Here is a 72,089-nt window from a genome sequence, read left to right as displayed (position 1 = left end):
ACCAAAATAAGAATTGTGTTGTGTTTCTCTATGTTTTGTTGATTATTATTTCATGGGATTTTAGGGATCAATACCTTAATTGTGTTTACAGATCTCTAAGAGACCATCGCCCTTATTCTAGTATTGGGCAGTTGTTAATGACATGTCACTGTTTAAGAGGTGTTTCCATCACATGGAGAACAGTCGTCGTTCCTTAGTTTGATTTTTTTCACATAGACACTCTATTAGTATCTATGAGAGTATAAGTTGAAGGTAGGGGCGATTTTCTTTGACGAATATAACGCAATCGATGCATCGGAAAATTTAAAAGGGGTGGCTTAAATCAGTTTAAACCAGTCATACAATTACTAAAGCATACCAAAATCTTCAAAAGATTGGTATTTTTTACAATTTGAGTATAAGATACTGACCAAAGCATAACAAAATCCATTCAATCAACATCAAACGGGCGCATAGCATAACCTCTCAAACAGATACCTATACAAAAAAGTTAATTACTAATATGTATCACTGTTATCGTCAATAATAATTAATTTTGACTAAAGGATGTGATTTTTGATGGTTATTGTATTTTTAACGTGAGAGGCCTCAAAATCAGTCGGTGCATCGGGCCTCCGCGTCTCAAAACCCGCCACTGCTTGAAGGTTTTTTTCTGTTACGGCTTGTGTATAAAATATCTAAATATTATTTTCCATTTTCTAGCACTATTCCCAATGACTAGGTTGCAATCTCGAAAGATTATTAAACACAGCGGTATTGTGGAATTGTAAAACATTCACGATGACGATAAATGACTAATCAGATCGCAATTATCGCAACCGGTGTTCCGTACCAAAACACCCTCGTTCATTCCGAGCCCTGCAGCTAGGACATTGTTTGTATTATCTGCCCGTTTTCATGTTAATTTGTAGCACGGAGCGGCCTTCAAATATTTTACTTAAAACACTTGCCAAGCGCAAAATGCAAAACCACTAATGGCTCTTCATGAATAAGTTATCAGCTCTCTCTCTATCTCTTTCTCACTCCCTCCAGGACCGGTAGCTGGCCAACTCTTCATTTCATAAAACAATCAAGAAATTCTGTTTTTCACAGAAATTTCCTCATTTTCCTACCAGCCAGCTGTGTGCCTACTACTACAACCGTTATCCGGATTCGATTGGCCATGAATATTTTTAGATTGTTCCCTCAATAATTATTTACCTATGAATTTAATTCCATACAATGATTCCAGCGATAACCATTTTTTAATAAAATTATTAATATAAAAATCCTATTTTCCGACCATGTCCGATCCTAATAAGATCATTTATATGGGCCTCCATAGGGTGGAGGTTTGTTTTAATAGAATTTGTTTTTACGAGAAGCGAGGAGTTATACGAGTTATTTATATAAATAAAAAGGATTTCAAATTGAACACATTTATATTTTTTTATAAAAATCGATTTTTTTTAAAATAGATATAAAAAATATTAAAACTATGAATTTATTAGTCAAAAATCTCTTAGGTGATGCTTAGAAAACTTAATAAACTTAATTTTAATAATAAATATGAAATATTTTACATAAAATATATGGAATAATACGGTGCGGTCCGATTCAACAAATTCACATTTATTACATTTTTTACAATTGTAAGTTTATCTTTGACTTAAAATAAAAAATATTTTTCTTTTTAATGTTTTCAGATACATATTTATTAATTAATACAGTTAAAATTTTAAATTCCCAAAAAAAAATCTCAAATTGCAAGCTTCGTATTTTTCTGCTAGGTGCCTCTTTAAAAACGGCTCAGTAAAGGCTTCACCTTATTGAATAACATTACCTACAATAAATTTAGTAAGTACCTACCTACGCCTAATTATATTCAAGTATAATATGCAGTAGAAAAATTGGGTAAACACATGCAAATAGGAACCAAATAAATAAAGTTTCTATTTTCAAATACCAACAGGTCCACAATTTTTTTTAACATTTGTGGTAAATAATAAGCTTATTTGCGATTCAAGTGTAAATGGTCATTTTTATCAGCTGATAAACTCTTTATCGTAATAAATAATATAAACTAAATGTAATAATTGAACATATGGTTTGTATTAACAGATTATGTTTTTACGAGAAATGGATGTCAGCAACTTGCTCAACCAATTAGGTCATACACAAAATGGAAAACAATATGTGTCCTAGCCCTATGTTGTAACTTGTGACATGAAGTCACCCGACGACATGACGTAATTGTGACGTATGCTCAATAAACGCGTCGAGGCGAGCCGCCCAATGCACACGGCTCACCATAGATATTATTATGCTTAAACATTTATTTGTGTATGGGGACAATGAATAACGCCAGAATTAGAGTAGCGTTAATTTCTCGAAGACTATTTACTCACTCCGGTAGTACGTCACAATGATTTCATATGACCTCATGTCGCCGGGTGACTTCAACTCACAAGTTACGACATAAGGCCCCATCTGGATTCGAACCTGAGGCGCACGACGCTATAGGCCAATGCTTAAGCCACGCGGCCATCGTGGGACTGTCCAGACAAACAATAATTTACCGCGCATACGGATTCAAATTGGATTCTTGGAAGCGCCGTATGGTGTCCATATGCTTCTGTTAAGAGGTAGACATGTCCGAAGAAGAAACATACAGATTTAAAAGCTTATTCAAAAACTATTACTTACTTCACTCAGTTACGCCCCAGTGTTGGGGCATAAGGCAAGCACAAGGTTGCTCAATTTTCCTCGGTCCATCGCCACGTCTTGCACCTTCTGCCATATGTGACCTGCAGCGCGTAGATAGGTTTTGTATCACCGTTGCAGGGTGAGGGAGGGTTGGCCTTGGCGACGGAACTCTTGAGGTTGTGCCATAAAGGTACGGAGTATCACACTCTGCGGCGGCATTCGGAACACATGTCCCAATAATGAGAAGCGACTATTCGTGATTACTTCAATCACCGAGAACTGCCGTGTGCCAACATATATTACTACTATTATTTACCACAAATTTTAATTTGAGTTTACCGCCAGTAAAATGAATTACATCAGTGATTCTTTTTTTTCATCTAAGTACTTAATCTTGAATAATGCAGCAACCATAAAATAAACCAATGAATTAAATTTTAAAGACTATCAATTGTCCGGTGGGGTAAATTTTTCATGCATCTGGTGGATGAACTTATATTATTACAAGCAATCTAATAAAAATGGGAAAAATTCTTGTTAGCTATTTCACCCAATATTTTTTCTTATCCATTTTTTATATTCAGCCACGGGATCGAGCCCACGAACCTCGGCTTCAAAGACGACCGCTCTACCAACCAGGCCACCATGGATGCAAAGTCACCACAATGTTTTATAATTATTGGAGATAAAAGCATTTTTTCTAATTCTCTGAACTAATTTCCTAATGTAATAGTAACTTTCATTTCATTCCATTTTATATTTTGTTTTATCGTCATTTTAAGCAATAAAAAGCAAAATTACACTTCTGTGGGATGCTCAATCAGTTTCCGGTTAGAAGCAATTTCGTAATTAGTCCGCCAGGGGTCGTGAATACTTTAAGAGCTCACATTTTCGTATAACTTGCTCGCTTACTCATGTGGTATGCTCGAGTTTCATTGGTGCAAAACAATTTACTTATCTACTGCAACCATAATGATAATGCAACAGTAAAACCTGTAAACCGATACATTATTATAATCAAGATAATTTTATTTAATGACCAAAACATCATCAAAACTTACGTAGAATGGTATTAGATTCTTCTGGCATTCCTGCCGACTTATTTAGATGTCGGTGTCGTTCAAGAGCTGAACAAAAACGATGCATAAGTGCGAGTGAGAAAGTATTCGGCACCCTTATAATCTCTGCGACACGTGCTAGAGTAAGATAAAAGGTTTACAGATGTGTGATATGATCTGCTGTGGTGTCGCCGCCAAATCTTAGTTTGTTGCTTAACTATGCGTCGATAACCTGCGAGCGCGTGTTGCTAAAATTGATATTTTTTGTGTTAAACATAAAGTCAGTGGTAAATATGTTTAGTTATATAAGTAGAAAAGATGGTTCTGTGTGTTGTATTAAAATGTGGTAGCGGTATTGATAAGCAAGAAGGTGGTATTACGTTTCATCGGTAAGTTGATACATGCTCGTGATAATTTATTTGTAAGTATATTATTATATATTTTAATATCAGTGACCTAGTATTTCTTTAAAATAACTTAAATTATGGATATATTTACCTATTGGTTGCATTTTGACCGCTTAAAAATACTATATAACGTAAAAAAATAGAAAATTATATTTTACGGTGTGCCGTGAGACGATGCTAGGTGTGCCGCGGTGCAATAGCCAAATTTGCGTACATGACTGGTAATATATTTGAACACCTGCATGAACTTAATAAAACAATGCAAGGTCAGAATGAAAATATATTGACGTGCTCTGATAAATTAGCAGAATTCAAAAATAAACTCGAACTTTGGCAGGAGTTAAGACAAGGATCTCTACAAATGTTCCAAAGGAACTACCGGACCACCATTGAAAACAAGCAATCAATTTTGGATTCGTCTCAAAAACATTTAACTTTGCTGCAAAAGAAATTTCATCAGTACTTTAATACAATTAATGCGACTGGATACGAAACCCTTTTGAAACCAATGCCGAAAATTCTATAGAAGCGCTTTTCCTATAAATTCGAGAGGAATTTGTTGAATTGATAAATGACGGGACGCTAAAACTGAAATTCGCCGATGTTCCATTGGTTATTTTCTGGATTTCGGTTAATAAAAAATATCCTCGGATTTCCGACAAAACTATCACAGTTCAGCTCCCATTTTCGAGTAAAAAGAAGTCGCCTATTTTACTACGCTAATATTAATAATTTAAAACATCTTATTGTAGGATACAATTTATTATTATTGTGTCAATACTCGACAAATAATTATTCCTAACCCGACAACTAACCATAATTATATTTATATAATATAAACATACGAAACATTGCTAAACATAAAATCAATACCATTAATTTTACCTCGAACACTATTTTTAAAATGCTATTTTAGAGTATCACGCTGTCTTCAACTTTAGCTATAGGTAGGAGGGCCCGCCAAAGATCTTGGCCTGGGGTCCCCCTTCAGGATGTGGGGTCCGTGTTTTAGTGTATAAATTGTTTTACGTGTGGTGTGCTGCGGAATTCTGGGAAGACCTTTGGTGTGCCGTGGGTGGGAAAAGGTTGCGGAGCACTGGTCTAAGGTGTCGTTACTTTCAAATAACAGTAACACCATTACAAAGTAATTTCGTCATGGCCGCAATGCTAGAAGAATCGTTCCTTCCTCTACCAAGTTTGCCGGTATAATATTGAAAATATAAAATTCATTAATAACCATCGACCTCAGATTTAGGGCTCTTTGTCCGGCTGAGTCCCTTACATACTCTTGTGATGAAATAGCTACGCCACTAGAGTGGACTTGGCGATTAGACATGAGACGTTGCTAATTTAATATAGTGTTTTGATTGATTTACTTCTGTTAAAAGACCATTATAAACCAATATGACGTACGCCAGTGGCGAGGACTAAATACTATGCGATTATTTGAAGTCTATATTCTTAAGAAATATGTTATGTAAAAAAATATATAATAAATAACTTAAAATGCACATATATATTATATTTATTTAACTAAGCAGCAGCAATATTATAACCAAGCCTCTTTTCACCCGTCTCTACTAGAATTCACATATACCTAATATAATATAGTCACAGTGTTACTAAACATTCAAACCTGCTATGATTCAATTTTTTAAATTATGTAATATAAATGTGTTTGCTCTTGAGATCTGGCATACTGTCATCTTCAATATCATAACGGTGAGGTTATCTAATATAAAGCCCATATATCAGCCTATCTTTATTTACTGTTTGTTTATGTTATTTTATGCACACCAGCCATGTTCTGGCTGACAGCAAATAGAAAGTGCAGCTAGCGCAGTCGATTTTTTTAGCGCAAGTTAGATTCCCGGTTCGGCATCACTTTTTGTTAAATATTTATTCGGTGCATGTCATTTTTTTATTAAAAATATCTTTTATAAAAAAGTAAAATATAATATTTAAAATAAAATGAAATTTATTTTCTGTAAATATGGCTATCCTTACTCACGATAACAGAACACAATGTCGTGGGTCCCGAGTTCGAATACTGGTTCTTCAAATTTAATGCACATGTTGTTTTTCAATAGATTATGGACCTAATAGGTTAAGCAAGTGGCATACATCCATTTCTTGTAAAAAAAAATATTATTGCAACCTCTACTCTTTCGAAGCAAATTTATGATTTTCTTACGATCGAATATGGAAAAAAGTACTTTTTCTGTTACCTATGATAGTCTACTTTCATTCAACAGGCACTGTTTGCCACTGATTGTTTGCATAATAGGTACATTACTTATATGTTATAAATGGTTATAATATATTTAAAAATTAAAAATAAAAGGTGCTCATCTAAATATTATTGTCATAACGAAATGCATCACCATATAAAACAGTTACGACATTCCATTCTTATGTCAGATGGAACATACTTACGTCTCTTGTGTGGGTACAATAAAAGTTTAGTGATCTGCCCGCAGAGAGAGCGCCGTATAGGTGCGAGTAGGTAGTTGGTAATGCCATTTTATTGCACTTAAATATTCCGCTGCACCGGCCAGATAACTTCACCGGCTCTTTCAAATTACAAATTCAAATTTTTATTTACATCCCTGCCGGATTCGAGAACGCACCGCCCACTGCAAAATCGATTTGAACATTTCGCTATTCAGGGAAATTTCCATAGATTTTTAGTTCTTTTTCTCATCTATTATGAGGCTTTATGGCTATCAGCAAATGACGGTATTCATAGAGTATTCATAACACGCTCATAACCGAAACTATTTGAATAAATTATGAACCACAAACAAAACCAAATGGGTGGTTGTCTTCTTTTGTATCCTAACAAGTCCCCCAACCAAGCACGCACACAGAAAAATGGAATGGAGTGGTCTATTTTTAAATATATTTAATATTTCTTTTTACAATTGGGGGGATTATCCAAAGCTAGTATGTACCTACCACTGACTTCCGCTCTCATTCCGCCTAATTCTTATCGCGCCTCGTCGCTTCAATCGTGGACCCCCGCACTTTCCCTGTTGTATTTCAATATTTTCATTCTATGATTCGTTTTGACTGATTAGATAAATTGAGTCACCAAGTACCGAAATACTAATTCCTCTCCATCACTTTACGAGTCTCTTCCTTAACCATACTCATATATTATCTTCTGATCAGTCATTAAATCATCGAGTCATGAAAAACAAAATCGCTCTTCCTCTTGAACCCACAAGTTTCTTTCCAACATCCTATTCCAGGACCGTGTCTGACGACTCTCTTCTGTCTTTAGATCATTCATGCTGAATACTGTCTGTAATACGCATTGATGTTGAAATGGAATAAATCAGTAATGATGAACCCACTTACAAAATAATATATGACTTACTTACGGTCAGTCAATGACTCACGTATTTTAAATCAGGGTCTGTGTCCCAAACATAATAAATACATCAGTACTAAGCCACAGTTCTTGTCAAAGAGTTTCTAAAGCTGGTGACTCAAATGACTCTCACATTGCGCGTCATTTTTCCAACTCATGTACATAATCGCATCTGTCTGACTCGCTTCCGTCTCCAGATCGTTCACGAAGAATTCTTTTTGAATGGATATCGTAATTCTTCAGTCACGATGCATCCGCTTACAAGACAGTAAATGACTGATTTACGAACAGCTTCTGACTTACGTGTTTAGCATGTCATCAGAGATTTTTCTCTAGACTCTTATAAAAAGAATTTCAGCTCCCGGGAATCATTATACATTTTCATATTATATAATATAGATATATCTCATACTATATTCAATAAAGCTCAGTATAGTAAAAAAATATATAATAACAAATTAATGTTAGCGTGTAACGTACTCGCTCAGCGGACAACTTACACTGCCAGATCTATAACATTAATTTACCTCCCTGAGAAAAGTTTACTAAAAAAATATGTTAGTCATTGTGCGCGTATTTCTTTTTTAAAAATCCGTTAGACATAAAATATATCAAAATGATTTATGGAAAATAAAAAAAAGGTTTTCCTTCATAAATTCCCGACTATTATTATTGCGAGATTTGAATGAAACAACTCGGACAATGGACAACATAAAAAAACCAAAACATGTATAATAATATTATTATTTTTCAGCCTTAGATATTTTCAGAATACGCAAGTCAGACGAGGGTTGACCTCAGGAAATTTTTCTAAAATAAGATTTAGTAACATAATTTTACAATACAGTGTTACAATTGATTCTTATTTGTATGTATCTAGCATACATTTTTGCTGAGGTATTCTTAATAAAGGAATATACATTCTACTTACTAAATATTACAATTTATAAATTATTATAAAGTTTATTATCACTTGGTATTTCCGCAAAAAAAATATTTTATGATTCTAATTATTTCACTGACATAGTAAACCTTGTAGAATATGAGTACTTATAACAATTTTATTTATACTTTCGTATAATAATATGTAGTAGGTTAAAGGCAAAAGGTTTTCTCTCCATTTTTAAATTCACAACAGTCACCCTCTGAAATATTCAAATAAGACTAAATAACAAAGTTATTTTCAATTTAATCAATAGTCAAAATACCTCAGTCTCGGTATACCATTTTAATATAATATAATAGATTTTTTGACCATGTCCGATTTTAATAAGATCATTATGGGCATATATTATTACAGAGTACAGATTTGTATTAACGGTTTTTTTTTTAATAAGAAATGGATGTTAGCCACTTGCTTAACCTATTAGGTCCATACTCTGACTCCAAACACAAATTTAAAAAAAAACAATATATATATTTTACCAGACCCAGGATTCGAACTTGGGACCCACGACATTATTAATCGATGCGTAAGCCGTTGAGCCATCGTGCCCGTTTTTTTTAGTTTAGTTGTTCAATTTAATTTTAATTATTTTTTTAATTTAATTTATAATGTAAGTACCTACCCAAAAACCTTTCAAAACTACGTCATTATTTTTATGAGCATATTTCAATGTGTAAGTGATAGAGAGATTCCCTTTTGCTTTTGAGATACTCAATTATTATCAATACTGAGTGGTAGGGGTAGAAAAAATCTATGTAATATGATAAAGTAATTTTAATTAAATGCAGTATTTGAATTGGCGTCAAATCCAAACCAGCAATCTGTATTTAAGTTAAATAAGTCTTAAAGTGTAAGTAAATAACACGCTGTAAATAAATTAAGTTGTATAAAGTTGCATCTTAAATGCGCTAACTAACTTGCCCAAGTCCCGATTGAAATTTAGCTGAGCAAATCTACATACTTACTTACTTACCTGGCCGTAAGTTCGTGGCTAATCCCCGTTGCAAATTTTATTACAAAATGCATCTCGACTTCACCGTCTCAAGTGCTTAGAAATAGAGAACGAAGGACTTTATTATTCACTTGTGCAAAAGTACTACATTACGATGACGTTGTATTGTATATTCGAACTAAAATAAACTAAGCTCGTAATATAGCATAAAGTCAGCGGGAATAAATTCTTATATCTTGAAAAGTTTTCAGTTTCATCATGACATTCTAACCTTACTTAGGTATGGTATTAAGCTAATCAAATTGTTCATAATAGACAATTTGCATTGCGCTGTCTCTGTCACACTCGCAGTATAAGTCAGTGGAGGAAGTGGGTAACATTTGCTTCGCGCATTGCGGACTAATATCCCTGTGCATTTTTTCGTTCAGTAGATAAACGTATCGCAGTGCATGCACAGCATGCGCATTGCTTGCCTCAAACCGGTTTCAAAATGGCCGATTTTGTGATGAGAGAGCTAACACACATAGCTCCGACAGCGATGGATTTCCTTTCAACATCACGCAAGTGTTGCCAACCGAATGATTCCGCGAAATATGTATGATAGTAAATTATACTATAATTTTAATAATCCAAAAATACTATAATTTTGAACGAAAAATTTTATGTGTAGGTACCTACTATGATTATTTTTAAATACTAAGAAAAAAATAAGCACATATTCTTTGTATAATTTTATACAATATATATTGATCTATAAATTCCAAAACGCGACAAAACCCTACGAAAAAAATATGTTAATTCTCGATTTATTACAAAAAGCGCCAAGTCCGTGTTTCATATTATTTAAAGCTTGGTTCATTTAGCGCGTGTTTAAGTCAACCAATAAGGGAACGTTCAATATTGAAAAGAGCATCTCCCATGCTGTAGCATCTGGTAAACTCATGACTTATGCGGAATAAATTAAAAATTGAGGTACAAGTAGCGCTACGTCCAATTTTATTTTGCCTATATTTATTACATTTAAGAGTTTATCAGCTGAAACAAATTGCCATTTGATTCTAATTTCGACATAGACAACGGAAAAAATAGTCTAACGTTAAAACAAATAATTGAAGCTTGAAACATAAAAACGTTGTTTCCCGAAAATATTGAATTATGGACTTGCCGCTTTTTGTAATTAGACGCCTCACTTGGCGTACAAATGTGCTTTTTAATACATTCAACTGTCTGATAAAATGACTGCGTCATCTGCATATATATATGCATATATATCTGTTATAATATAATATATCTACTTATATTAATTTCTAAAAAAAAGGCAGTTAACCACCTTTTGAAAAATTCATATCCATAGAAAAGAAAATGGGTTGTAGATTTTGACTTCAGTAATATAATAATTATATTTGAAATGTATAAACATGGCTACAAATTTTTTTTTATATATTTTTAAAACTTCTATTTTTAAATTATGGAAACCCTTGATCTAGCTTTCGGCTGTCTATTGTTTTAATTGGAATAGATATTCTAATTTTAGAATCTAAAAACAAAATTATACCAAACTAGCAGAAATGCCTGAAAGACTTTATAAGAGCCATGCATAAATTAAAACAGAAGCGAAATCAAATTGTAGATAGTAATAATAATAATAATATGTAAGTATTAAATAGTGGACATATTGGTACATACTTTTAAGCCACCATATAAAAATACTGTAGCGCAGTGCACTGTAGATAGTTTTGAATATTTCTGTTGAATAATTGAACATGTAATGTACCTATTATTAAAGTGCATTCGATATAATTTTTGACAGACGGGTAACATATCATGGAAAAATATCAGGTTGTCGTTTTTTAAAACGTGCTATGAGCGATTGATGTTACATCAAAATATTTTTTTTATTTTTATTAAGTTCGAAGAGTACCTACTTAATTAAATGACACCAAACATATTATCTGGTGTCGTATATGTAGTATTTAATGGTGTTAACTATCAATAATTCTCGGTGAAAAGACATTATATTAATTAAAATAAAACACAATATTATGTAGTAGTACATAGTTATTCCACATCTCACTTAAAACCATCTTCAAATCCGCAATCTTTTTACGGCTACTGGCTTTTCTGGTGCATTTTTATCTAACTAATATGTTCCTCTTTTTCTTTTGATCACGTCTGATCCTAATAGGATCATATGGGCCTAGATAGTGTGGAGGTTTATATTAACAGATTTTTGTTTTTACGAGAAATGGATGTTAGCCACTTGCCCAACCTATTAGTGTCCATACTCTGACTCCAAACACAAATTGAAAAACAATATGTGTATTTGCCAGACCCAGGATTCGAATCTGGGACACACGACTTATAAGACGATGCTTAAGCCGCTCGGACATCATGGGGCCATATACCTATTATGTGTGCAAAACTATTTTTTTTATTATAATATCACTTCTACTCGTTTATTCCCCAGCTCTATTATTATTATCAAACAAATTTCACTGATGATAAACAATCTTGATAGTTTGGCTATTATTAATTTATTATAAACTATAAATATTATTAAGTCCAAGTTTTAGTTATATAAGTATACATTTTTCTTTAGAAAATATATGGTCAGTCAGCACATGTCACCTTAAAGTTTATTATTATTATTATTAAATATTATTCAATCATGATGATATTTTGCGATGAGTCATAGAACACGTACTGAAAACTTTATCTGGAAAAGCCATAGTGATGAGTAGCACATAAGTCTTTTTGTACTCTTGCTTTACTGGGGCTTCAACTCTGTCTCACTGCAATATTCTATTATTGTTTCCGAGAAGAAAAATCCTTACAGCTTTACCTAGAATGCTGTTTATGAGTGAAAAGTCGAACGTTTTCTACAGTTAAATTGAATTATTGTACACGACTTTTATTAATTAATTAAGTAATTAGTAATATTTACTTGAAATGGTTATGAAAATCTACATAGATATATTATCTAATCCATAAGAAAATATCACTCCTAACCGAAGCATATTATTATAGCCACGCAGCTTTGAGCCTATCTTCGTATTCTTATCAAGTAATGAATGGCTGAGAATGCAGTTGATAAATATTTGCTTTATCACACCATTGTTCTTATAAATCAAATCGTCTGGAATGCAATGAATCTTTATCGTTCATTATTTTAAACTTCTATTTAACGGATATTGTTTTATATGTATCCACATTCCTTGTTAAACTAAATATCTGAGAATGACATGCGTAATATGAATATTGTGTTAGGTATATTATATACAGTGACGTCCCGTGGGGGTAGGCAGATTGAGCGTCGCTTGGGGGCGGCAGTTACTCAAAAGGCGGCAAATCGAGGAGAATCATTAGATATATATAGAAATAGGTACTTTAACTTAGTAATAACGGAAATATCTTTCCATTAAAAAATCATCTCACTGGTTGGAAACAAAATATATTAATTAACATAAAAGATATAACAGGACTGTAATTTATCTGTCGGTTTCGCGATGTCTAGGACGTCACGTCCTTAATGACCAGCAATGACACGCATAGATTTGCGAATTATATTTGAATTATAGATAGGTACATAAGTATTTACCTAATTAATGTATCCAAATATTTTTGCCAGTTATTCGCGAGATTTGAAAGTTGTCAGGTGTATTTTTAAATGTATCTGAAACCGCGGACCCGTAATATTGTTTATTGAAGTAGGTATAGATGGCGTTTAAATTAGATTTAGTGGTAAGTATTTTGTTAGTAATGTATCCATACAACACATTTCTTAGATAAGTCATGAAAGGGTGATAAAAAGTATCTAAGTACTGTATTTAAAAAATGCTGCAGCTCTTTGGCGCTGCCTAGGGCCGGCATTTTATTTAGGGACGTTACTGATTATATAGAATCAAAATAGCTGTTTAATTCAGGTTAAATTCAATAGTGAAGAAGGACGCATCGACTGCAGTCAATCACTGTATCAAATCAGACTATTAACAAGTTATTGTTTAAAACATCATCTATTATATAGGTAAATTATATTACTTTATAATAAAGCCAGTTAAAATATAAAAGGTGTTTATATGAAGTTGATTCTGCCGTTACATTACAATACCGTCCTTCGCAAAGTAGGTACTAGAGGTTATTTTTACGTGATCTCTAATATATTGTGATGATTGTTAAATAATAATATGTTTTTGACTCAATTGTTAAAGCTTGCGTGTTATTAATTTAAATAAAAAAGCTCAATTGAAAAACTATTAATCAATCATCAATCCCTTCGTATACAACTAAAAACATACCTACCTATGTACGGATTTTGTAGAAAATAACAAACAACGTTTTCCTGTCATGAATATTTTCATCATCCGTATTCCGCAATATATCGCATATATATGTAATAATATATACATGGAAAATTCTGGAATAACAGAGGCGATGCGAAAATAACACACTACCACCAACATAAAGAACACACTCTGCACAATAACTTTTCTCACTGCAGTGATCACAGCGACGTAAAAATAAATCCATTCTGCTTTTTCTCCTGCGGCGCACAGATGGATCGTATTTCTATGATAAAAGACATGATATCCTTATTAAATTTAATAACCTTAATGGTGTTAACTCCTTTGCTCAAGACTATGCTTATAGCTTGATTAAAGGAAATCAAGATTCAAGTTTGAAACCATATTATAATATGTAAGTGCGATTATCGAATTTCGTAAAAAAATATGAATGATTAGGTATAATATTTCCGACTTCGGTCATGTCTAATGGTCAAAATATAGCAGTCTATAATTATTATTGTAGTTAATAAAATAGACAATAAATTTAACCTTCAAGCCACAACTTCAAATCATATTAATTCATTAATGTATTTTTATATGGCTGAAGGTGTGAAAAATAAAATAACTTCCAAATTTGAATCTACCCTGAAATTTATTCTGTCAAAATCGTTCCTTTGTTTTATTATTATTTTGTAATAAACATCAAAACATATAAATACAGATGAAAGTGACAGAATGATTTCTATCTGCATTGTAATAGAAACCAATTTCCAGACAGCATTAATTTATATCTATACTGTCACGTTACATAAATGTACCTAAACCAAAATCAGGTGTAGAGTTGATCAAAAAGAAAAAGACACACGATTTATTTTCTATCACGCCGGCAAAAGAGTAAAGCGATCGATTCCTGATTCGATCACTTTCTTCGTGGATGGATTTGCTGAAAAAATTACATTGACGGATGCCTGCGGACGGCATCTATTTAAATTCGGTTTAATATAATGTAGTTTCATTTTAAAATATATATTAGAATCAGTTTATATCAAAAGACGAAGGAGGTTCAGATAAGTAACTGTGTACCTATTTTACAACGTTTTTATTAGCTCGTATTCTTATTTGTTTGGTGGTTGTTTATCCAGTACAAATCTTGCAATCGATTTTTAACTAACTTTCCGACTAGCTAGACATTTGAAACGTTTAGAATATATCAGAACACGATGCCAATGCATTCTTTCAATACTTTTAGCCATCTTTAAGTAGAATTGAATTCATTTTCAGTTAATTCTGTTTTGTATGAAAAGTTATTTCGGAAGAAATCCGTAATCCAATCCACTATTATTGATTACTAAGTAGGTGGTCCTAGCAACTAAATTATTAATATATACCTGCGTTACTATGGAAATCAAAATTGGACATAGTTATGCAGAAAGTAGCCAGTGCACAAAAAATAAAAAAATGACATTTGATATAGATCAGATGCGAGAAGGTTTTCTCTGCATTCTGTGAAAATAGCCAAGTCGCATAAAAATTATTCTTGAAATAAAATACTATTTACAAATCGACATTTTACATTTTTACATACGTTTTTAATAACCATGTTGTTACTAAAGTGCCATTATCTCAGCTCGACATTATTGTGGACTGGCTACATTCTGCATAACTACGTTCAATTACATTTCAGTATTCTATATTTGTTTGTTTGTTTATTTTTTATTTACTTAATATCAAGTACAAGTTTGAGCATATTGAGCATAATAATTCAACAGAAAATTTAAAAACCTTGTATATAAAAAGTTCTTTTTATCTTTTAATTATTTAATGTTAGTATACATTCACTCTACCTGCGAACCAAGATGACTAGTCTCAATTGTTAAAAATATCTACCATGTCTCTTCTTTTCATTCATTATTTTTACTTAGATTCATAAAGTATAATAAAATTTATCTTAAGACAAATAATTGTCAACTACCTCTTTGACATCTGCATTATTTCTTTGTGTACTCATTCAGTAGATAAAAGTTGGAGCCCGTATCATTAATAACTTTTATATTTCTCCTGCAATCAATTTATATACATAATATATTATATAATATGTTTATTATATAGTCACCTGTTTCACTTTTAGTCAAATCCACGTGACAACGCTAATACGATAATAAGAGTAAATTTAATCTTTTCTATATCGTAGGAGCACTTTTTCAACTACTATCTATTACAACCAATTTATTTCTATATTATCCATGTACTTACTTCAACGTTTTTTATACTACAATACTTAATTTTCATGAATTGTTTCATTAATTCCAGGTGACAGATGATGTAGCAAAGATCGCCCAGATGATGGCCAACCTCCATTAGGAATGGCACAATAAGAAGAAACACATTGTTTTAGATTATGCCACTACACTAATTATTTAATGTCTTTTTCGTTTATGTTAGTTTTTCCCACCATATTATTTATTATTTTGACATAAATTTCCACTAGTGTTTAGAAAAGTCCCCCGTGTGCGTCACACGCGATTTGAATAAACCCTCAAAACGATAGCACCCATCCTCTTCGCGAAAGAAGCGGAACCCTGGCGAGTTCGGGAATTACCCTAGCCGCTATTTATTCTTCCCTACAAAAGGCTCTTGCAATTGAACGCGGTACAATGAGAAGGAAATGCGCTCTAAACTTGAAACACAATGATCTTTAAACCCCGCATTGTTTGCGTGGCTATCTCCACACTAGTTTACAGTAATTCAACAATATAGCTTAATGCGAAACATATTGTACTTTTAAAAAACCTATGCACATTACATTTAGTAAACTCGTTAAACCTGGTTATTGTTAACACCAAATAAAGCTTTACTAGCGTGTTACTGGCGCTAATCTAGAATAAGTACCAAGCACCACTATAAAAAATATAGCATTATTCGTCTGTCTGACTATTCCGTTATAACTCAAAAACTACTATACCGATATTAATTGATGAAACTTTCACAACTTATATACTGCATACTGGTACCCATCCAATATAATAAATATTATAATCTTTTAAAATGATCTAAAATTATAATATAAAACTTCTCAAAAATAACGCACCTACATAATAATATTCAATACGAGTAGGTAAAGTGGTCAGATAGCAACGGTGGAGAAGTTTAGTGAGGTTCGGGTAAAGTTTCGTGCGCCTAGACCCAACCGTAGTATATCTCATTGATTTGGGAAAAAAAACAAATTGGATTAGTCTATTTCTTCTGTATGTATATTTTTGACTTTATTTTCGCATTTCACGCGGACAAAGTCACGTCTTCTATCTATTATATTAATGTATTACTAGCTGAGCCAGCTGGCTCTCGCCAGTCTGTCTCGCTAGGTCTTGCAGACAGCTTAGCGTCCTAATGTATGGTATTGGATTTTAATAAAATTGTGAAGTATGCAGAGACGGCGCCGTTTGACATTTCGCTGATTTTTCACTTTTACAATTTGCAAGTCGTTACTTTCGATATAAATTTGGCGTCATATGCAGAGTCTATTCTAGATTCACCATCCCAGGCTGCTAGATCTAGCAGAATAGCAGGTAATTTGATTGCGATTCAATAATATAACGTTAATATTAATCTCACGCGTACCCCCTTGAGGTAATAGAAGAAGATTAGCCATATAAAAAATAAATTTTAACTATTAAATTATTTTGTTTCATTATCTAAAAAAATGCTTGCAGCTATAGAATAATTTTTAAAAAATCAAATTTTGAATTAACATTTTATATAATGTTTCCCGGTGCGGGACGTTCATATCGAAACAAATGTTGACAAAAGAAGAAACTCAGATCTGAGAGGAAGGAATTGGGTTAGAAAGGAGTTCGTCTATATATGTATTGATCCAAACTGATTATGATAATGGCATTATAAATATGTAGGTAGATATGTGTATTGTGTATATAGGTATATGTTACGCCTAATGTGTGAAATTGCGTATTACCTACATGAAATCGGCAAAATTTTGCCTATGTCATGAAAAATGCAAACCCGTTGCCTTATTCATGAAAAAGGCAAAATGTCTGTCGAGTGCGTGAATTCGGCAGTAATTTTTCTGCCTAGTTCATGCATAGGGCAAATAAGATATTGGCGCTCCGGTGGTGTTTTTTCCAACTGAACCAAATGTGTCAAATGCTCATGCATTGGTCAATATAGATAGTGGCGCTCCGGTGGTGTTTTTTGCAATTAATCAAACTAACCAGATGTCAAATGTCATTGATTATATAAAAATATAGCAATCAATAACTACAATGACGTTCATTTCCAATTACTATGCCCAAAAAAATCTAGAACTATAATTAATATGATAACGGAAGAATTTTATTAAAAGTATTTTTGCAATTTGATTTGTGCTTGGGTATCAGGCAATGGTCGATTGTTTGTTTGTGATAGTATGATTAAATTTGATAGTTTGTTGACAGTTGTTAGGTAACCTTAAAATGGACATTCAGTTAAATTCAGAATTACAAAACCTAACCTAACCTAACTTAATAATAATAATATAATATTATGTCCAATTATAACTAATAATACATCCGTATTAAATTTACTTTTTCTACTGTCATGTTGACAGTTTAAGAATTCTATACCCTGCCGAATTCACTCACTCGGTAGATAATTTGCCTAATTTATGAATAAGGCAACGGGCTTCCATTTTTCATAAATTTGACAAAATTTTGCCGATTTCATATAATACGCAATTTCACAAATTCGGTTCAATTCAATTCATAGAACAAAAAATAGTGGAATCAGCTTAGAGAGGCCTTCATCCAGCAGTGTATTAATCCGTTCTAATTATGATAACGATGATACCTACCTACGTTGTCTTTGAATATGACAGCTAAAATAAAAGTATTTTGTCCATGGTTCAAAATGAAAATGCATGCAATTGCATACCGAAAATGATGCTCCGTCAATATTTTTTTAGGATAATTTGATTAATCATCGTAGTTTTATATGTAGTTTTAATCTTTGATCACCATGATAATCGTTGAAATGTGGCATTATTATTAGATTTAAATAAACTCATCGAATATTGCAAAGAGGAAAAGCAATGACGTACCTATTAATACATTGTGTGATTTGTGACAGGCAGGATTTTTCGAATTAAATATGGACAAAAATATATCTATAGGAAACGTATTTCTGAAAGTAATTGACTATTGTTTTTATGCTCGTCTATAGAGACATTAAACATATTATATGCATTATGTAATTAACGTAAACAATGAATGCTAATAGAAATGTCACATTTTTTCGATTAGGTATTCCTGCAAATTCCAAATTTGAATTCTGCCACGTCAAATGAACTTGTTTATATCCCAAAAGAAAACAATTGAAAATCGATCATCTATTATTTCAGTTTGACAGATAAGTGGCAGTGAAGTGGTTTTGGATTATATTTTCGTAATAATTAGTGAGGAAATATGCATTTAATTCTTGTTAAATTTCTTAGTCCGCTAATGTGCTGCTTACAGATTTGAATAATTTTGTGGAATATTAATTTAGATTTCTGAATTTTCGATTATATAGAAAGAATTAAGCGACATTATAATCGATTTGCGGTAGACGAAAGGCAAGATGCGAAAATGTATGGTGACGGATATAAAACGCGATTTAAAAATGATTTTATCTGTGATTGTGTCGAGTTTTATCAGATTGTGCCCGATTCAAATGGAAGTAGATTCGGGACTCCAAAAATTGAAGTGAATTCCTTTAATAATCAACAAAGTGGTATTTAAATAAAAAAGTTGACGTATTTTCCAAAATCTCTTAGGATAATAATATATAGGAGATGTTTATTTATAAAAATTATAAATGAATATTTCCAGAAACTTAAAAATACATCATAGTGGCAAAAAGCTCTGATAGTTGTTATATGATTATAAATGTACAATTATTAATAAAATCGAATTTAAGAAACATGGATGAATCCATTGACCTGTGGTTGTTCGTTGTTTTAATTTGGTATTTTATATATAGACTAGATACATATTTGATTAATAAATCATAATAATATCAAAGTATGCGAGGAACGAATATTCAATTGAGAGATTATTTTTTGTGAACTGCTTGATTGAATGGTTTTATATCGACTACTTACTCCTTATAATCTTTATAATATATATTATGTTAGTTCGGTTAACGTCAATTTATATCAATTATTTTTGTGATAAGTATTTTATTATCGACTATTTTTATTATTACTGTTGACGACACTAAATATAATAATATTCTAATCCACTGTTAAACTATATGTCATGAAATATTTTGCTATTCCATCATAAATGTATGTATTTATTGTCTACTGTGAATGTAATATTACAATATGGCGATTGGTAAAATTGTAAGAAAGATTATTGAATATAATAATATATTCCAGTAAAGTGTAGAATACAATGAACTTCTTCTCAAAGTATTATGGAAAACTTTTCCAAGTAAAATAAAAGTTAATGCGTGTCTTGGATATAATTATAATGATAAAGCTAGACAGAAATGGGTTTTCCGATCCGTGCTGGAATTTTCCCGAGGCATTAACATACCCGACCACTTCCAGCACTGCCTTATTTCGCTGATTATTATGGACATGGAATTTCATTTATCGAAAGCCGCGCAGCTCGTTCTAGCGGGAAAATAATAATGATTTGACCTGTGTTCTAGTATCCAGAATACACATTCTCAATCCTTCTTTCTCGGTGAACAAAAAGAATAGGTAAATACAAGGAACGCTGATTCGAGACTACTAATTAGATCAGACCAAACATGTTTAGTATATCTGCCAGTAGCGAAGGGTGGAGGTAGCCTGTTAAGATCCCCCATAAAATAGTGCACATTAAACTTTGTTAGTCATAAGTATTTGTTTTTATTGAACTAATACTACAATTTACAGATGGTATTAGTTAGTTTTAAAAAAAAAATTAACTAAACCCTGCCTAAATCAAGCCATAATAGTTTTGGTATATTTTGGGCGATACGACAAAGTTGTGCACATTTCATTCATACTCATTTTTTTTCGTTATAAAGAATACATAATATTACACATATTGTTGGTTCATTTTTTTATTAATTATTAAGCCCTGCCTAAACCAAACTATACCTAATATATCAAAAATATTATTCTATCTATAAAATATATTCAAAGTTATGTATGACTTAATTGCATGATTTGAGATATTTTTACTATTATCTATTATGGCTTGGTTTTCGCAGGGTTTAATTGAATTTTAAAAACTAACCAATAAAAATAAATAAATAAAATAAAAAAACCTTTTTATTTCTTACAAACAAAAGTAAATGACAGTCAATTGACTATATCTAATGGATATATATATATATAACCTATGAATCTATCTATTATGTATATATATCTATCAATCTATCTAAGATTGTATTATCTACTTATTTTCTAGTTTATATTATATTAATTATTACTATTTTTTTATATATATTTTTGTGTAATACATAATATATATACATATATTATATGTATATATATTAAGTTTTTTTTTTTATTTTGTATATAATACTATTAGATAATGATTATAAATTAAACAGTAATATGTAATTAGTTTGTTTGGTTTGTAAGAACCCCTCTTCGGATGAAAACCTCCTCCGAAGAGTCCCACTTGGACTTTTTGGCTATTTGTAGCCAATTTGGGCCCGTTGTTTTTATGATGTCGTCCTGCCATCTCGCATGGGGTCTTCCTCTATAGCGTTTCCCTTTTGGGCCGTCCCATGAAGTAATTATTTTTGTCCATCTCTCATCCTGTAGACGCGCCATTTCCAAAAACTAACTAATACCATCTGTAAATTGTAATCTAATTTCAATAAAAACAAATACGTTTGACTGACAAAATATAGTGTGTACTATTTATGGCGGATCTTAACAGCCTACCTCCACCCTTCGCTAAAAGTTGCTATAGAAAAAATAATAATATATCTATCGTTATCGTGTTGGAAAATCATATTTGCAATCACTATTTGAGAGTCCTTTTTACGTTTCGTTTTTATATCGTCCGTCCAATTTTCCCCAAAATTTGATTGTTCATATTTATTAAATTAAACATATTGAGTATATTTATAATAAAAATAACATTAAAATGTTATAATAGGAAAAAAACAAAGAATCGTATAAGTACAATAAAAGAAAAATAATTCTAGAAAAAAAATAACGATAAAATATAATTTTAAAAACAAAATACACATCGCATCACTAAAATGTCATCTCACATCTCTCTAGGAAACGCATTGACCCTCACTATTGGTGCCTGATAGCCTGACTCAAGGAAACAGTTTTCATTCAGAAGTGGCCATGTCTGCGACAATGCATGACGCGTATATACAAATCCAAGTTTTCCAGAATATCAGGATATCAGCATTTTCCTCTTTCTCTCGTAGTACCATACTACGAGAGAAAGAGGAAAATCCTTGCAGAAGCGTAGTTAAGAAGAAAAATTCTCCTGGTTAACAAATCTCAGTGTCTCAATGTTTAAGATGTCTGTAGTTGATACGACTAGTCCGAGAAAGAGGGATGTACCACAATTTGGTCGATCTCTTAATCTTCTCCCTTAAAACTCTCTTAATCTTCTATAAACTACATTTTTTTTTAATAAATAACTACAGAAACCTCATATGTCACATGTTTTATTTTCAAACACTTTCATGGCATTTTTAAAACGACTAAAGAAGAAGAAGAAAATTATGTATGTTCAATAATCAGAAATGTACATTCTTAAATCTTGTGAATTATTCGTTGAATAAAAGAAATTGCTAATTATAAATTATTAGCAAGTTCAAGTAAGTTACATCATAAAAAAAATATTGGAGAAATCCACGACGTCGGCTAGTATTTGAAGTAATAGGTATCTACTTTGATTTAATAATACAAAAACCGATTGCAAAGTAGTTTGATTTAGAATAACGCTGATGAGTAGGTATTAAAAAGGCCAATAGTTAAAATTTGTCGCAATTAGTAGGTGGCCTTGTAGCATAGAGGTAAATGTAACGGACGGGGCGTAAACCCAGGAAATGCAGGGTTCGATTCCCTGCCGGGGTGGCTTACTTTTTCAAAAAGATTTTTTCTATTAGTTATAATATATTTTCTCAGAAAGTGTTTTTGAAAATTTTGTATTTTGACTAAAGAAGACTTGAAAAAGACAGTAATACCTACAATGTACGTTGTTATAAAATTTAAGGTATTATAAACACTCGGGGATGACAATCACCCTACTACTTGTTATTTAGATAAATTTTGTTATTTAGAGATACAAAAACAAAAAAATCTACCTATGTTTGTATCTATAATAATCTAAAATTTTATTTTGTTGCATCGTAGATTATAAAAAGACAACGACAATGTATTAAATATAACATCAATGAGAAAAAATACTACATAAATATAATCACTACACTAAATGGCAAATTATTTCATCCCATATTTTGACAATCCTCGTTTCAAAACACTTAACATTTTTCCACGTTGATACGATAATAATTAAAACTCCAACTACTGATTTCACCGCCACCGCTATATTATGGATAAGATGAACTCATCAACTTGAAGAGGATTGTTTTTAAGCATTGTGAGTATTGTTAGCGTCTGACGAAGAAAAAAGAAGCGACCACCTCATCAGCTCCACGACAAACTACCACTGCTCTTACAGTCCTATTTTTTTAATGTGGCCCATAAATCTAAAAACCTTGCCGAACTCTAATCAATTCAATTCCTTTCGCTCGTTGTTATTTGCAGTATCGTCTAATTTCACTGCAAATTCATGCATTATCAATAACAAAAATAGTTGTTTAACCCGTAACTTAATTATAATTTATTTTAATTTATTTAACTTTATTTCTATGTGAATTATATGTGCTAATGGAAATTTCAGTATGTGTAAATAACTCCTGTAAACTATGTGGGAACAATTTTACCATAGCCTGATTGCATGGCCCCCACATTCAGAAGCGGGCCCCTAGGTCATGATGTTTGGCGGCCCACCCTACCTATCGCCAAGGTTAAGGGCAGTGTGCCCAAATGGGGTTCCGTGTATTTTAGTAATTTTTATATTTTTAAATAAATCACCATGAATTATTGAGTTTTCGGCACTAAGTATCATATTATTATAAAACACTGGTCGCGATCGCCTCTTGTGGTAGCCAAATAACATATTTTGATCCTTCAATATTGGATAAATAGACATTTTTATTATTCAGGAAATATTTAAAATAATTATAATATAAAATTATACATGTTAATTATCATTTAGTTATATCAATCTTCATATTACATCACATTGCATTCCACAACTACTAATAGCAGTATAGTCTTTTTACTCTTTTTTTATAATAGAACAAATTTTTGGTGTGTGTTTATGTCACAATAATTGGTCTACCCGCCACGCCGGGCCCACCTAAGCCCGGGCCCCAGGCTAGAGCCCTGACAGCCTGATTGTAGGGAATCCATTTCCCGATAAAAAAAAAGAGCCAAATTGAATATGGGAAGAATATTACCATAACCTGATCAAGGATTAATGAAATAAGACACTTTATATCTTAAAATAAAACGTTTATTGTGGTAACTGACTTGTCAACTAATAAATTATTATCTACCCTTAAATTTCTATCTCATTTCAAAATTATTTGTTATCAATCAAGATATTGTGTTTTATAAACTATTTGAATTTAATCTGAGAATTTCAGAAACCATAATATTGTATTTTAAGCACAATATTATTAGAGCAGCCTAGCATATTACATAATCTAAATTTTTTTTTATATATTTTCTATGCATTTAAAACATATTATTACATAGTTTGTAGATACTTACTCGAAATCAAAAGTGACTTTCTGAACATAAATTGCCAATTTACGCCTGTCTAGCCGAATTCTAAATATTCTTTTTTCGGTTGTTTTTCATGAAAACAATACTGTGATACGTGCTTAAAAACTTTACTATTTTATTTTCAATATGTTTTCATTCTTCATGCATAAACTCAAAATATTATTATTAATCATTTAACCAGATTGCCAGTCACTGAAGCCGTGGGTACGGGGTCAAATATAATGTCTACTGATACTGAAATAGATACTGGGTGTGCAACAGTATAACTTTAAAACTTTAGGAGCGACGAAAAAAACTGACCAAGCAGCCTCTCATCAAGCTAAAACTGAAGATATGATATTGGACCAGACTTAGTTATGTGATACGAATGCCTGAAGAGAATTTCAACCTCGCTTGTCTGCTTTTAGAGCCTATTGGATTTCGGCCATTCTGAAAGGTCGCTAAATACCATTCACATAATATACAAGGCGGAGCTACGGTATACTATCATGATCTGGGAATATTTATTTATTTATTTATAAAAAAAAGAGTATTACGGCATTACAGCTTTTGGCCAATGCGCCATAATACATAATACATACAAATATATAAAAATATCTTAATTACAAATAACAACTAATATGACAAGAAAGTGGAAAAGACAGCATGTGTAAATATTAAAGAAAAAGAAAAGAAAAAGAAAATATATACAATTATAAATTTATCCTATTTAAAACGTCTACAAACATTATATAATTAATAAAAAACAAATCAACCTTTATGGTGCCATCAAATAAGCTAATTGCACGATACACAGCATCATGAAACATAACATCTGTCCTGCGACGAGGTATCTTGAAGACCGTGGAGCTGCGAGTGATATTGGTGGGAACATGAAAATTAATATTTGCCAATATATGCGGATTGTAAATGAACCCACGAAGAAGTAAAAAGAAATGCTTTAAAAGAACAATCACTCTTCGGGTAGACAGGGATTGCATTGATAGCATACCCAGAAGAAAACGAGTCGGGAAATTCATTTTATTGTCATTATCATAAGGAAAGAACCCGTATGTTATTAAGTAGAGAAATCTAAGAAAGAATGATGCTGACGAAGATTCCTGAAAGCACCGTGTGGTATCCATATGGTCCAACTAAGAGGTGAACATTCGAATGACAAGGTTATTTTACCAAACGCAAATCAAATGTTATCATAATATTTAGATGTCTGTCTCACCTTAATTCACCTTTATCGTTGATACATTTACAATATTTTTCACCACTTCCCCGGCTCTACGCAGATATTCAGGAGCTCATTTGCTATACCCTTCGGCTACCGGAGTTGTGGGTTCCCGGCGCGTCGTCATCCCTCTGAATTTGTTGACGTTAATCGCATAGACGCCAATATTTGTATTAACCATTATTTCTATGTATCCTACCCAGCACAGTCCTTGGATCTTTATAAAATTCATAATACCCAAGCTGGTCACAAACACTGTACAGTTCGTAATTAAACCGGCTCTATAATATTTCAATATCACAGATTGACCCAAATAGCTGCACTCAAACACCATTAATGAAGCACAGGTTCCATGTCTCAGCTTCGTATGATAACTTAGGTTTCACAAGATTTTTCTACAGTCTTCTATATCTTTGTTTTTCGGTATAATCGTTTTGATTTATTTTATTTTAGTTAATCGTAGAAACACCTTTTAGCCATGTTTAATCTGCACTTAAATTATCAGTGATAATAATGATACATATTAGAACCAATATGATTAATTGTATAACTTTATTGCGATCTATAGTATAATCTGTTAAACTCTATCTACCACACCACAAAGTCTTGTTTATATTATAGGGATAATCGATTTTTATTAAAAATAGGTATAACCAAACCATTTATAAAAGCTTATAATTTGTTTTATTTATATGCAATGAGGTAAATAATTCTCTGTCTAGAGCAGAGAAGTCCAAACCTATCCTTTCCCAATGCCCCCTTTTCAGAAAAAAAAATTCCTAACGCCCCACTACAAAGCCATATTCTACAAGTGAATAATTAACCATTGTTTTATTATTGTAATAAACATAAAAATACAGTGACAAATTGGCGTTCTTTTATATGTTATGTATAAATCTATACTTCTACTAATGGAACCAGGGCTTGAAATGGACTGGAGCTCACCGGAACGCAGTTTCGGTTCGTGAAATCGTTAAAGTTATCGCTCCGTCTCGTGGAAAAAATACACATTTACTTTTATAAAATACCTACACGCAAAATTTGACAGCTATTTTAATATCTTCAGACAAAATTTCGAGCGCTGTGTGTGGTAAATAAGATGCCACGATGCTTAAAATTATTAAATCAACCATAGTAATATTCGCATTAGGCACATAAATTTAAAATACGAAATTTATTTTTTTCCGACCATGTCCGATCCTAATAGGAACATAATATGGATCTCCACAGAGTGGAGGTTTGTATTGACAGATTTTGTTTTTATGAGAAATGTATGTCAGCCACTTGCTCAACCTATTAGGTCAATACTCTGACTCATACACAAATTCAAAAACAATATTGTGTACTTGCCAGACCCAGTAAATATAATTTATTAGAATAAAAATTACGAACATCATTTAAAATAATCCCAATAGGTACTGCCGTCCAAACACTCAAACGCCTTTTATGTGGCAGTATCGCTCACTTTGTGAAATACCGGTCTAGAGCGAATAATTATAATATGAAGAAAATATCAAGTCGTGGGAGTATTGTTTCTCCGAAATGCAGGTGTAATTTTGTATATTGTATCAATATTTATTTATGAACTTGTTACAGGTAACACTTACAAATTGAGATTGAGATGTAAGTACTCCTAGGTATACTGTATCCCGTGTCATAAATAATAATAAAGTTCCATTTTCGAATTGTGTTCCGAGAGAATCTGAAGGAAAAGAAAAAAGGAATTCGCGATGACAGTTAGTGGAAAATGTCACCGTGTTACCTACAACAAAAAAATATTATTATTTCTATCTGTGGCATCGTAAAAGTTATTATTATATTCTGTATAAAAATATATGCCATAAGACGTGCGAAAATAGCGCTTTATATTATTATTATTATTATAGTGCCTGTCAACAAAACCACTTATTGAAATGAAAATTAGTTATTCATTTGTTTATTAAAATTTGGTGGCTGCCAACTCTACAACATGTTATTATACCAATCATCATCAGCCGGGGTTAATCCACTGCTGGATAAATGCCTCCTCATAGCTATCTTCTCGGTCCCTAGTTCTTTACTATCACGTACATACATCCACCGACCTTAATGAGTTCGTCTATCCAGCAGGTTTTAGGGCGTCTCTGTGGGCGTTTAGTGCCTCTTGGGTACAACTGTATAATGCATTTGTCCAGCGGTTGTCCACTAAATATAATAATAATAATCTATCAGAGTACAGAGCTATCCGTACACGATCAGTATAACCGTTAGTACCATCAAATTGACAGTAATATTGATCATGTAACCGGTGGAATGATGTACCTACCGATAAAATGAGCTGCCGAATATTAGAATATATTTTATATTTAACTATCAATATTGGAAATACCATAAATAATATAAATTGAGATCATAGATAATAGTTTGACACGAGTATAATTTTCTCGTTTCTCAGCTAGTTTTTCATCCACGTTCTACGATTAAATCTGAAATTAATAATGCTAAAATTATAGCCAAAATGACTTTTAACGATTATTCATTTCGATAGATGGCGAACGACAGTAAAGACATTAATACATTCATGTAAAATATGATCGAAATTTAAAAAAAGGACTAGTAGCTTGAAAAATGTAAATCTTTATAAACACATATCTATCACAATTTTAATTTAGTAAAAACGTGTAAAAAATAATATTTATCAAAAATAAATACACTTCAAATAATAAAACAGCTGTACTGTCGTTAGAACTTAGATACCATTTTCATGAATACTGCCAGTATTACGTATGCAGTAATACTGTCATTCAGTGACATCCCATAGCAAACGATGGGTAGCTTAGGTGCAGCAAAATATAAAGGGTGGCAAATGAAGGAATACGTTTATTAGAACTTGCAGAAGCAGTGGTGGTTTTCCACGAAGCGGGCGATATAAAACAAAGATATTTTAGTTTTTAAATATCTCGAGGGGGCATCCATACTTGTCAGCGTCTCATACCTATACATATTTAAAACCACTGCTGTTTGACGACGACGATTTAAACTAGTAGTTGTTTGATATAAGCATTTTCATTTAACAACTATTAGTTTAAATCGTCCTAATTTAGTAAGATGTCCGTAGCTGAATTGGAAAAGCATACTGGCGCGAATCCAGCAGATACAGGTTCAAGTCCCGTCGGGCTTCGTATTTTTTCTATAAAATTATTTTTTTCTACTGTTTATATGCATGAGATGTGTTCAAATTATGTATATTCAATTATATAGAATGTTACATTCTCATATCTTGTACCTTATTCGTTGACTAAAAAAGAAATTGTTTATTTTATTGTTCATTTGCTATTGCAGCTTTATATTATGATATACATATATAATATATTTCAAATTGTAGTCTTATAATGTAATATAATAAGACATGATTAATTAGTTTTACGTCATTTTCAGATGAACGACGTCTATTTTTATTGCCTGTTCGATGATGTATGTTTTTATAATCGACAGATGTTATTATAAAATAATTAAGATCATGTTTATTTGCCGCATTGTATACATAACCTACCTACCCCCACGAGGTGTCACTAGATGACTACTGTAGTAGTTGATTGCGATTATCTCAGTTGTGTAGGTTGACAAATATTTTGTTTTGTTTATAATTTGTTTAATAAAACATTGTCCGGCTTTATTTTAACAAAACGTTTTGACTTTTCATACGAAAAGTTTTAAAACAGTAATATAATAAGCATAATAAGAAAGATAAAGGCCTCGTTTGTTGACAGTATAAAACAGTATCGCGATCGTCAGGGAAGGCTTTCCCTAGGTATGCACTTAACAAAGATGTAATTCTATTAAAACTGAAGAATCCCCGACAGCGGCGGACTTGGCTTAAATAATAATCGTGATAGGAATGATTCTACAGTAAAACTCAATACATAATAGCGCCTGTACACGTGCATGGATTTACTGGCAGCAATAGTGCGTATTTTAAACTATCGTGACCATGCCCCCACAAAGGGTTAGATCCTGGGGCCCGGCGTGGCGGTTCGATCACAATCGAGATAAACACACACAACACAAATTCGCGCTAATAGTAAAAAAGTCGACTGCGGCGCTATTTCACGAATGAACTTTTATTTTATAATTATTTTTAGTGTGCTTCCTGGCTAATAAAAGGACTATTAAATAAATTTTATCTAATACGGCGAAAGGACGCATGTTACTTGGTTATCACTTATCAGTTATCACAAAGGGGGTCGCGATCATTGCTTCATAATATGATACCGTGCCGACAATTCAAGTTGATTTATTTAAAAATGCCAGAAGCCTGCATTTCTGCAGAATAACATTTGGGGATCACTATTGTAGCACATTACACGGCTCTTAACCTTAGAGATAGGTAGGGGGCCCGCTTCAGGATATGGGGGCCATGATCGTGACAGTAACTGTTTACACGTAAAAGTGCTGACTGTCTCTCCAATCTCATTCTTCAAGAGTAAGCGAGACGCGATGTTGTCAATTTTATGGTACTATTTGACAGGTAGTGAAAATCGGTTAACCTCAAAATTAGTATAGTTCGTTTTTTGCCGGCAGGTTCGCCACTATCGTTCTACTACGCAGGCGCAGATCGAAAAAATCCCTACTGTCGCATGAAAATTCAGAAACATCCAAACTTTTTTGATTCATGCACGCAAGCTTACAACTGCAGGATTATACATGTTTACCTATACATTTTCTTGTTATGGCCGTGATAATAAGTACTTACTGTCAACAGTAAATCCATTCATGTGTAAACGGAGTACCTACTTATAAAACGACTATTCAATATTTACCTTGACACGTAAAAAATAGTTTTCTTACAACCAGGCGCACACACAGAAAAATGGTAAGGGAGGTCCATTTCGAAAAATTACCTTTAGTAGATAATAATTTATAATTGATTTTTTAAGACGACTGGAAGGGATGGGGTTAACACAATTTAGCACGTGTTACTGACTTCCGCATTTACCCCGCGGACCCCCGCACTTTTTCGGGGTGCAGACCCATAGCCAGACACTACGCACATTGAGTCTACAAATGAATACTGGCCTGCAGTGTTATAACTACGGTTATCACCAACGAATTGTTGTGACTTGTCGACGATCGTAACCATTCATGAACCCACCCTTCTGTGTGCGTGCCTGTAGATTAAGCACCCACGGGCTGCTAATCGCATAAGGCCCTCGGAGTGCGTGTCCGGAAATTTGCACGTATGCAGTTCGCCGTATCACACTTCACCGTGAAATGTTGCATCGGAAATTTAATATGGTCGTCTATTAAAGACCGTCCAACCTCTTTAGGTCAAGAAATGAAAATATAAATAATTTTAAATTCTACAGTTTTTTTAAAAAGGTTTTGTCGATAGCTATTTCGGTTGTAGCACCAGTATCAAGACTATTCAGATAGGCCGTTTGTTCGGACATTGTACTTTCGATAAATTTTGTAAATTTGATATCCATTAAAAACCCACTTAGGGGTTTTTTCAAAGTATTGATGTTACACAGTCATAATACTCATAATATTGTTGGAACGAATAAGGAAATGTATTCTGTCTCTATCTATACGTATAGTATTTAAGCAAAGGCAAACGGCCTATCTGAATAGTCTTGATAATGGTGTTACAACCGAAATAGCTATCGACAAAACTTTTTTAAAAAACCTGTAGAATTTTATATTATTTATATTTTCATTTCTTGTAAAATGGAATTCTACCAAGTAAATGCTAACTCAATTAATAAACTCTTTAGGTCATATAGTACTGAGATAAAATTCATGTCTAAATAAAACACGATTCTTGTCAGTTTACAAGGAATCCAGCGGCAAACAAATTTTGAAAATAGCTGACATACTGGATTATTTGTTAGGTTAGGTTACGTTTTCATTATTGAAGGAATATTATTGTCTGCAATGCTCCACGAACAACGCGTATTTTTTATATCGGTGCTATAGAGATTACCGTATAGTATACATACGCCATACGATAATCTCTTTCTGATTAGAAAGCTCACAGCAAATTGTGCTACGGTGAAATGTAATACGTACAATTTACATGTAACCCCTGGAATGATTTCCTGCAGTCCAACAAGGATTTTTTATTATTATAATAAATGTCGAAAAATGAACAATATGTTTACTACCTATTTTGTCAAATAATCATTTAGGTTGGTAAGCCACAAACTTGTATTATAAATGCTTTTTTTGGTACCTATATAGTTATTTACGTTGGAGGAAAGGTTACTCATCACTAGTGCAGATTGTGTAAACTACATTTAATTTGATAGAAATGTTGAGTTTTAAATAAATAAATACTGTGTACGTGCATTTGTGTAGCGGCAAAAGTTTGCAAACTACCTATTGTAAAATTTGTATGCTGACATCATAAATTATGCAACTAGGTCTGGGCTAGGCATTAACATGAAGAATGGCTAGCAATTCTATTCTAAATTGTGACGCAAAGTGCCTATTTCCGATCGAATTGTTAGACTTCTGAATACAATCCTAATACGCTACTGAATAGCTAGGCGTTTTGCGAAGGATATCGCTCAAATGATTAAGATTTCACAATTTGTCTCTACCGTCTGCCCAATTAAAATTATTCAAGTCCCGGCGATTGCTTCTGTCAGTATGGTTTCTAACTTTGGGGCATCCTGTCCTTACCTACTCATCCCAGAAATGCTCTCTGCAAAGACGAAATATTGTATCGATTTTAATTAATATCAATAATAATATATGACACACTCTTACAGGCGAAATATACGCTTGTCGCCGTCACAACACGAGAAACTTCACCTTAACCATGGGTGGCCAACCCGTGGCCCGTGGAGCAGCAGCGTTAGCAGTGAGAAAATAAAAATAAAATCAAATTAATGCTGCCGCTAGATGTGCTAATTTCGCAACTTGAGATTCGATATTGGCTCAAGATTTTAAAAAGCACCGTGTGCTTTTTGCTGCATTTGTAACGCCATTCCCCATAGACGTGAATTTATTACCGGGAAATTTACAAATGGAACATTGTGAAATATGTTGCGATGAACAGTTAAAGGAGAAATTCCATCAGGTTGCTTTGGAAGAGTTTTACAAAACATATTTGGACAAGGAGAAATATCCTGCATATTACAAACATGCTCTAATGATGACTTCGCTATTTGGAAACACGTGTGAACAGCTTTTTAGTCGGATGAAGAATATCAAATCCCGAGTGAGAACACGATTCACTGATGTGCATTTGGAAAACTGTTTGCATGTAGGAACAACCTCACTCGATATCGATATTGATGCGCTTAGTTCTGCCACATAAAATCAAACTTCTCACTAAAATTTATTATTTTTATATTATTTTGTTTATTTTTTATTATTTAAAAAAAGTCTAATCCAATAAATATCTTTGATTCTCATTTATGTTTTATTTTATTAACATATTATATTTCTTTTTTGTTTTGTATAATAAAAAAAATCGGTTGTGCGGCCCGGTAGGGAATCTCATTTTTAGAATCTGGCCCAGCTGCTGAAAAGGTTGGCCACCCATGACCTAAACTAAACATATTATATAGGTACCTACTGGCATCAACTGTAGTGATTACTTTTTGGGTAGGCTGGAATTGACTTCGGGTGATCTTATAACTGGGAGTTCAGCGACGGCATTTGGTTAATGATAAAAATCGTTGAGTGATAGGGGTTGATGATTACTTGCTACTCACCTGAGATCGCACAGGACATGTATTTTCGGCGAGCATAAGTTAATTTATATTATTTTAATTATTGTTTATATTATTATTAATATGTTGTAATCGTACTTTTCTAATTTAAAAATACCTATCAAATTTTATTCGATTTGCTCGCCAAATGCTTCAATTTTGATACAGTTGACAGTTTTGTCTACCTTGTATCTCTCGTGTATCAACATAGAAATTAACAAATTAATCAGAAAACAAAAATACTACTTCGGTGTATTAAAACATTTTTCATTCATCCCATTGTACGTAATTATAATAAAAAATAATGATTTTAAAACACTATTTTTGCACTTCATATTCGATTGAATATCTGTGCAATAGTTACAATGCATTTACTTATTGCATTATATTACGCTCAAGCATTGGAGTATATAAGGCAAATACAAATTCACGCTAAGTACGTACCTATGTGTTTACTGCTGCGTACCGTGGGAGACCTACAGTGTGTGGATCGTTTTTGTAGCACCGCTTCAGGGTGAGGGACGGTGGGCTATGTTTCAATTAATTAAAAAAACATAATATATTTTTAAAAAAATCATAGTATAATGTGGTGCTTTTGACAGCCAATTATTCCACAACTATTGACAGCTTATGTGTGATATTTGTGATCATTTAATTTATAAAAACGCACAATATTCACCAGTTTGTAAACAAACCCGTAGGTATTTGAGTCATAAGTGGACCCTTGAAAAACAGCCGTATAAAATTTGAGAAATTTCAATAAACTCTTTCATTAGCTATGAAAATGGTATCATGATTTCCGCGACTACTAATGTCTTGGGAAATGTTCTGAGAAATCAAAAGGCAAAAAAGTTAATTCCACGGCGGCAGAAAGTAGATTTTCTGAAATGAATATTATTTATAATGAAATAAAAAACCGAAATGTGGCAAATATGATGACAATTGATTTGATAGGTGTTTCCAATGACATTATTAATGGACGATGCACTCAGTACAGTAGCTAGCAAGTAAATTCGCGCATTCGCATGTATAGGTAGACGTCACGCAATTTCCATTATGCGATATCACGCATCGGGAATTTAAAGCAATATGACCGTTATTGTAATGGTAACCCGTTCGAACCGAACCATTCGGCAGACCCAACAAAAAGCATCAGGAATTTATAGCAATATCACCTTTATTGTAATGGCGTTAGAACAGATTATGCCATTCGGCAGACCCGACAATAAAGTGAGTGTCATTTTCTTTTCCAGATGATTCGTCCATATTAATGTCATTGGGTGTTTCACAACATTCATAATATGCCCAAAGGAGCTGAGTCGTGAAAATGTAAAAACTGTCTATGTTCATTTGTAATAATATAATACGATTTCATTGAATTTTGAAAGGGTAGATATCATTAACCATTCCAATTTGTATTTCCTGACCAGCATATCTGAAAGTCTTTTTCAAATTATCGTCGTATCAGTTGATCTGTGTTACATTACTAACGGCCTGCCGCAGAAGTGATAAGAAGAGAAAATATGAATATCTACAATTTAAACTGAGGCGTAGTTTCCTCTAACCGATGCGCAGTAGGTTTTTTGCATAGTATAATATAATTGTTTAACAATGATGACAGCTTGTTACGCTTCAATGTACTCAACCAAATATTATAATACGTTTGTTTATTTCAATAATGATAATTATTGCAGATTGTGGTAAATCACTGCCATTTTTTGATACTGGACGATCTACTTGAAGACAATAATGCTTGAGCGGCTCTCGTGGTGCAGTGTGTAGTGCCGGGTCCACACTGGCAACAGTGGCAACCTCGTTAGATTTTACGATAATTATCGTAAAATTTAATGAGGGTGCCAGCAACTTGTTGCCAGTGTGGACACGGCATAAGGCGCTTGCCTTTCACCCGAGAGTTCTGAATTTCGATTCCCGGTCAGGACACAATATTTATGTGTTTTTCTCAAAGCCTGGGTGTTTGTGATTGTCCAAAATTACTAACAACCTCCTTGTACGAAAAACCAATGACATGGTTATTAATAATTAAAAAAAAAATGCTTGAGATGAAATGTGAGAAAATAGTGGACATTTCGGACAATCATACTTGCGTTTAATATTCACAGAATTATTAAAATCGAAATTAAATGTTATATAGTTATTATTATAGTGACGAAACATCTCATTATATTACCTATTTAGACATAGGAAAAGTACCACTGCGTTCACAAATTGCCCGCATCGTATGTAATATTTCAACCCGTTCGACCTCGATTTCGATCGCGGCTTGAAGACCCACTGTGAGCTTGGCCAGCAAGCCGGAAGCATCTTTTAAAGATTTGAGAGATAAGTGACAAAAATAATTTGACACTTTTAAAACTTTTAAAATGAGAAAGAAAAACCATTACTTACCTACTCTCTGGGCGCGATGCCCAGGGCGTGTTACGCATTTTCAAACATAGAAAGGCAAACGGCTAAAAACTTATAGGAACAACCGTCCAACAATTTATAAGGTGGGTATTTGAACAAAACTAGGCACCTGGCAACTATCGACAAGGATTCTCGTAGGCGCCGCGTGACGTCTCTAACTTGGCGACATTTTCACAAAATTAAAATTAGATAGGTAGGTATGTTTACCAAAAAACATAAACATTTTGAATGCAAACAATAATATGTAAATGCCACATTGTATGTTGCATCTTTTAATCTCAGCTATTAATACTTCTTCAAAACTTTCTTGCAAAATCTGAACATGTATTAAATTTGATTAAGATTCGTACCTAGAAACTGTGCTACGTTTATACACTTGAACCCAGGGCTCGAAATGGACCGGAACGCACCGGAGCAGCGTTCCGGTTCGTAAATTCCCTAAAATTATCGTTTCGTCTCGTGGACATATAAATTTGACCGTCTGAGCTAGATACGCATATAATATACAAATCTAACATACTCAATTTTATAAAATACACATACCTACATACTAAATAACTATGTTAATATTTTCGTAAAATTATCGAGCGCTCCGGTTCGTAAAATATTCCAATTCGAACGCTGCTTGAACCCGGTCTTAGGGCGGTTGTAGCGATTTGGGTGTCATGTAGGCTTCAAATAGGGTGAAAATGATAATTCTGAGTAGTATTGATCTATGTGTTCCTAATAACCATCTTAGAAATCGAGAGTATCAATTATTGTCTGTTATCCCAAGGTGAAGAACTAGCCTGCCATAGGTAATGCGGATTGGGAGGGCAATAACTATGTTCAACCAAATCGCTTCAGATATTGACATATTCAACCTACGTGAGGATGAGTATAATAGGTGGGCATTGTTTTATAGATTCTTAAAATGTGGTCTACTTAGCTCATTCGGTGTAGGGTGAAGTAAGGTTATTTGGTGATAATTTTTAAAAAAGCTCCATTTACAATCTTATTTTTTTGTATAGAAAAATAAAAGACGTCGAAATAACAGGACACTATATAATTAAATCCTTACAAGAAATACACATTACACAAATGCCAGGGAAATACGCGATTTTGTATGGTTTAAGTACTTAAGAACGGTATAAGTAATTTGGTGATAGCATAGGTAATTTGGTGATGGTGGGTATTTAATTTGGTGATATTGTATGATTTTGAGTTTTTTTGAAGATTTGACTACCTATCTACCTATTTATAATGCAGCATAATAATTTGCACAAAATCGCACATGAATACGTTGTCAATGGCACCAGTTTGACATTTGTCATGATATTTTTCCTTTCGCTCCATGTTTTTGTTAGTGTCGTGAGAATTTGTTTTCTCAGATATTCCAAAAATCTATTCGTTGTCTCTCGTTCTTATAAATATATTTTTTAAAGACGACCATGGAATACCCATGGCTTTTGCCGCTTTATATAATGTCAATTTTTGATCCCTCACCAGGTCTGCCACTTTTTGTATATCAACAAATGAATACGTTCTGTAACATTTGTCGTCACCTTCACTTCTCTTTCCTCATTTAGGTGCAAACAAAAAATGTGGTAGGTAATTTGGTGATAGTCTATATAACCTGTAACTATTTTTTAAAACATAATTAAGCACCCGTAAGACAATATAAAATAATTTGTTGTAATTTTTTTCACTGGCTTATTCATTTTTAAAAACACCTCATGACAAATGTCAAACTGGTGCCATTGACAACGTATTCATGTGCGATTTTGTGCAAATTATTATGCTGCATTATAAATAGGTAGATAGGTAGTCAAATCTTCAAAAAAACTCAAAATCATACAATATCACCAAATTAAATACCCACCATCACCAAATTACTTATGCTATCACCAAATTACTTATACCGTTCTTAAGTACTTAAACCATAAAAAATCGCGTATTTCCCTGGCATTTGTGTAATGTGTATTTCTTGTAAGGATTTAATTATATAGTGTCCTGTTATTTCGACGTCTTTTATTTTTCTATACAAAAAAATAAGATTGTAAATGGAGCTTTTTTAAAAATTATCACCAAATAACCTTACTTCACCCTACCTAGGGACCTCGCACTTACCAAAATCGGCCCTGCATAAAAAGCGTTCCGTGATGAAGTAATTGGGAAACACTGTTTTAAAGCTATGTTAGTAGTATGTAGTTATACATATTATATATTTGACGAAGGTACTTATCTATTATTTTACGAAATATGTAAGTAAGTAAGTAAGTACGACGTACCTACATATAGGTATGACGTGTGTAACGGATGTTGGAAATTCATTATTATTCCAAAAAGGTATCACCTGTTAACTCGACTTCAAAATGTAATGGATTTAAAACTTTGAAAGGCAAAAGGATGCTCGGCATTCGGCAACTAACAACGTAGGTATCTACGTATAGGTGTCTATAAATTTAGGTTACTACGTGATGTTGATGAAATGAGTCTCAACACATAATGGCGACGTGGAGGAGCGTGCACAGAAAAAAATCGAAAAATAATCCATAATAATATTGTAATCATTAAATTTATTCGGTTCTATAGCAGAATTTCGCAATTTCTTTGTTATATTACCCATTCCCAGTGACACCCAGTGGGGGTAGGTAGACCATGCGTTGCATAAGGACGTCACATTATAAAGGGCGGTACCTAAATTATTAAGGAACGAATAGGTACAAATTTTACAGCTGTTGTGTGCAGTGGCGTTTTCCATAAAGCAGGCGATACGGTCGAAAGTATGTAAAGTTAGAAAGTATCGACATCTTGGTTTCAAAAATAATCGAAGCTTACAAAATGCTGACAACATAACTATATTGTTGTATCGTAATCGCGATTGCAAGTAATCGTGGTTTATCGCACAGGCAACATTTTCACAAGGATGGTTTTTGTGTATTTTTTTCTGCTTAAGAAGACCAAAAATAAATAATAAAAACGCAAATTTGCAGACAATTTGAAACTAAAATTAAAAGGGCAATTATTCCCTTATCTGCTTAAGGGGACGCTCTACAGAAATGCCCTTGAGCATTGAAAATATGATATTTTTATATGTGGTCCGATATAGCTGGTCTACTAGTAATATTAAAAAGTCGCCGCCGATACGTGGGTCAAAAGTAATGGTCAATAAATTAAATTTAAAACAAACAAACTCACTTCAGCTTAGTGAGTATGGGGTGACCAAAAAATAATTTCTTTTAATATACTTAAATGTTACTGAATTCAATATGTTAATCAGCTTTTTGGTGGGAAGTATTACAACCAATATGGTGGATATTGTGACGTTTTTAAACTTAGAGTTTAGTTTAGTAGTTTAGAAACTTAGAAATAGATTAATAACTTTTTAACCTGAAATTGTACGAGAACTAAACATACAAAGGATTTTGAAACACATTATCTGCCTACATTTTTATTTCATGTGCTATCCAAAAAACATAATTAATGAATAGTTTTTATTTTTAATGTGTAAGACCTACATAATTATTTAAAAAAAAATAGCTAAGTATTGTTTAATTCTAATGCATATTTAAAAAAAAACGTACAATATATCTAGTGATGTACCCGAGTTTAGAGACACTTTTACAAACTAGTAACGCAATTACTTTTATAATATAATATGTACTAGTGAAACAATAGGTAGGTACCATTATTGTATTTTGTTGGTTGAGTAAAGCCAATGCACGAAATAATTAATAACGCCTAAAAATAAATATTATCGTATAGGCACCATATACTGTTATTATTTTTCACATTGTTTTACATTACGCCGGCTGGCAAGAGCGTTCACGGCACCTAATAAATCATTGCAAAGAATTGCTCTAGCGACAATTATTATTATTAAGTTTTTAAAATAAAATCTTCGATGACCAGGGATTTTGTTGTAAATTTCATTTAAAATGACGTGCTACTCGCTCTGTGGACTCTCTTCGAATGAAATATGAATCACACTGGGTCCTGTTATACCCACTCTTAAGCACAGCTCATCAGTGCTTCAATAATTGTTCAGATCCGGCCCCCCTCAGGAACGGAAAAAATACAAATTATTTAAGTGAAAGGAATAACTTCTTCTGCTTCGTGTACGTCAGGACTTCATGATCGAGAATCAGGCCCGGATGATTTGGCTAGCGAACAGCCTTCTTAGTGGGTTGGGCCCACTCCTCTCGGCATTCTACGCCTCTGGAAGATACGTGGCACTCGTGAATCGATACAAACATCTGGGGCATCGAATGTTTGCTTTAATATTCGTATGCATGCCTAAAAGACAAAACCGCGCAGACGACATAAGTGGACACTAACGATCATAATAGGTAATAAATATGATCTTTACCTGTAGGCCAAGTGTTTATCGTTAGATTCAAATTGTGGGGGTCCGCGTTTGAATCGACAAGAAGCAACAAATAATAATAAGTAATAAACGGGTTAGAATATATTGTGTCAGTAGGACCTGCAAGATTTTGTTATCATGTATAAATAATAATATTATTCTTTTATGAAATGGGATAAAAAATTATACCTAAATTATGTTTCCTTGTCATATTATAGTAGCTGGTAGGTAATTTGGATAATGATTCCTCTGGCATGACAACCGATTTTTCTGTCTTGGGTCTTTTGATACATACCTACCTACCTAATTGTAAGTAAGTACCTACAATAAAAAACGAAACAATAATGCAGTCGGTCGATAATGTGCGTGATAAATGCCTGGCAGCCGATGACCGCGCATTCGTACGTATACGTACATATACAATCGACCAACCGCATCATTGTTTCCTTTTTATTGTACAGTCATATCGAAAGTACTAGGTATCAATACTTTTTTATTAAGTATAAAAATGTAATATCTATTATGTTCTTAAAAACTATAATCATAATAGGTATAATACCAAATTTATAATATTAGTGCACCATCTAACACAATTTAAGGCAATAAACAATAATTAGGTGCAAAAAAAATAGGATTGGTCTAATCTCACCCCATTTCATAATAAGGTAGGTACGTGGTATTTATTTCGTTAGGTAACATTTTTACGTTATTATTATAGGTTCGTATCATTCACCCTGAATCAAGCAAATCAAACTAAACCATAGACAATATACTTACAATTGTATGAGTAGAAAATACACCGGAAATGGTTTGAGATTTGATGTTTGGTTCAGTGTATCATTGAAAATCAAACCGTTCACAGACCATCAGAAATGGTTTTACATGAAACGTCAAACCAATTCAGACGGTTCATATACTAATGATGATCTGTCAAACATCAGAAAAGCGTTTCCGTGGACATTTTACCAAGCGGTCCCAAATTCAACAAATCCAACCATGCGATTTAATTTGTTCAATTCAGTTTGAATGATACGAACCTATTATTTTTTGGCGAGCAACAAATAAAATAGGTACCTTCTTGGTACCTACCTACTTTATATTAAATTTCACTGAAAATAATATTATGTTTAATATATTTTCATGAATTGTTTTTTTTCTATTTTTTTTTCTTTTAACGAAGACCTTGTTTGGTCTGAGTGGCAATGTCGATTTCCTGGATTAGTATTTCTCGGTCTCTGTGTCTTGTAAGTACATTAATGCCCTTTCCCACAAAAATCTAGCTGTTGAATTTTCATTAATAATTATTTTCGCTTTTCAAACAAGTCTTTCGAAGGAAAAAAAGTTAATGAAATCCCTCTTCCAAAAATATGCATCGTCAACGAGCATTTAAACGGAAAAGATGCAATACCTACAGACCTAAAGATCAATAACAATTATTATACTTTTTTGACACAAACATAATTTATTATCAAATACCTACTTTCCTTGACATTATTTTGAACGGAGTTCTTTGCCTTCGTCCATTATTATTAATTTATGCCGTATGAAATGCCAAAGTGGACTAATTTCACCCCAAACGACACGCCTCAGCCGGTAATTGTTTCGTACTAGTATTGTATGTTATTAGTAGCCGAAAAGATGTTTAAAAAGCATAATATTTGAAAAGATGCGCGAAAAGTATGAAATGTCAAACTCGAATAATATGGCATTATTAGATTAACTAATAACTGCAAAAGTATTGCTATTAATTGTTTATAGTCTTAAAGATTATACTAATAGCGCAATTTTATTATTTCCTTCAAACATATGCTGCAAATAGTAGTAATAATAACAACCCCGACCTTTCCATCCCTCATTTTGACACTCCTGAAAAATCGATACTGGCAATTTACTACTGCCATAGCCATAGCAATAGCGTGTCTACTGTCAACTTTCGAATTTCGTATACTATTTTCACAATGGAAGAAGTATGGAACGGTGTCTTACAAGAATTGGCCGTCCCAGACGAAATAACGAATAAATGGTGGCAAAAAATCGCAGCTCAGTATTCGGAGAATGGCAGAATTTATCACAATATGGAAAATTGTTTGGAACAAAAGTTTCAGATATACGACGAACTCGTGAAAGACAATATTACCGAACCAAGTGCATTTATTTTAGCGATGTTTTTTCAACATTTCGAATACGACACAAAAGTGTATGGCGGATGTATAGATAAAAATGTGGAACATGTCAAAGAATTCTTCAAAGATGCAGGGATTGATCATGTAAGTGAGATTTCTATACTTACCTATATAGGTATTATGGGATAATATTATAAACCATGTCAACCAGATACTTTTATTCAAACTTCTACTAAATTTCAAATCTTGAAAGGTTAGAACAACAATCTTTCCCTCTCCCTTCCTCTCTTTTTAACACTACCAATGATGCCCGATGACTGAACTACAGTAATTGTAAAACAATCACAAAAACACCCAGACTTTAAACTAAATTGTGACTTCATCGGGAATCGTACCCGCCTTCATGCATTGGACTACGAGGACTGCCATAAATATGGATATTCGTGACTGTAGAATGGATATACAATGTGAGTGTTGTGTCTGGCAAAATCTACATGTTAATTTTTCAATGTGTATTTGATCCAGAAGATATTGGTAACTACCCAATAAATTGGGCAAATGACTAACAACCATTCTCCATAAAAAAAGTCTGTTAATATAACATTCACTATGGTGGAAGCGAATGTGCTCTTTTTAGAAATGTAAACGGTAATTTATTTTTAAAAGTCCCAAGGTTCTGGATTACTTAAGGTGACGCATCAGTGAAACGCCAAATAATTTTCAACTGTACGCGCGATGAAATTTTGTACTCGCTTCGCATTCATTGAGAGAACGTCGAGTCAGACATACGTCACTTTGCTGCGTGATGGCGACGGGCCAATTAATTCTAAAATCGTGTAAAGATGACTAAAAACGTTACCCATTTACTTTAAAAAGAAAACATGTCAATGAATATATTATTATTGTAACTAATAGAATAATAAACAGAACATAAAATGGACGTATGTTGGATTTATATGAGAAATAATATTTCGTTTGACAGGCGTCTTTTGCACCCGCGACCCGCAATCCCCACATCGCCTAGCAACGATCTTTTTAGACCGTGCCTCAACTAATGCATGGTCTTAATGTGTCCCAGTACTTAACAATCATTTTCTATTTGAAAGAATTTCTGTTCTCAGTCTGCATAGGTACCTACTGTATTAGTTTGATTACCACATTACAGGAAGGACTGATATCTGAAGTGGTCGGGCTGCTAGGGGCCGGCCGAGAAGGGGGATGCGGCGGCGAAGGGGCCAATGCTTACTTCCAAGACCTGGATCTCGCTTCTCTGGGAGCACCTCACGATGAATACCGGAAATATATCACAGACGTTGAACGGGAATATGCTGATACTCCATCAAATCTCTATCGTACATTGAGGCTGAAGGTATAGTACTTTAAATAGATCCAGGTTTATGAACTGAATCTTGGCAGACAGCCAATGAAGTATTATGGATGATGTTATTACAGTGGTAGCTTTGCTATGTTCTAAAAATATTTACTTATGTAAGTAACAGCAAAGAACATTAATTAAAAGAAATAAATTTATTTGAAATTACCATAAAGATAAATACCTACATATTACATAGCAGTGGCGAAGGGTGGAGGTACGCTGTTAAGATCCGACATAAATAGTGCACACTAACCTTTGTCGTCAAACATATTATTTTTTGTTTTAAATGTTTATTAATTTTTAAAATTCAATGAAACCCTGTCTATCCAAGCCATAGTAGATAATAGTCAAAAAATATACGTTTATCTATAAAATATCTATAATTATGCCGTTAAACCATACATAATCTTAAGATATTTTATAGATAGAAGAATATTTTTATTGATTTTGATTTAATTATGCAGGGCTTGATGAATTTAAAAAAAACTAACACCATCTGTAATTATTATTTATATACTGAATTCAACGAAAACAAGTAAGTATGATTGAAAAGGCGTGCATTATTTTTGTCGGATCGCCCATAGCATACCTAACCTATAATAGTTTGGTTAGGCAGTTTAATTCATTTTTAGAAACTGACCAGCATCATCTACAATTTGTATTCTTAGTTCAATGAAAACAAAATAAATAAGTATGACTTACAAGGTTTATTGTGCACTATTTATGAATGAATGACACCATATCTGTGCACGAGTAGAAAGCGGGAGAAATTTGTATATTGTTTATGGTCGCTATTGTTAACAGCGTTTACATGGATGGTGTCAGATTGTCTCGTTCAGCCCCCTCCTGAACTAACTAACCTTATTTAATATGTGGTACATTTATTATAATAAGTTTTAATTAATGAACTTTCAGGTTTTGCAGACTCTGCTTTTGATTCCGAAGATATATTCAACTGATGTCTTCTACGAGAAATTTGAGAACACGGCCAGGGAGAATATTGAATTTGAAATCAATGAAATGTTACAGTAGATAATATTGTGAAAAAAAAAATTACTGAAAAATGTCTAAAATGTGAGTAATCAATAATAACATAAAAATAATGTCAAACATTATTTTGATTTCACAATCATTTTGTATTTCGACCGGTTATTCAACCGATAGGTATTATGAAAATAAGTGTTGTAAAATTATTTATTTGATAATTTTCCCTTCATATCAAAAATAATGAATATATTTGTAATAGTTGCATTGCTACATAAGCAGTATTTATTTTTATTAATTTCTATTAGTAGTTGAATATTTAAAAAAATCAATCACATTTGATTTATCCAATATTCTCATAATTCAATTTTTGATTATTTGAAATATTTTTAATATTTAATTTACCACATTTTTATTAAATAATTTACATTATTATAATTCCTAATAAGCTACAAGCTCCAGGAGGAATGATATCCCCTTTAATTTATTTATTTACTGTGATAAAATTATATCCATTATTTTTTTCTATTATAATGACTTCTTTATAGATTTACCAATATAAGTTGACCACTGATTATGGGGCACAACATGCAAATAAATATGTATTTGGTTCTGCTGTATTTTTAGGTAGTGGAAAAATGTTACTCAGTCAGAGGCCAATTTATATTGGTATATCTATATTATAATATAACCTGTTTAGATAATAATTAAGTGGTCATGAAAATGCCTATATTTTTAGCATCCTCTATTGACAAAGAATGAATAATTTTATATAACTACTCTCTTAAGGTATCCTCTGATAATCTATTTTTGTTGATCAACTAGAATAAATCAAATTTTTGTTGACACGTTTCACCAAATATCAAATTTTCAGCTCAAAATAAAATTGCACCCAATGTAGTTGTTCGTGCAGGTATTCTACCTTTAAGCTTGTGACTTATTAAAGACAGAAATGAGAAGTCAGAATGTAATAAAAACCTGCAAAACGTTGTTTGGATTAAGAATTGGATTTTGAGAAGAAATAAACAAGGCGCTTCAGAGACCCTTAAGGGTAACTGCTATGGAGATGATGTACAAGAATATAGAAATCATTTAAAAATGTCTGAACAAAAATTCAAAAATGTCTTTTGTATTCATCAGCTGTCGTCAAATGTTCAACTCTCAGTTCTTTTGTGATAGAAGATAAAACATCTTCCTATGCACCACAATATCTATAGGAATCCAATTTACGATTCCACAATCGTATTTTTTTAGGTATAGATCCAAAAAATGTAAAAGAACACTCTTTAACTGCTAAGCCACGTTTTTTAGTTAGATTATAATACGTTTAATGACTACACCATATTAACAGAGGTACAACCTTGTTGATCAACAAAAATTTTAATATAGGTTTACCTTCATCAACAAGGATTCGATTTTAGTTTATCAACAAAACTCATCAGAATCATTAGATTTATATTGAAATCTGCGATGTATTCTAAGCACAAATTATAATATATTTATTTTTAAATTTTTAAAACAAATACTTTTATCATTGATATTAATTTTAATATGTACACTTGTTACTGTATTATTTTTAACTTCATTCTTTATATTATTATAATGTTGTACTGCTTCTATATTTAATCATGACAATAGAATCTTAACCGTTTACCTTGATGTTGTCTGCTATAATCATGTTTAAACACATTGCCAATTACGTATATGTCTTTGCCCATTTACATTATCGCCTTTCTATTGACCCTAGATTTGTAGCCTTGTTACATATATTTTGACATGTCCCTTTAATTTCATCGCACTTATAATCATTAATAAAAATATATTAATGATGCATTTGATCATAATACTCACTCTCAAGAATATAAACTAATATATTTTGTGGTAACATAATATAACAATATCTACATGCCATTCTGGATGCAGATTGATGGTGACCTATAACCTTCTCGGCGGTTAGCTAGTCGCAATTAAGTTGGCAGAATATTTTCAACTCAACAGCAATTGCTTTATTCCCATGCCGTCAACCAGTGTCCATACTTTGTTTATAAGGGACGTCATATCTGATTAATATGTTGATGCTTGGTGTGCCATGTGAGTTTAGTAGAGGGTCTATTGTGCAAATTTAGTAAAAGGGTCGAAAAACACTGGTCTATTTGGATGGAATTCTTTCCGCAGGATGATGAATTTTGAACTGGTACAATACATATAGTATATGCTCAATTTGCACATGTCATGAATGCCTATTATTATGTGATTTTGTACCAATACAAACTGTTTCTCAATTTTATTCTGCGACCACTTTTCTAACAATATCAATATTATAATCAGTATGTTTTGTAAAATGCAAGTGTTCAGAAGGTATTTAGTATTCAAATAGTCAAAGACTGTAAAATTATAATTAAGTGAAATATGATTAATGTAAGATGAAATGTAATCAATTATATACTATTGACCGTGTCAATTTTTATTCAGTATTACCGGAATTATCTGATTTTCCATCAATCATCAATAATATTATTGAGTTTATTTGTATCGTAATAAATGGAAGGCCTTGTTTGTTGATAATGTTGTTTTTTTTAACTCAACCCCCCTCCCCTCCAATAATTAATCCATGTTTAATGTATTATGTGGTAAAATGTGATTTGAATAGATTACTCCATCTGTGTGAGATATATAGACTAAAACACTCAGGGCCAAGACATACAGCGCTGCAAACTGTAGCAATTTAAAGGCAACACTGTACATGTTGCATGTGAACTGTGCGTATTAACTTCTAGAACTCCCATCGAGATACATTTAGCAATGTCATGCAAGCTACTGGTTGATAATTTAGATTTCAGTTGTCTTTGGAAAGGCCCAAGATATTGCAGATATTGAATGTATAGTCTGATTTTAAATCAACCTGAATATGACAGAACAAACTGCAGCAAGTTACAGTACTTCTTCTTCTTCTTCGGCCATGTTACGATACACTGCAGGTACGAGTATACTGTATTGTTATTCCTTCAGTTTGATATAATCATATCATGTGTACCTCCGTTCAACAAACAGTATTCGAGGCCATCCGTACATAGAACCCGTATATGATATTGTACTGTGTGCCACACTAAACATGATTCCTGTTCATAGAATTAAATATTTTATTTTTAACATATTGTATAATATGCGTCTGACCGTATCTGTTTATGAATCATATTTCCATGACCAGTAGGTCTATTCTATACTTATCGACCGCTAAAGTGATAAATATTATCAAACTTAGGATAGGTTTGTATCAAAATATTAGCATTTATTGTAATAATTCTTACAATAAATTGGTTTTTATTGTAATTGTTAAAATAAGTGCTAATACTTTGATACAAACCTACCCTAAGTTTGATACCATTATCACTTTAGCGGTCTATAAGTATTGAATAGACCCACTGAAATCATAAGTTTAGTATAGAACTATGTTCAAAATCACATGTGGTTTCATTTCATGGATGGCCTCTTTGCCACTGCAAAATATGAGACAAGCTACCAAACACAAAAATCAATGTGTTCATTGTATTGTTACTTGCAAAAGTTTAATCCATGTACAATTATTGTAAAAGGAGAGGATTAATCAGTGTACAAATGAAACAAAATTAAAAATTTGTAATATTTCGTTTATTTTACACAATACAATACTTAATTGAAATTTGAAGCAGTTCATCGATTTCAATAATAAAATCACAGTAATGCCAAGACTTCATTTATTCCTTATCATCATTCAGTATTACCTACAGTGGACTCTCGATTTACCAGGGTCGTATTAATTGAGCGGTAGATAACAAAAAACCTTCACACCTAATCAACGTTTTCCTGCTTTGAACATTTTTATACTATGGTGGGAAAAATAATTATACATTTTTGTTCATTCTTTTTAGTGGTAACCCAACTGAAAAGTGTTAAGTAATTCACTATTATTATATTTTAACAGATGTCTCAATTCCTGTCACTGTGATTGTAATCTATAAATGTATTATGCAGTGCAATTGGGTAAGAATAATTACATTAAACAGGAAATCAAATTATCGGTGTAGCAGATTATCCCTACTACTTCGGTAAATCGAGTGTAGACTGTATTCAGACAATTTATAAGCCTTTCACAAATAGCTTTACCGGTGAGATGAAAATATATATTAAACGATAACTATATTCTAGTCTTTATAAAAAATATATTTAAATATTCACCAACATACAAATGCAAACAGAACAATAGATGTTTGATCGACCAAGTGTGCAGCCAGATATAAAGGTAAAAGTGGAGAAATAATCGAGGTTAGTTAATACAATTGCAAGGGGGAAAGAATTACATAATATACTGCGACCACCCTAATAACACTCATCCAACTGCGTAGTCATGCGAGTTGTTAGCAGTGACAAGCAGGATAAGCACTATTAGAATTCAACACTATGGTTTTTTGCTAATACATAGGTTATTTATCAGCAGACAAATTTTTATTCAGTACCCTTTGTTACCGACAATATTTTTGGTACCGATATATGTCAAGATAATATCATACATATCGAGGGTATACTGACAGAAAGCATTAACTCATTAAAACAAGTTCTGAGATAATCGCAAAAAGAACTTTAATTTTATTTTCAAAGCGTTCTCCCACGTAGATTTTTTTATGATTTAAAAACATTTTTTCTACATTATAAAGACTAACCTTTATGGCAAACACAATATATGACATGTTACAAGTCCTGTATGTTGTATACACAGAACGCATTAGGTCATTATCATGCTTTCTATCAGAATAAAAAAATAACAATATGATTTAATGTTTCTATTTTCTCACCATTATATCCTATACCTTTGTGCGTTTTACCTGGACGTAGAGCGTAAAATTGTATACATTTTGGCATTTAAAACAGAAAAACTGCAAAAACTGAAATAATGCGCAGTATACCCTCGATATAATGTATAAGTAATATATTGAACTAATAAAAAAATATTGAACTGGGAGAGCTGAACAGTTCACATCTATCATTTGTGTCTACGATCCGATAACAGCGAATCGGCAGCACAACTTTCTTGTTTGCAGTGAAAAAAATATGAAATGAAATATATACAGGCAGACCTAAGAACTAATCTGGAACGATTGCTGGATTTTAAGGGGCCAGATGCAGAGATGTCGCTGTTAAATTAACTTCACCAAAGACCAGATTCTTAATCATACTTATATTATTACATGAGGCGTCTAATAACAAAAACCGATACAGTAAAACCTCGTTAATACGAATTCCATGGGACCGAAAATCGACAAATAATCGAATTACGAAATATGAAATGGGGGAAAAATATTAAAATTTTGAAAAAAAAAATTGATTTTCATTAATTTCATTTCCGATCACAGATGTGTCTACCAAATTTCCGATACAATTTTTTCAAATTAAAATCTGTGCAAATACCACGGGGTCTAGGACGATTTGGCACCGCGAACTGGCCTCCGCCGATTGGCCTCCGGTAATTGGCCGCCGGTACAATCGGACGCCGGCCCAATTGGACGCCGACCCAATTCGACGCCGACCCAATTGGCCTTCGGGAGGATTGGACGCCGCACAGTTGAATTAAATGCGCAAAGGAATAGACGTACGTTACGATTTGTTGGAGTAAGTAAGCAAGTCAGTTTAATATGCTTTTATCTTCTCAGTAGTTGTACCTTATACATTTTGCACTTGACACATTTTTAATATAGATTGAGAATAATTATTATGCATTATGATGTTTATTAAAAGAAAATAAGTCTTACCTCGCTAAAACTTAAAGATGTGCATAATCAATTAATTTATTGTCTATACACGGGTACTTATTTATATTTACAACAAATATTAAAAATAATGTTAGATGTTAGAATGAAAATTACATTATATTTCAGCGTTTTAACGACTTAATATTATAATAAAGCTTAAACATGTATATTGTTATGCATAAATGCATATTTTAAGATAGTATGAAATTAAAAACAAAATATTACGTAAGTTATCTGCTAAGTATAAATGTTTCAGTAGTTTGATTGATAAACTACTTAGGTACTAGGTGCTGGACGAAATCCCGAAGGCCGAAATCCCGAATGCTGAAATCCCGAATGGCCGAAATCCTGAAAGCCTAAATCCCGAAAGCCGAAATCCCGAAAGCCGAAATTCCGAATACCGAAATCCCGAAGGCCGAAATCCCGAAAAATAAAAATAATACAAACATCAATAATTGCGCAATTTTTGTAAGAGACACAAAAACCCATTTTTTGTGGAAATATAAATAAAAATGTAAAATACAAACATTAATACTTGCGCAATCGTGAATTGCGCAATTTTTGCAAGATATACAAAATCCATTCGTTCTATAAAATGGTCTCTCCTGAAAAAAAATTGCGCAATCGGAAAACCCATTTTCCGCAAAAATGGGATTTGTCTCTCTTACAATTATTGATGTGTGTATTTTACATTTTTTTTATATTTCCACAAAAAATGGGTTTTGTCTCTCTTGCAAAAATTGCGCAATTATTGATGTTTGTATTTTTTTATTTTTCGGGATTTCGGCCATTCGGGATTTCAGCATTCGGGATTTCGGCCTTCGGGATTTCGTCCAGCACCCAGTACCTAAGTAGTTTATCAATCAAACTACTGAAACATTTATACTTAGCAGATAACTTACGTAATATTTTGTTTTTAATTTCATACTATCTTAAAATACGCATTTATGCATAATAATATACATGTTTAAGCTTTATTATAATATTAAGTCGATAAAATGCTGAAATATAATGTAATTTTTATTCTAACATCTAACATTATTTTTAATGTTTGTTGTAAATATAAATAAGTACCCGTGTATAGACAATAAATTAATTGATTATGCACATCTTTAAGTTTTAGCGAGGGAAGACTTATTTTCTTTTAATAAACATCATAAGGCATAATAATTATTCTCAATCTATATTAAAAATGTGTCAAGCGCGAAATGTATAAGGTACAACTACTGAGAAGATAAAAGCATATTAAACTGACTTGCTTACTTACTCTAACAAATCGTAACGTACGTCTATTCCTTTGCGCATTTAATTCAACTGTGCGGTGTCCAATCCTCCCGGAGGCCAATTGGGTCGGCGTCGAATTGGGTCGGCGTCCAATTGGGCCGGCGTCCGATTGTACCGGCGGCCAATTACCGGAGGCCAATCGGCGGAGGCCAGTTCGCGGTGTCAAATCGTCCCATTCCCAATACCACGTGTCATTAATCCATAAATTGAAATTGCCAAGCAGCTAGAATTATAGTAAAATACGAAATATTGTCTTTTTTCCAATTTATTTGTCAACACAATTGTTTGGCATTGGTTCTCTAGTAAAACTATGTGAAAATCCTAAAAACAATCAACAAATAAATACCTACAGCCCTGAAACATGTGAGTTATTGTTTTTCCTTTGAGTGGAGTGCAGTTGTGCCTCTGATGACATACCGCTGTGTGTGTCAATGGGTCATAAAATGTCAGGATTATTTTTATTACTTTCATAAAATAAGTAATTTTTGATGTTATAATAATTTTTATAATGTTCAAGGGATTATTTTCACGAAAATTTAGAATTACGGCAAATTTCGAATTATCAGGTTTTACTGGTTTTACTGAGGTTTTACTGTAAGTCCATAATTCAATGATAATTGGAAATCACGTTACTTTTAATGTGAAGTTTTCTTTTCGTATCCTATTATCAAACTAGAATAATATGTATACATATTTCAATTAGCTGATTAACCCATATTAGCAATAATCCTATGAAAAATATAATTAGATGTGCCAACATTTTATTAACACTATAAATAATTTCTTTAAATTATTTTACATTTTTTTCATATAATTTTGGGGCAATTAAGAAACTACAGAAACTACAAATTAGAAACTTCATCTGAAATTACAGATAGAATTATGTATATATTTTTTGTGTATACATTTAGTGTGACTTATCTGTTTGTACTATTAAGACATTTCATAATACATAAGTGGTCTACCCGTTAGATGCTGGGAGGTATTAACATAGCGGTACCCAGCGGGCCCGCGAATTTCTATGAAAAAATAAAACTTTATTAACATATCCTACAGTATATCCATAAAGACTTATATTTCGGTTAAGTATTTCGCTGTGATTCCAAGAGATGGCAGTGTGTGTACAATATATTAAATTATTTAAAACAATCGATTGGGGCAAATATAATGAGTGTAAAATACAACATGTATGCACACTCATTTTGTATGACCGGCCTTGGCAAACGCGCTTGTGGCATCCATCCCATTATGAGCCACGTAACTCTACAATCAATACAATAAACCAGAATTTCGATTGAAATTCGAATGAACAATATTTGCTTGAACTCTGTACATATACGATACTTGATTATTTTGACAGCTGTCTTGTCACTTGTGATCCTGGTTTTTACACTAAATTACTAATTTCAGCCGTTTAAAGTTAAGAGGTACCTACCTAAGTATGACATTCTTCTTACGCACATAAGTATGACTGAGCATCTGACCCTACAGCAATGTTGAATTAAATCTGATAATATATTATTAATTAATATGGAAAATCCTGAAGCATGGAATAAATATTTATACAATTCATAATTCCGATATCTATAAAGAAATATATAATTATTCTTGGAGCGACTGTATGATTCAATACATTGTATCAGTGGAAGTATGCACATACATACATGGTGAACGTAACTGCACGTTATTAAGGGGGGACATGCTCGTCGAAGGTCAAAATTGAGTTTTTATTGTATTTTCAAACCATGATCCTGGACACTCCTTAAACGTTGTAGATAATCTATTTATATAATTTTGAAGCCTAATTATCCTTTATAGTTATTTTAAACATTTGATGACTGCATGAAGTATTTTTGTTACATAAAATAGTATTCTTTTAATCCTCTCGCTCTAATGTTTTAGAATATAGTCATATTTCAGTACGTAACTGTGCAGTGGTGTTGAGATTTTTTACATTTATTAATTTTTAAACGCATTTATAAAACCATTAGTATAATTTATTACGAGATAATTTTTGTAAAATATTCACGATAAAAAATTATTTTGATAATCTCTGTGATCCCAAATTTGACAAGAATTAGGCATTTTATTATTCAAAAAATCGGCAAGATTAACACATTTGAAGATAATTCTAAAGATACTAATTATAAGCTATGTCTTTGACCATTCAAGTGTGATAAACATCTTATGAATAATGATTGCTTTATAATAATTATTGACCTAATAATAAGATAGTGTTTTTTTGAAATACGCCATTTCTTTTGTCATTCCCCAGTGGTTAAGCTACAACATACGGCCGTAACCATAAATCGACAAACTGTAATTGAAGTAGGGAGTAAAATGATATTGACGCGCGTGTTTGAACATGTACCGTTTAAAAAAAAATAAAAAAAAATTCGGTTAGGTACATGTTCAAACACGCGCGTTAACATAATTTTACTTCCTACTTTAATTATAGGTTGTCATTTTATGGCTACGGCCGTATGCTGTAGCTTAACCACTGGGGAATGACAAAAGAAATGGCGTATTTCAAAAAAACTTTACCTTATTCTTAGGTCAATAATTATTATAAAGCAATCATTATTCATAAGATGTTTATCACACTTGAATGTTCAAAGACATAGCTTATAATAAATATCTTTAGAATCATCTTCAAATGTGTTAATCTTGCCGATTTTTGAATAATAAAATGCCTAATTCTTGTCAAATTTGGGATCACAGAGATTAGCAATATAATTTTTTATCGTGAATATTTTACAAAAATTATCTCGTAATAAATTATGCTAATGGTTTTATAAATGCGTTTAAACATTAATAAATGTAAAAAATCTTAACACCACTGCACAGTTATGTACCGAAATATGACTATATTCTAAAACATTAGAGCGAGAGGTTTAAAAGAATACTATTTTATGTAACAAAAATACTTCATGCAGTCATCAAATGTTTAAAATAACTATAAAAGATAATAAGGCTTCAAAATTATATAAATAGATTATCTACAACGTTTAGGAGTGTCCAGGATCATGGTTTAAAAATACAATAAAAACTCAATTTTGACCTTCGACGAGCATGTCCCCCCTTAAAGCATAATTTGTTGAGCTACATGTGACCACCATCATTTCATTGGTAAGGCGGTAATACTATTTATCTATATTTGTTTTAAACGTAACTCATTTGTACAAAAGGTGGAAGCCCTCTTTCGATACAATAAGAAAAATCATAAATTAAAATGATTGCTGTATGAAATCTACATAACATTTGGATATTGGATCGCAGATTACAAGACACCAGCTGGATGTCATACATAGTTGAAGACACTAAGTGTACCGTATGCATCCTACACTCTAATCGTTGGCCTAATCCTTTAGTCAATGATGGGTTCCTACGTTATAATATCGTCTCTGTTCTGGCAGAACACACTAACTGGAGAATATTAGTTTTGAGTAATTTGACTTTGAAGTTGTTAAAATATTTGAAATGGTCTATCATGTGAGTTTATTAAGTAATCGTAAAAAGGATGACTTTAAAATAAAGACTGTTTATTTATTAAGAAGGTTTCCAGACGGTAAAGTTTGAAATAACGAACATTTTGGTATAACTAACTCAATATGTCATTTTTTAGAATTAGTGTCTTCTGCCAGAACAGTGATGATATGTAGTACTAATAAATTGATAATTATTACTAAGGTAAGAAAAACCATTTCCTATTTTAGAAATAATTTTTTCGACATAAATTTGTAAATAAATTCTATGCTTGGAACTATCGATACCTAGATATTAAATAAAAGATCAAGTAAGTACTTATAAAATATATTGCTTGAAAAAAATTACGCGATATAAGTATAAAAAAACTCATTTTGTTTATACACCATAGGAGCCTTTTCACTAAGTCGATTTACAGGTGACTTTAGTCTCCGATGATCATTGCATATCATTGTTTATGCCAACACCTAACGACTGCCGACAGGGGATTGCTGCGAACAATGGTGACGAAAGTTTCCCTGTAAATCGCCATGTGAAAATGCTCTTAATATTCATTTTCAGGTGTAGATTTTATTATTGGTGACTGCCTTATATTATACAAACAGATCAAATTTTTTAAAAATTACTCTGAACGTATATATATATAACATAATTATTTGAAAAATAAAAATATGAATATGTACATATTATTTCAACAAAGACGTGTTAATTCATGAGTCTTTTTAGAAGTTTAAACTTTGGCTCCTTATTAGACCCCACCGAAATTGAAATAGCTAAAGGTAATTAATTTATCTAAATTAGCTTACTCCATTGTGAGTCGAGAGCTGTTAAACGGATAGTGATCCATTCCATGATCTATGTAGTAGGACACTATCGACCGACAAGCATGCAAATCTCTTTCATTCCAGCCCATATATACAGAAATACGAGGCAATGAAGCAAAACACTGTACCAGACAATCGCAGTAAAAATGGATGCATTTAGGAAGCTCAGAAGTGACAGAAATTCTTCGAAGTCCATTTGTCGGAGACCTGTGACCTGTGATACAGACAGTTGGTATACCTGCAACAGGAACCACAAAATATCATCAGCATTTGCAATTCAATTCGTGTCCATCCACCAATGATCCGTACAGTAGCCAGAATGCAAGGAAAACAAATCGTATCTTTCACTGGATATCCGACGTCGCTACGCCCTAACCGTTTGTTTAGCAAGGCTTTCTTGATACATAATGGCACGAAGAACAGGCATAGAGGGAGTCTCGGTAAATGGATTTGATATGATGTGTGTCTCTGCGAAGTGATGATTAATAAAAAGCACACACTCAAATATTCGCAAAAAACAGAAATATTGTGTTAACAAATTGTATTCAATGCAATCCTGAAATAAAGGTGTACAGTTATTAAGGTCACAATCTGTAACAAACAAATCAACAATGATACTCATACTCTTGACTGAAACAAATCATTCCGAAACCAAATTCAGACTGACTATAAATAAAATTAGTGTATCCAATTACCTGCAGCAGTATTTTCTCAAGCTAGATGTATAAGGGAAATGGGTTTTACAATACACAACTTCACATTAAATTATACACCCCATTATGAAAATAGTTTTTTGCTATACATAATGAAAATAATATAAAATATTACTTTCACTAAACATATGAGATGAAAAAAATAGCAATTGTGTCAAAAAAATTGATATTAAAACTAGGTCATTTGAAATGTAAAACTAGGGTTCAAGTTACCAATTTGTTCACATAAAATTGTCTCAAAATTCATCACAGTGGTTGCTATATAGGAATTTTCATAATATTTATAAAAGATAGTAAGTAATTCAAATTATAAAATGCTCTATTCTGTCCAATATTCTTAAAAGAAAAAAATTGTTGCCCAAGTGACAAAGATACAAATTTGACTCAATGAACAAGCGAGCGCCATTCTACTGTCCGACAACAAGATCTAGGCAAAGTCGCTAGTGCAGTTAAAAGTAGGAAGAGCTTCTTAGTTCAAAGTTTTAACACGAGGACAACTCGTCGCTAACCAGAAGACGCTTCAATTGAAGTGCGGTTAAAAATGGGAGGAGCTTGCTAGTTCACAATTTTAACACGTAGCCAAGAACATCTTGTTAGACAGTGCGAGATCGCATCAACTCCGGGAAGCGACTCAGCCCCGAAGAAACGGATTCATGCAATAAGTGATTTTAAGATCGACGACCTTTCAAGAGGGTCGACATCCAATAGGGAGACTCACCGTTTCAGGGATTGTCTTCAGTGGAGAGCAGGTCCTGGTAGCGCGCCACGGTGAGCTTGCGCACGCAGCTGCGGTATGTCTCTCCAACCACGGCCGTGTAGATGCTGCGCTTCTGGCCGAGGCCTGCTCCCGCCTGCCCGGGTCGCGCCTCAACGGGTGCAACCCGTCCTGACCCATCGCGTCCCAGTCCCTGCCCCGCACTCCAGCCCATCTTCTTCAACAGCTTCTTGCCCACGTTGTCCTCACCGATCTCTCGCGGAACGAGGGACCACGGAGCCCCACCACTATCTCTGGCCTGCCCTGACTTGCGGTGCTTGGGCTGCGGGGGCGGCTCCTCCTCACCATACTTCAGTCGCCTTTCAGCAGCGCGGTCGCGATATGCATCACCTGCCTCGCCCCCGTCGCCCGAACTCCTCTTCCACGCCTCCAGATTTTTCCGGTGGAGATCAGACATCTCCACATGCTTGTCGAGCACCTCAGCTGAAGGGAACTGCCTCTTGCAGAGGAGACAAGCCAGTTTCGCCCGGTCTACAATGCTCTCCTCCTCATCGCCGGAGCTGTCGCTTCCGGCTCCGTAGGAAGGCACGAGGGCAGGCGGGGGCGGAGCTGGGGGCGGAGCGGGGGCGGGAACAACGGGGCGCGCCTCTAAGACAGTGAACCCGATGTCAGCTGAGCCCGAGGGTGCTCCAGCTGCCGCGGCCGCCGCCTCTGCCGTTGCCCCCGCCCTCGCCGCATCCTTTTTGTGGTTGAGGGTCCGCGCCCATCGTTCCATGTCCTTCGCTATCTTCTTGGCGACTTTCACCTTGTCCTGCTTCTCAGCGGGTTTCTTGGGCTCGGCAGGCGGCGGCCGGTCGTCAGTGGGGGTAGCGGCCGCAGCGGTGACTGCAGCCGGGGTGGCCGTAACTGTCTCCGCTGTTGCAGCAAGAAAGTATGTCATTCTTGAAGCATCCCAATAAAGGTACTGTCCGGACTGGCTATTATAGTAATAGTGCGTGTTTGCATCGTAGTAGAGGCCAGTGGAAGGGTCGTAGTAGAAACCGGAAGACGGGTCATAAACATAAGAGGAGGTGTCCGGAATCCGGTAGATGCGGTTGTCCGACCCAGTTGGCGTCACTGGCGTGGCGGGTACCTGAATGGTGGGAACCGGCGTGACCGACGCAGCAGTGGCAATGGCGACCGGAGCGGCCCTCGCTTGCGCCTGACTGATGGCCGACTGCGCCACGGCAGCTGCCTCGTTAACCTTATCGGCTTCGGAAGTTCGCGCCGCGAGTTGCCGGCTGTAGTAATTCGTATAATAGGTCACGTACTGCGCTCGCTCTTGCGGAGACGTCGCGTAAATTTGGGCACTGTAAGCAGCGATTCGTGGGATGTCGTCGGCCGCATAAGTGTCAGGAATTTCCACCCCGGGCGGCGGTGCGTCTGAGCGCTGTGCGCCGCAGAACTGACGAAAGCAAGTGGTCCGCCTCTTAAAATTTAAGGCACCGCACCGACAGTACCACTCGCTCCCGCCACCGCGATCGCCCCCCCTGCTGGGACTCCTCGACCGAGACCTGTCATCGCGACGGCGGCGGCCAGAACGCTCCCTTCCGGGCGAACCGCGTCGCCTCTCTCTGTCCGAGTGGTCGCGGTCATCATCATCGTACTCGGAAGAGCGGCGGCGGCGGCGCTCTCGGTCCTTTGATCTGGACCGCGACCCGTCCCTGTCCCTGTCCCTATCACCTCTGCCGCGTCTCTCGTCCCTGTCGCGCTCTTCCGACCTGTTCTCTTCGCGATCGTCGCGTCTCCCGCGCCTCTCATCCGCGTCTTGATTTTTAGCATTGCCCTCCCGAGATGGCGAACGACGACCGTTCGACGGATGATCCTCATCGTCCGACCTCCGGTGGTCGTCGAATCCGCGTCGCCTGTACGCCATTTCCAGCGGGCGGTTTGCAGCGGTATAGACTCCCTTGTGACAGCCGTTTACTGTTAGACGACGCCTGTAAAAATGCAAAACAATGAAAACAAACAGTCTACTGAACCGAACATTACGCCCAGACCCCGTCGTCGGCGTCGTTCATAGCAATGACCGTCGACTGACTGCGTTCTGAGTGAGAAAAGCAGCATTTTAGGACTTCCTATGTCTTCGAAAACCTGGCTATGAATTACCTAATCCGTATAGATTTATTATTCCTCTTCTGACAATATTTATAAAAACAAAATGGTTTTCAAGCTTTAACGCAACCATTTCCCGATCGTCGTGTTGGGCACCATAGTATATTAGTCTATGGGCACCATAAACAATAATCATAGAGCATAGACTATTATACTATCATAGACTAACAAAAAACCGTTTGCAATAAATATGGTATAAAATTAATTAAAGGCAAGGATGCGAAAATAATCCGAAACAATAGTACGAAAAGCCTGCCTGGATAAAATTCCAAATATAATAGGTACCTACCTAGTCAAAAAATAAATAATAGGTAGGTACCTATCTTTAATAAAAAACGAAAGGAACTGGGGTTCCCAATAAATTAATATTAAATTTCTCCATCAACCTTTTAAAAATTTATTTTCTCAATTTATTTTAGCTTGCTACCCATTATTACAATATGTATTACCTAATAATAGGTTCGTATCACTGAACCTGAATTGAACGAATCAAATGACAACGTTGGATTTATTTGATTTGAAACAGTTTGGTAGAATGTCCACGGAAACGCTTTTCTGACAACTAATTAGTGCTGCCAGTACTTAAAATTAAATCATAACATTAGTCTCTAAAACAGAAACATATTCAATCTCTTGAGACCCGAGATAGAACCAGTCATGAGAAAAAATATGTGTGCATTTTTTTGTTCAATGAATAGTCTTAAGACCACAAAATTTTAAATATTTTTTTTACTATATTAAGGTGACACATCAGTGAAACGGCAAATAATTTTAAACTATAGGCGCGATGAAATTTTGGACTCGCTCGCATTCAGTGAGAGAACGTCGAGCTGGAAATACGTCACTTTGCTTCGTGATGGCGACGGGCCAATTATTTCTTAAATCGTGTAAAGATGACTAACAACGTTACCCATTTACTTTAAAAGAAAACATGTCAATGAATATATTATTATTGTTACTAATATAACAATAAACTGAACATAAAATGGACGTATGTTGGATTTATATGACAAATAATATTTCGTTTAACAGGCATCATTTGCACCCGTGACCCGCAATCCGCGCATCGCCTGGCCACAATCTTTTTAGACCATGCCTCAACTGATGTACGGCCTTAACTAAAATCCACTACGTGCATCTCAGGTCACAATAGAGTACAATATTGGATACAGTACAAACAATGAAATGAAAGAAAAACAATGTGATATCCATAAATGATACAATTTTATTACAAAAATAATACAATAATCATAATAATAAATAATGGTGATTGGAAAATTATATTTATTAAGATTAAAAATATAGTACATTAACGGTCAAAACCCTAAAATAATACACATTAATTAGGGCACTTCAGGGAATAGGTTTAGGTACAACCGTTCTTTGCTTTAGAAGTAGCTCTGTGTTTACTCGGTGTGTTGTTGAAGCTAATGGTGAAGAGTTTCTTGGATGACCTTGTATCGATGATGATAATGATGCCTAAGTGACTTTCATACCAAATCATAGGGTTTGCAAGTCTGATTTTCTATGACTATGAAGTATTCCAATTACAGTGAATATTTTCTTGCCTATAAGTTTGCATGTACAATGAGCAAACAATTTCATGTCCATGTCCACAGTGGTCAAAGATCCTCACAGCTTACATGCTTGATGTCCTGTGAAGGCAAACACACCACTGTGAAGATTAATGCGGCCCAACGACTTGTAATCAGTATTTTACAACAGCTGACTGAGTGATGCATATCGTTCTTCGTCTTCTTTGAATCGTAACATGTATTGGCCTGAAATAACAAATCGGTGAGGTTGAAGCTGGTAAAAAAAGTCATCTGTGTAGATGTACAAGAGCAGTTGTTGGGAAGCCAAAGTAATATTACAGCGCTAGCATTGAGATTAAATTGTATCATATCTTCACCAGATATGTAAGATTCACTTCCCCACAAGGGGAATAATTTATAGAGCAGTTGGAGTCCAGCACCCAAGAATCCATATGTGGCCATGAACAGGACTCTTCAGCTCAGCATCATTCATCTTATTAGGCTCAGCGTACTGAAACAATAGAAAAAAATACAATATTATGGATTAATCGATACATTTATTCCTATTTATTAAGTATTTAACACCAGGAATATAAATACTACATAATGGCCAATAGTATTAATTACTAGGTATATTAAGTAAGTATATTATTTTGTCCATCGAATCGTCAATATGGAGATCACAAAGCCCTTTCATCACAAACTTTATCAATTTAATTGGTACTTAATTGATTTTTTAGCAGTGCATGCACTTGCCTAATAAAAATGATAAGTTTGATATTTATGACTAAATGATAAAGTAATATAATATGAGTATTGATACCTTATGGTTTCATAAGCCAAGGTAGGATCCTGGATTGTGATTTTGGAGGATGTATCTCAGCCTATAGCAGTGAGTAAAGTTTACTGGTTCTCCAGGATAAAGTCATCATCTGGCCCCAGGAGATGAATGTGAACATCATTACTATCGTCAGGGTTATATCCTACACCAACTTCGACATCATTATCATTCAAAATATCACCAATATGCTGGCCATTCAAGGATTCGTCTAAATGTAAACAAAAAATATAACCTCAATAAATCAGATATAGTAATGTCAAAATATATCACTTAAGACCTGAGTTACACATGTGTGTACCTACCTAATTTTGAAACTATGATTAAAATATTTTACAAAATACGTCATTGGTTTTTAATAGAAATAAATATTAATATTTAATTAAAACCACTTACTTGTCAGAGTTGACTTTTTAGCCGCCATTTTTGTCTTCTGCAAATAATAATTATCCATCACTTCAAAGTCAAAATAACAAATTATTTTAAAACTACATATGCTAGTGTTTTGCTCTAGTGGTAGAAAAATATACTATCTATACTACTGTAGTCAAATGCGGTTCAAGTATCCATTCAAATCACTAGTCAAAATATTTAAAACACGTCCACATATGTGTACGTAATAAGAGAAACGTCAACTTGTTATGAAATTCTAACCTCCTATCGTCGTCTACAATAATACAAATGTATCAAACTGTCGTATTCATTCATTTTAAATGTACAAAATATAAAGAATGCTTCATGAATAAGTAGGCAGTCATTTAGTTAATTATTTATAAGATTTATAGGTATGACAAGTTTTTAAAAATTACTTTTGATTAAAGCTTTTCATAATTGACCACTTGTTTAATTGTTTTCATGTCGACAGTATGATTTGTGACTTAGACGACAATCGAACATATTAAATTGATAAAATTCGTTAGGTAATATAAAGATCATTCCGGGTTGATATAACATAGTTTGTAGTTTAGAATTTCCGTTACAAAATATAAATAAAATGATAATAAATTCTTGGTCTGACATAATAATTATAGTAATGATATTAAATCGAACTCATTGCATAAGAAAATATGGCTGGATTTTGAGATAATAAGACCAAAAGCGTCTTCTTGTTCGCGTATGGTTACTTATGAATAAATGGTTACTTATGAATAATGGGTATTGATTATTAATCTATAATATACCTACATAATTCAAGTAAACTTCTATGGTGTAAATGTCTAACATATTAATAGGTATGGACATATTATGATATAGGTATTTTATAAATGCCGAATAAGGTTCGTTTCTTTCAACATGAACGAAACAAATCAAATTAAACCATAGACAATATACATACAAATTGTAGTTGACCGGAAATGGTTTGAGATTTGACGTTTGGTTCAGTGTATCATTGAAAATCAAACCGTTCTCGGACCATCAGAAATGGTTTGACATGAAACGTCAAACCAATTCGGACGATCCATAGACTAATGGCAATCTGTCAAAGTGTTGATAAGCATTATTCGGCATTTATATATCGTGAGGTGTTCATATTAATATGTTAGATATTTACACCATAGGAGTTCACTTGAATTATATGTATTATAGATTAATAATCAATACCTATTATTCATAAGTAACCATACGCGAACAAGGCGCCGCTTTTGGTGTTATTATCTCAAAATCCAGCACTATTTTCTATGCAAGTTCGATTTAATATCATTACTATAATTATTATGTCAGACAAAGAATTTATTTTCATTTTATTTATATTTTGTAACGGAGATTCTAAACTACAAACTGTGTTAAATCAACCCGGAATGATCTTTATATTACCTAACGAATTTAATATTTTCGATTGTCGTCTAAGTCACAATATCATACTGTCGACATGAACAAGTGGTCAATAATTATGAAAAGCTCTAATCAAAAGTAATTTTTAAAAACTCGTCATACCTATTAATCTTATAAATTAACTAAATGGCTACCTATTTATGAAGCATTCTTTATATTTTGTATATTTAAAATGAATGAATACGACAGTTTGTTAAATTTGTATTATTGTAGACCATGATAGGAGGTTAGAATTTCATAACAAGTTGACGTTTCAAATATGTTTCTGTTTTAGAGACTAATATATTATGAATTAATTTTAAGTACTGGCAACACTAATTAGTTGTCAGAAAAGCGTTTCCGTGGACATTCTACCAAACGGTTCCAAATCAAATAAATCCAACGTGCCATTTGATTCGTTCAGTTCAGGTTCAATGATACGAACTTATGTTTATCAACACTTTGACAGATTTCCATTAGTCTATGGATCGTCCAAATTGGTTTGACGTTTCATGTCAAACCATTTCTGATAGTTCGAGAACGGTTTGATTTTCAATGATACACTGAACCAAACGTCAAATCTCAAACCATTTCCGGTCTATTTTCTACTCATACAATATGTACGTATATTGTCTATGGTTTAGTTTGTTTTGATTGATTCAGGTTGAAAGTTACGAACCTAAATGAAGGAGTTTTACCTAACAATAAAACTCTTATTATTCATGTTGACTTTGAAGTCCTTGAGATAGGGTTTGCTCTTCCTTCTTCGCGTGAGGTGTTATTCTACTAATTTAATTTCCTTCTTCTGGTCGTTGGTCATTTCTCCCTTTTTATTTACTGGGCATACCCGCGCGTCCCTTTTTTTATGTAGGGAGTTTGGGACTCCTTTGTCTTCATTATGATATGGCTCAAGGAACCAGGTAGAAGTTACCTGGACTTCAAAGTCAACACGAATAATAAGAGTTTTATTGGTAGGTAAAACTCTTTTCATTATTCGAATTTAACTTTGAAGTCCTTGAGATATCTGTTTGTTATCACCTGGTGTTGGGTATGCCAAATTCCTGTATGTGACAATGACCTTATCCAATTCCCTATCACTGTCCTGGTGGCTGGTTTTTGTGGTCCTCTTGAAGATATAAATAATTCCGAAATATCCCCACCTTCCTCTCTCCTTGGGTTTGACATGCAGACGAGTTTCCGCAACCAGAATACTGGGTCGATGTTCTGACACGTGGAAGCGCTTAGCTTCCATTCCGATTGACGATGCTTGGCGGTATCTGTCTTTGCGCCAAATATTGGCCATACAATTATGTGGTCACCTTTATCCACTAATCCATTGTCTACTATTACTGAGTAGTGTGAGGTCATGAACATTTGGCCCGATGCGAGAAGCAGCCGAGTAGCTGTCCTGCAAGACGTTTCGTATAGGTTGTACTCCACCGGTGTTGTTTTCCTAAGATGATCTAGGTACCACTCGTCCTGGATCCCAAATCGGTGGTTTGACGGGTTTGGTTTTATGCTCCGAAATTGCCTTTAACATACTGTGTTGTGCTACCACGTTGATGCTGATATCTCCAATGATCATCGGTTTACAAAATGTGGCTATGGCTGACTTATGCACCAGGATGCTTTTGTACGACAAACCCTCCGTGTTGTGCAAGTAGCCTAGGTATCTGGCCAATTTCATTTGTTGAGGGCTATTATGATCCATTAGGTTCGTGTTACACCATGTCATTGTCTTCCATTTGTTCCAAGCTGGTTTGTAAGTTTTAAGAGTCGAAGGCCGCCATTTGGAAGTAAGGAGTGCCCTTTCTTCCACCATTCAATTTGATGTTATTTCACCCCACCCAAAATTATCAATAGTAAAAGGGACAGGTCCTGGGTCCTTGGAGGTGGACGGTTGGTCTCCGTACCTACTAGTGTCGTATGTAGGTGAAGTATTGTATAAGGAAGTACTATCACCCTTTTTCGTAAGTCCACTCCCCAAAAGCATTATTTCCAGCTCGGTGCCACTAGTAAGTACTTCCCTTTTGCTGAGTTCAGGTGCGCTAGGACTAGTGGAAGTAAGTTTGGTGGGGGAAATATCCACGCCAGTCTGAAGTCCTATACTCGGCTTAAGGCGTCGTGAAACAGCGCGCCACTGTCTGTAATGCCAGCGCTCCATTGGCGAGCCAAAAGTCCGACGACAATAAGTCTTCAGATTTTTCTACGTTCTGCTACTGGCCAACAGACGTTCAACGAAACGAGTATATAATTAATTTGACGAGTAAAACAGTCGACTTTGACAGCATAGATAATATACGTATATCTGACAGTTAAATCGTGATGGCGTTAAATGATACCGACGTTTTATGTTTTTTGGGTTATTGGGTGGCAGATAATGTAATAACGAAGCAAAGGGTACACAAATACTGGGTGAAACATTGGATAAGGAAACGAACGACATTATCCCACACAAATTTAATACGAGAATTGCGTTTGCAACCGAGCGATTTCCGCAATTATTTGCGAATGTCGGAGGATGTATACACAGAACTGTATAATTTGGTCTCCCCATTTATTAAAAAAAAAAAATACTATGATGAGGGAAGCTATTTCTCCTCATGATAGATTATGTGCAACCCTGCGATTTTTGGCTGCCGGCGGAACATTCACTGACTTGCATTGTAGAACTGCGATTGGAAGACAAACTCTGGGCAAGATAATTCCCGAAACTTGCCAAGTCATCATTGACGTTTTGAAAGGAGAATATTTCAAGGTGTGTATTATATTATACGTCATCTAATAAAGTTGGGCAAATTTACAAATATATCATTAACAAGTAGACATTGGTTGGTCTTATAAAGTGAACGCTTAGTGGATTGTTTTACCTATATAAATCATAGACGGCAACATCATAAGAATGGCAGACAAGATGCATTTGAGATAGGTATATATATAGTCACAAATAAGGCCATCGTTGACATGCTAAATATTCAATAGACCATTAGAATGCTGTACCTAGCCAGGACTCTCCATATAGGCTGTAAGCAAGCTGCTTAATTATTCCTGTTGAATGTATTGTAATACTAGTCATATTCTTCGAAAAGCAAGCATGGAATTTGATTTCTAAATGATGCCACATAATAATATAGGTTTGCTAACATAGCTCAAATACTTACCATTTGTTGTATCGCTTAAGCTAAGGTTTATAGGCATAAAAACAAACAAAAAAACAAATATTTTTACAAGATATTTATTCATACAAAAAACATTAATTTATTATACCGGCTTTTGTACATTTTTGCTTAATATACGATAAACTGGTTGAGTATGAACAGTAGTTGCTGGCATTATTTTGTCACTTTGTCCCATAAAGGCAACTTCATGCATCAGCTTCTCGGCCAGCAATCTTTGTCCCTGTGACATCGATCGTAGTTTCATGGCCATCATTTTGCCAAAAACATCAAATTCATCTTCAGTCTTGCTTAGTTTGTCGGTGATTAATTCTAAGACTTTGTTGGCGCTATCATTCGATTTTTTTCGTTTGAACGATGGGGGTTCTGGTGCTCTATTGAGATTCGACCTTGGAGTAGTCGACAACGTGGATGTTGAAGGCGAATATTCTATCTGTAAATAAAATGTTGATTATTTTTTGTTGCAGTTCCCTGATACGCACGAAGAAATGGAGACGATTGCAGAAGAATTTAATAGTAAATGGCAATTTCCAAATTGCCTGGGCGCAGTTGATGGGAAACACATTGCAATCGTGCCACCTGCAGGCGCCGGCTCCCACTTTTATAATTACAAACATTTCCACAGCATTGTTTTGATGGCGATTGCAAATGCTAATTATGAATTTATTTATGTTGATGTTGGAACAAATGGACATATTTCTGATGGAGGCGTACTGAGAAAATCTGATTTTTTCAAACGTTTAGACGAAGGCAGATTAAAAATACCTGCACCAAAAAAACCTACTGCTAATTCTGATGCACTGCCATTTGTTTATATTGGCGATGAAGCCTTTGCATTACGTAACGATTTCATAAAGCCGTATTCACAAAGGCAATTAAATCACAGTAAAAGAATATATAATTATCGGACATGCAGAGCCAGGCGAATTATAGAAAATGTTTTTGGCATTTTAGCTGCTAGATTCCGCATTTTTCAAGCTCCAATAAACATGAAAATTGAAAATATCAATACAGTTGTATTAACTTGCTGTGTGCTGCACAACTTTCTTCGTCGCAAATCAACACATACTTATACTCCTTCTCATGACCTTGATAGGGAAAATCCTGAGACAGGTTTAATAGAGCTCGGACTGAGGTCACAGGACACCTTAGCGCCTTTGGAAGCAACGACTAATCGGAACTCGACTGCCAATGCTAAGAAAGCGCGAGGAGATTTCGAAAAATATTTTAATACTACCGGGGCTGTCACATGGCAAGAAAGTATGATAAGCAATAGATAAATTAAACCAATGTAACAATTTAGTTAAAATGTTTTACCTCAATACAATCTTCGTTGTTTAACGAGTTGGAGTAACTCTCATCAGGAGACATGTTTTCCAAATCGTCCACCATGCTGGATATTGAGCTCGATTCTGTAAAACAAAATGTAAATTGTTAAAATACAACATAATACTCAAACTTGTTTTTTATTATCTCTCCCCTAAGTACCCATTCCTTCATACGGTTAATATTGATATTGGTATAATTGGTGTAATCCAGTATATCGGGTATTTTCAAAATGTGTTTTCCGCTGTATTCCTCATAACCAAACTGTACCATTAATTTTGATTGATGATTGACGATTTATTGATTGTCTCTGAAGGAACCTAACTCGAGCGATTTTTGATTTTATGATCATTTCTTTTCTTCTTCTTTCGACCATGTCCGATCATAATATGGACCTCCACGGAGTGGAGGTTTGTATTGACAGATTTTGTTTTTACGAGAAATGGATGTCAGCCACTTGCTCAACATATTAGGTCCATACTCTGACTCATACACAAATTGAAATTCAATGTGTACTTGTCAGACCCAGGATTTGAACCTGGGACCCGACCACAACTCAATAAGCCGCGCTTCCACCGCCATGATCGTACCTATATATTATTATTTCTTACCTACCTCAGCAAAGAATAAATAATTTTATTGTGACTAGAAATGATTCATAGCTGTATGTTTTAATTGCTTAATAGTAGCTAATCTAATGCGATGTCACTTTCAGAGATACGACAATGTCATAGTCTGCACGTGTATAATAAATAGCTTTAAAGCATTCCCTCGTACCTATATATTATTATTATTTATTACCTACCTCGGCAAAGAATAAGAAATTTTGTTGTGACTAGAAATGATTCATAGCTGTATGTTTTAATTGCTTAATAGTAGCTAATCTAATGCGATGTCACTTTCAGAGCTAGGTACGACAATTTTATAATCTGCACGTGTATAATAAATAGCTTTAAAGCATTCCTACGTACCTTCCATTTGGTCGTTCAAGAACTCCAAATTTTTATAGTACCACAGTTTGGGTAGATAAACTGCGTCTGTGCCGGCTCCGCTTCGATATGATGTCCTTACTTTATTTCTCTCCTTTCTGTAACCCGACCTCAATGTCTGTATTTTCTTTTTAACATCGTCGACCCTTGCCTGCGGCTCCACCTTGATTAAAATCTCCAAAAGTTCCGCATACGCCAAGGACTTGGCATCACGATTCTTGTATAGTGGGCTGGTCGTCTTCCACAACGATGGGTTGTCTTTAAAACAACTAATAAAATCTTCCAAGAAACTTTTCGAATGCACTCGTAGATCTACCATTGTTGTTATCGTTGTGAGATGTCCGAACACTTTGAATGACAGTAAAATAATGATGGCGCTGTCGTCCGTCGGCATAGATATAAATAATGTGACGGTAAAGCGTGGTGAACGTACGAATTTCAGCGGCTCGGCGAGTAAAATATCAAACATGTTTGAAATCCAACGAGCCTGGTCTGCGGATTAAAAAGTCCGCAGACCTGGGGTGCTCCACGCGAAAAAAAAGTCCGAAGACTGTAAATCGTCTGACTTGCGTGCCAATGGAGCGCCGGCATAACATCTCGTGAGACGTATGTTGCAACGACATATGCTGTTTCGCATGCGAATAAATCCACCTCGGGAACTCCCCATCTTTGAAACAGGGGGGGTGGTTGTGGTGTTCATGAGGTGCCATTCGGGAATGAGTTGTCTGCGGGAGAGATGATCTGCCACGCAGTTGTAATTTCTGCGGAGGTATTGTGCAGTTAACGTGATGTTGACTGGTAAATACTAGTATCTGTCGGCATAGGTTTAGGAGGGTGACAGATTTTGTGCCGCCCTCATTGTTGATGTATGCCACCACTGTTTTGTTGTCTGTCTGCAGAAGCAGATAATATACATCCATCTATAGACACTTGTTGTCCCAGATAGATGTAGCTTTTCACCTGTTCGAGCTGAGTGCCAGTAAACGAGAGATCCAGAAACTTAGAATAGCATAACGTGGTATGGAGAGATCTAATCCTATGATTGCTTATACCCGAGATTGAATTGAAAATATTTCCTTCCTGTTGGAATGCAATGCCATGCTAACCGGTCTTGTTTCCACGTACCTGATAGGTGGTGTTCATTCAGTTGGGCTTCCCAGCCTGTGTCGGCTGCGTCTGTCGTCAAGAAGTGATTGAATGTCGTTCTGTGTGTCAACACTGAGGATCCTATCACCTGGAGCCACCACATGATGTCCTGTTACGCCTGTGGTGGGATTTATTTATTTATTTATAAAAAGAGTATTACGGCATTACAGCTATTGGCCAATGCGCCATAATCCACAATAAATACAAATGTATAAATATATCTTAATTACAAATAACAATAAAAAGACAGCATGTGTAAATATTAATGAAATATGATAATTTAGGGAATGGGACGATTTGGCACCGCGAACTGGCCTCCGCCGATTGGCCTCCGGTAATTGGCCGCCGGTACAATCGGACGCCGGCCCAATTGGACGCCGACCCAATTCGACGCCGACCCAACTGGCCTCCGGGAGATTGGACGCCGCACAGTTGAATTAAATGCGCAAAGGAATAGACGTACGTTACGATTTGTTGGAGTAAATAAGCAAGTCAGTTTAATATGCTTCTATCTTCTCAGTAGTCGTACCTTATACATTTCGCGCTTGACACATTTTTAATATAGATTGAGAAAAATTATTATGCCTTATGATGTTTATTAAAAGAAAATAATTCTTCCCTCGCTAAAACTTAAAGATGTGCATAATCAATTAATTTATTGTCTATACATGGGTACTTATTTATATTTACAACAAATATTAAAAATAATGTTAGATGTTAGAATGAAAATTACATTATATTTCAGCGTTTTATCGACTAAATATTATAATAAAGCTTAAATATGTATATTATTATGCATAAATGCGTATTTTAAGATAGTATGAAATTACAAACAAAATATTAAGTAAGTTATCTGCTAAGTATAAATGTTTCAGTAGTTTGATTGATAAACTACTTAGGTACTGGGTGCCGGACGAAATCCCGAAGGCCGAAATCCCGAATGCTGAAATCCCGAATGGCCGAAATCCCGAAAAATGAAAAAATACAAACATCAATAATTGCGCAATCGTGAGCGCAATTTTTGTAAGAGACAAATCCCATTTTTTCGGAAAATGGGTTTTTCTGATTGCGCAATTTTTTCAGGAGAGACCATTTTGTAGAACGAATGGATTTTGTGCATCTTAGAAAAATTGCGCAATTATTGATGTTTGTATTTTACATTTTTTTTATATTTCCACAAAAAATGAGTTTTTGTGTCTCTTGCAAAAATTGCGCAATTATTGATGTTTGTATTTTTTTTATTTTTCGGAATTTCGGCCTTCGGGATTCCGGCCATTCGGGATTTCAGCGTTCGGGATTTCGATATTCGGGATTTCGGCTTTCAGGATTTAGGCTTTCGGGATTTCGGCCTTCGAGATTTCGTCCGGCACCCAGTACCTAAGTAGTTTATCAATCAAACTACTAAAACATTTATACTTAGCAGATAACTTACTTAATATTTTGTTTGTAATTTCATACTATCTTAAAATACGCATTTATGCATAATAATATACATATTTAAGCTTTATTATAATATTTAGTCGATAAAACGCTGAAATATAATGTAATTTTCATTCTAACATCT

The 72,089-nt window shown here is 33.9% G+C and overlaps 3 protein-coding genes and 2 long non-coding RNA genes across 6 annotated transcripts; 1 reads left to right on the top strand and 4 right to left on the bottom strand.

The window, feature by feature from the left end:
- Positions 1-42,172: 42,172 nt before the first annotated feature.
- LOC147075064 (uncharacterized) lies at positions 42,173-47,288 on the top strand. Its single transcript, XM_085942962.1, has 3 exons — positions 42,173-42,529; positions 43,551-43,754; positions 44,676-47,288. Exons 1-3 carry the CDS (start codon positions 42,221-42,223, stop codon positions 44,790-44,792), a joined length of 630 nt encoding a protein of 209 aa, XP_085799088.1. The 5' UTR covers positions 42,173-42,220; the 3' UTR covers positions 44,793-47,288.
- Positions 47,289-48,370: 1,082 nt separating this feature from the next.
- LOC147075063 (uncharacterized) lies at positions 48,371-52,748 on the bottom strand. The gene is made up of 2 exons (XR_015070046.1): positions 52,000-52,748; positions 48,371-50,194 (listed from the first exon to the last, which is right to left on the bottom strand). It is a non-coding gene; the product is annotated as an uncharacterized LOC147075063 (long non-coding RNA).
- Positions 52,749-54,899: 2,151 nt separating this feature from the next.
- On the bottom strand, positions 54,900-59,814 carry LOC147075062 (RNA-binding protein 5-A-like). Of its 2 annotated transcripts, XM_085942857.1 has the most exons (3): positions 59,698-59,814; positions 57,553-59,528; positions 54,900-56,359 (listed from the first exon to the last, which is right to left on the bottom strand). In XM_085942857.1, exon 2 carries the CDS (start codon positions 59,462-59,464, stop codon positions 57,557-57,559), a length of 1,908 nt encoding a protein of 635 aa, XP_085798983.1. In that variant the 5' UTR covers positions 59,465-59,528; positions 59,698-59,814; the 3' UTR covers positions 54,900-56,359; positions 57,553-57,556. The 2 variants fall into 2 exon arrangements, with proteins under 2 accessions (XP_085798983.1, XP_085798982.1); XM_085942856.1 differs by having other exon boundaries at positions 54,900-59,528.
- A 1,286-nt stretch (positions 59,815-61,100) lies between these two features.
- On the bottom strand, positions 61,101-62,650 carry LOC147075061 (uncharacterized). The gene is made up of 3 exons (XR_015070067.1): positions 62,473-62,650; positions 62,062-62,287; positions 61,101-61,749 (listed from the first exon to the last, which is right to left on the bottom strand). It is a non-coding gene; the product is annotated as an uncharacterized LOC147075061 (long non-coding RNA).
- A 1,909-nt stretch (positions 62,651-64,559) lies between these two features.
- On the bottom strand, positions 64,560-70,628 carry LOC147075060 (uncharacterized). Its single transcript, XM_085943297.1, has 5 exons — positions 70,486-70,628; positions 69,362-69,477; positions 68,382-68,476; positions 67,384-67,497; positions 64,560-64,586 (listed from the first exon to the last, which is right to left on the bottom strand). Exons 1-5 carry the CDS (start codon positions 70,626-70,628, stop codon positions 64,560-64,562), a joined length of 495 nt encoding a protein of 164 aa, XP_085799423.1.
- Between the last annotated feature and the right edge of the window lie 1,461 nt (positions 70,629-72,089).

This window comes from Rhyacophila brunnea, unplaced genomic scaffold, assembly GCF_057557595.1.
Source record: "Rhyacophila brunnea isolate RB1 unplaced genomic scaffold, BYU_Rbru_1.0 scaffold_15, whole genome shotgun sequence".
Taxonomy (NCBI): Eukaryota; Metazoa; Arthropoda; class Insecta; order Trichoptera; family Rhyacophilidae; genus Rhyacophila; species Rhyacophila brunnea.
The sequence above is the reverse complement of the archived record's forward strand: the minus strand, read 5'-3'. Positions and strand labels throughout refer to the sequence as shown.

What these genes read in the sequence shown, in the direction of transcription:
- LOC147075064 (XM_085942962.1), top strand. Translation starts at nt 42,221, where the DNA reads ATGGAAGAAGTATGGAACGGTGTCTTACAAGAATTGGCCGTCCCAGAC. An exon ending in AAGATGCAGGGATTGATCAT is followed by an intron (nt 42,530 to 43,550) that starts GTAAGTGAGATT and finishes ACCACATTACAG; the next exon opens with GAAGGACTGATATCTGAAGT. An exon ending in ATCGTACATTGAGGCTGAAG is followed by an intron (nt 43,755 to 44,675) that starts GTATAGTACTTT and finishes ATGAACTTTCAG; the next exon opens with GTTTTGCAGACTCTGCTTTT.
- LOC147075062 (XM_085942856.1), bottom strand. Translation starts at nt 59,464, where the DNA reads ATGGCGTACAGGCGACGCGGATTCGACGACCACCGGAGGTCGGACGAT.
- LOC147075060 (XM_085943297.1), bottom strand. Translation starts at nt 70,628, where the DNA reads ATGTGGTGGCTCCAGGTGATAGGATCCTCAGTGTTGACACACAGAACG. An exon ending in GGTACGTGGAAACAAGACCG is followed by an intron (nt 69,478 to 70,485) that starts GTTAGCATGGCA and finishes GTCGGGTTACAG; the next exon opens with AAAGGAGAGAAATAAAGTAA. An exon ending in CGAATGATAGCGCCAACAAA is followed by an intron (nt 64,587 to 67,383) that starts GTCTTAGAATTA and finishes TTTTATTGTTAG; the next exon opens with GTAAAACTCCTTCATTTAGG.